The sequence below is a fragment of the Notamacropus eugenii genome, chromosome X (assembly GCF_028372415.1).
Source record: "Notamacropus eugenii isolate mMacEug1 chromosome X, mMacEug1.pri_v2, whole genome shotgun sequence".
Taxonomy (NCBI): domain Eukaryota; kingdom Metazoa; phylum Chordata; class Mammalia; order Diprotodontia; family Macropodidae; genus Notamacropus; species Notamacropus eugenii.
The window spans coordinates 92,472,117-92,542,228 of record NC_092879.1 but is presented as its reverse complement, the minus strand read 5'-3'; the positions used below and the strand labels follow the sequence as shown (position 1 = coordinate 92,542,228).

General features: G+C 45.8%; 3 protein-coding genes across 4 annotated transcripts; 2 read left to right on the top strand and 1 right to left on the bottom strand.

The window, feature by feature from the left end:
* Positions 1–2,547: 2,547 nt before the first annotated feature.
* NOX1 (NADPH oxidase 1) lies at positions 2,548–24,298 on the top strand. Its single transcript, XM_072626641.1, has 13 exons — positions 2,548–2,711; positions 9,142–9,237; positions 15,942–16,052; positions 16,222–16,306; positions 17,092–17,240; positions 17,324–17,505; positions 17,595–17,724; positions 20,931–21,023; positions 21,245–21,480; positions 21,694–21,856; positions 22,439–22,585; positions 23,180–23,304; positions 24,095–24,298. Exons 1-13 carry the CDS (start codon positions 2,667–2,669, stop codon positions 24,219–24,221), a joined length of 1,689 nt encoding a protein of 562 aa, XP_072482742.1. The 5' UTR covers positions 2,548–2,666; the 3' UTR covers positions 24,222–24,298.
* Positions 24,299–30,844: 6,546 nt separating this feature from the next.
* Positions 30,845–56,920, bottom strand: CSTF2 (cleavage stimulation factor subunit 2). 2 transcript variants are annotated; one of them, XM_072626638.1, is made up of 15 exons: positions 56,524–56,920; positions 55,072–55,150; positions 51,608–51,777; positions 47,262–47,398; positions 46,762–46,881; positions 46,520–46,639; positions 45,383–45,500; positions 44,512–44,574; positions 42,656–42,724; positions 41,953–42,094; positions 41,193–41,365; positions 40,458–40,714; positions 35,804–35,899; positions 34,313–34,438; positions 30,845–31,754 (listed from the first exon to the last, which is right to left on the bottom strand). In XM_072626638.1, the coding sequence occupies exons 1-14, from the start codon at positions 56,579–56,581 to the stop codon at positions 34,316–34,318; spliced, it is 1,725 nt and encodes a 574-aa protein (XP_072482739.1). In that variant the 5' UTR covers positions 56,582–56,920; the 3' UTR covers positions 30,845–31,754; positions 34,313–34,315. The 2 variants fall into 2 exon arrangements, with proteins under 2 accessions (XP_072482739.1, XP_072482741.1); XM_072626640.1 differs by having other exon boundaries at positions 42,665–42,724.
* Positions 56,921–57,322: 402 nt separating this feature from the next.
* On the top strand, positions 57,323–66,667 carry TRMT12 (tRNA methyltransferase 12 homolog). The gene is made up of 8 exons (XM_072625908.1): positions 57,323–57,420; positions 60,465–60,549; positions 60,897–61,065; positions 61,336–61,534; positions 61,626–61,776; positions 62,054–62,163; positions 63,587–63,744; positions 64,467–66,667. The coding sequence occupies exons 1-8, from the start codon at positions 57,342–57,344 to the stop codon at positions 64,932–64,934; spliced, it is 1,419 nt and encodes a 472-aa protein (XP_072482009.1). The 5' UTR covers positions 57,323–57,341; the 3' UTR covers positions 64,935–66,667.
* Positions 66,668–70,112: the final 3,445 nt, after the last annotated feature.

Sequence of the window (70,112 nt, the reverse complement as noted above, 5' to 3'; positions counted from 1 at the left end):
TCTGAGATCTGGATGGCTTAATAAGGTCTTTTTCAGAGTTGTGGGCTTTGAATACTTCCTGACTGTGTTCCCCTTAATTATTTTGGCAGCATTAGAGCAAATGTCCAAAGACCACTGTCATGGGATGTTGTGAAGAAAAGGACTGTTGTTCATGCATGGATTGACCTGGATGGCCCCTGAAGTGTCTGACCCCCCAGATTTGAGTATTTGTCTGACAAGGACCATGTGGCTCAACTAGGCCAGTGGTGTCAAACTCAAACACAAACAGGGCCAATAATCCATACAGAAGGATCCTTGCGGGTCATGTTGACTGAGCTTTAAAATGGAATATTATTCAAGTTTGATTTTTCTATGGGGTTTTTTTGTATTTTTGTTTTGTTTTTTTACTTATTGTTGATTTTCTATTTTTATTTATTGCCTAATCATCTGGCTTGGGCCCACTCAGGAATGTTTGGGGGCTACATGGGGTCTGCCCAGTGTTTGACATCTCTGATCCAAGCCAACCCCTTCAACTCACGGAAGACAAATTTAGCATCAGGAGAGAGGAAGTGATTTTCCCAGGGTCATATAGGACATCAAGGACAAAGACGAATCTTAAAACTAACTTCTCTGACTTGCAAGGCCATACTACTTTTAGTTTGGGGCCTTTATTTTATTTTATTTTATTTTTTTGAGGTAATGAGGTTTAGTGATTTAGTTGCTCAGTTAGTCAGTCAAGTATCTGAGGTCACATTTGAACTCAGGTCCTCCTGACTCCAGGACCACTGTTCCATTGTGCTACCTAGCTGCCCCAAGTCCACAATGTTTTACTCCACTGTCTCCTGAGAGTAGATGAGAAAACAAAATCTAACCTTTTGCTACATGTGAGAAATAGAGCTAATACATAAAGACTGATAATATTGAATATAAAATCTTGGAATAATCTCTTTGTTCTCTCTGAAGCAAACTCAGAGAGTGCCTCTTCCTATGTCAACAAAAGCCAGATAGGGCTGACTTGGCATTCCTTAAGAGACCTTTAACCTAAGATACTTCTTCTCAATAATGGGATGTTTTCCATATCTTAATATTTTGTGGACATATACCACGTTATGGCATGTTAATGGTAAAGAAAACACAGACATCTTGGGTCGTAATTTCTATGTGAAACTTTGTCAGACTCTGTTATCTTATTGTATTACAAGCTATGCAATTAAGAAATTCCTTTCTAATGGTCTACTTAATCACTTATGGAGACCATAAATCTAAAGGACACAGAACACCTTCTTTGTCCTAAAACAGATTTAAGGCTGGCTGTTTTTGGTATCTAGTAGCTAGATCTAATATCTAGCCCCGTGGACTCCATGTACTGTTACTTTAAAGAGAATGAATTAATCTATAATAAGTAATGAAAATGTATGCATTTAAGCCTGTTGCCTCTACTTTAACCAAACTCAAAGATTAACAAGACCCACACAAAGTGAAAATGGGGAAGACAGAGGTGGCAGAAGAAAATGTACTGTGCCTTCAGCAATTCCAGAAAAGCAGGAGTTGCAAGCATGATTTCAGATAAGACAAGAGGCAAAGTCAATAACCCAGACAAATGCCACTGAGCTGCAAAGTCCTAGAGATCCTGGTTACATACACACAGCCAGTGGCTTGGAGCCTGGTTTCTTAAGGGGCAAACCAACCAAATTGCAGAAAAGTTCAAATTGCACAGTTGGGAGTGAAAAGATGGGTTTTGGGGCTCAGGTCTCAAGCCTCAAGAATCCAGTACATGCTGCTCTTAAAACTAGCCAGATCTTCACTCATTGATTTGGCTTTCTAGGGGGCTCGACAGGTATATCTCTTCTTAGCAAAATCAAACTGTCAACCTCTGAGGCAGGCCCTTGTGAATGGGACCCTGGGCAGGGCAAGGCAGTAGGGATCCTCATGTTTACTACCTTCGGTTACTCAAGCAATTCACTTCTAGAAGTGACCTCTGAACTCCCTTTCACCTCTACGATGTTAAAATGGTCCCACCCAGCCACATCACCCCAAAAGAAACTAATAAAAACCATTGTTTTTAATCTCCTGACCCAAGGTAGTAGTACAACCGTGATGGGGAAAGCCCAGAGCCCAAATTGAAGCAAACTCCTTGAGCTGCATACTCATAGATCTCTTTGGGAAGAGGAGATGTTGTCTTCCCCTGAAGTTGTCATAGCAGACCTGGCCCTTTAAAAAAAATTTTTTTAAAGTAATTTTCTGCAAGTATTTATTTTTCTTGAAAGGAACCCTAGGAAATCTCCTATTGATAAAAGAAATAGAAATATACCCTAGATACCTCATACTTCACCAATCTGACCAGACAGTGAAAATTTATTTCCTCCAGGGTGAAAAAAAAAACCAACCCAACTCCATCAGGGAAAATCCCTGTTGTTCTTGTAAAGACAGGCTATTCCACCTTAGCTGATTAAAGTGTTGTTCCAAGAAGGAACTTTGATTCACTCATTCACGTGATTCATATATGATTCACTCCTTTATTCCTAGAAGACTATTGGAAAGACTGGCATTTTTAAACCCAGTTCCCCAAGCCAGAAGCAGCCAGTCAATATTCTGGCCAGGCTCTAAGTCCTGAAGACCCTTCTCAGAAACCAAGTGGCCTCCCTTGTCCCTCTGCCCAGAGAGAAACTGCAAATCATCCATATCCAATGGGGAACTGGGTGGTTAACCATTGGTTCTCAGCTGTGGTTCTGGTAAGTGGCACTGCTGTCATTTTCATTGTGAAGGTTAATGGGGTGGAAGGACCAACACAATTGAAAGTGCTTGATATGCTTTTGGTGGAGAAAAGACTTGTGACCCATCCCTGGACTTTCCTGGTGTTCTTTGCGAATAGAAAGATATGTGTTAGTGTGGGGGTGGCCAGAGAGGCAGAGGCAAGTGCTACCTAAACATCCATGTAGCCAAATCCTGAATCTTTGGGTTTCAGATTTTTCTCTTCCTGCTATCATTCCCTTCTCTTCTCCCTTCCTTCTTAACCATCTCCCCAATCACTCACACTTCTCTCACCAAGGTCTCATAAGAAAAATAATCTTAGCCATTTTCTTTTTCTTCTTTTGATTTTTTTCCCTCAATTTCATGTGAGCAAAAATTTTTAGCATTCATTTTTTAAAAACTTGAATTCCAACTTCTCCTCCACCCTCCCTTTCCCCACCTTGAGAAGGCAAGCAGTTTAATATAAACATGTACAATGATATAAAACATTGTTATAGTAGCCATGTTGCAAAAGAAAACACAGACCAAAAAAACCAACCCCAAGAATCATAAAAAAGCGAGAAAATAGTCTGCTCCAGTTTGCACTCAGACTCTATCAGTTCTTTCTCTGTGGGTGATAGCATTTTTCATCATAAGTCCTTTTAATTTGATCTCTCTGGGGTATAGACCTAGTAGTGGTATTTCAAAGGCTATACGCACAGTCTTACAGCCCTTTGGGCATAATTCCAAACTGCTTTTGAGAATGGGTGAATCAGTTGACAATTCTACCAACAGTGCATTAGTGTCCCAATTTTTCCACATCTCCCCCAACATTTGTCGCTTTCTCTTTCTGTCCTATTAGCCAGTCTGCTAGGTGTGAGGTGTTACCTCAGAGTTGTTTTAATTTGCATCTCTCTAATCAATAGTGATTTAGAGCATTTTCTTGTGACTATAAATGGCTTTGATTTCTTCTAAAAACTGCCCGCTCATATCCTTTGACCCTCTGTCTATTGGAGAATGACTTATATGCTTATAAATTTGGCTCAGTTCCCTAAAGAGCTGAGAAATGAGACCTTTATCAGAGAAACTTGCTATAAATTTTTCCCCTAGTTTGCTGCTTTCCTTCTAATCTTGGCTACATTTTGTTTGTGCAAAACCTTTTTAATTTAATGTAATCAAAATTATCCATTTTACCTCCTCCAGTGTTCTCTATCTCTTGTTTGGTCATAAATTCTCTCCTTTTCCAGAAATGGGACAGGTGAACTCTTTCATGCTCCCCTAATTTGCTTACGCTATCACCCTTTATGTCTAAATCATGGACCTGTCTTAGACATTTCCAATCCCCTCCGTGGATGGGGAACGTGAACCAGAGTCCCATAGTCACAGTCAAGGGCAAGAACTAGAACTTGCAGCTCCACCGCTCTTTCCTTCTCCTTTTCATCTGCGTTTCTCAGCCACCAAGACTTGCTGTCTCCTTTCTCAGGCTTCTAAGGGCTTTCCCTCCAATTTCACCACTGCTTATGGGGCCTCTCTTGCTTCTGGCTTCTGAGACCCTGAGGGAAAGTGAGAAGTAAGGCAGGTTTGCAAGGAGCAGACTCTGTTGGAAAGCTGATGATTTGGGAAACAGAAGGCCCAACGTGATATCCTTGCCTGAATGAACACCGTGCTTCTGTTTCTGCTGGAGTCCCCTGAATCTAAACTTAGGGCCCTCTGTGTGCTAGTGTGGAAAGTGCTTGGAGCAGATCTGGATGAACTGCTACAGAGGAAATAAGCAGAACCAAAGGCAGCCCATCACAACTTCAGGGAAGGACCTCACTGTGAACAAGCCAGACTCTAAGCAATTGAAAAGCCGGTAATGGTGTGGGAGACTGGACGATGAAATACGCCTTCTTCCTGCCGGCCTTAGCCAAGGGCGCTGGTAGAGCACAGTTTGGCACGCACATGGTCAGATGAGCTCTCTGTGTTCTCACTTCACCAGGTTTTTTTGTTTGTTAAAAAAGAGAGGGTTTGATTCTCAAGGTGGGAGATGAGGAAGGGGAGAGATTTCCCGAAATGCCGATCATGTGAAAACAAAAGGCAGCAATAAAAACGTATTTCATTTTTAAAGCTAAAGAAACATCCGGGAGACCTGTCCCAGTTCCCACACTGGCTGACTCTGTGACCTTGGACAATCACTTCCCCTTTCTGTTACCCCTGTTTATCCCCACACTGTTGCCATCTGTAAAATGAGGTGGGTAGACTGAGAGCCAGTCCAGCTCTGCCATCCTCTCACCCTCCTGCTCTTCAGCTGGGTCCTTTTTACTCACATCAATCCAATACCTCTGGCAATGTGGAGTCGCACTACTCTTTAGGCAAAAATTGAACTCCCTTGGCAGTCTCATCCCTTCTACCTCTGTAAAGGTCAAAGGTGACTCTTTAGTCTCCCTCCCTCCCTTTCTTCCTTCTTGACTAGAGACAGAGTCCTGGAGCACATGGGTGTTTTACTCAGGGACCTCTACAAAGTCTACCTTTCTTTGGTGGTTGGCATACATTGTTGGTGTGTGGCAAGTTCCTAGTAATAAAAAAGATGGGGAGAGAAATTGAACACCTATGATTTTATTGGCAAGGGACCTCCCAGATGAGGAAACTCTCTCTCCCAAAACAGGTCTATGCCTTCTCTGTACAACTTAAAGTCTTGGGAGAATTGCTTGGAACGCCAAGAGGCTAAGAGGTTTCTTTGTCCACAGACATGCAGCCAAGATATTACCATCAAGCCTCAAACCCAGGGCTTCTTGGATCCTTCTCAGGCTAGCTCTCCATCCAGTATCCAGCTACTAACCCAGCTGTCATAATAAAAGTAAAAATGAAAAAAATGACCAAGCAGAAGGTAGGGCTGGGATTGGATCACCCTCATGTAGTTTCCATTGCTGTCCGTGACCCTTGTCTCCTAGTCCCGGGTGAGAATCTGGGGTAGGGCTGGAAAACTGGGCCATACCCAGCCAGCCTTGAAAGATCAAACATTAGATCCTGGCCCATCATCTTATGGCTGAGGCTGGGGGAGCGCTGCCTTCCCTTTGGGTAATAATAATAATGTATTGTTCATTTCAGTCATGTCTGACTCTCCCATTGGGGGTTTTCTGGGCAAAGATACTAGAGTGGTTTACCACTTCCTTCTCCAGCTCATTTTACAGGGGAGGAATCTGAGGCAGACAGGATGAAGTGATTTGCCCAGGGTCACACAGCTAGCAAGGGTCTGAGGCCAGATTTAGACTCAGCTCTTCCTGACTGCAGGCCTGGAACTCTATCCACTGAGCCACCCAGATGCCCCATAATAATACTGATAATAATAAAGCAATCTTTTTTATTGTCAGGACATTGACAAACATCCCCAAACACAAACATTCTCGTATGCAAAGAAAGACAGAAAAAAAACAGTGTCTGTGAAAACAGGAATCTCTAGTACATCCAGCTTGGTGTTTTATTTAAGTAGATGGGGAATTTAAGACAATACTTTCAAAGTTGTCCTGTTTGTGTCTTTCTGAACTCCCTTCTGCTCTCTTTTGTGTATATTTTTAAGGTGGAGTTTTTATTTTTTCGATTCATAAAAATTTATTGTCTCTCCCTCCAGTGTCCTCACTGAAAGAAAAGAGAAAGAAAAACTTCAATTGTGTAACAAATCTGCAGTTGGGTAAAACAAGTCCCTCCAAATGTGTCGCTCATTCTGTAGCCTCAGTCCTTCACCTCTCTGTCAGGAGGTGGGCAGCAGGGAGAGCAATATACATAATTACATCATTGTAAAGACAAATAACCTGGAAAAACTAAAACCATTTATCATTGCGATGACTAACTATGATTTATCTATGTGTTTTTAAAGGTCTCCCTGATGCTCTTTTGGTGGGGGGGAGGGGAGTGCCCACTATTAGTAGCCCTCCATCTCCGCTCCCTGTTTGGTTGTTAGCCCTTGGGGGACTGAGGAGGAATTAGAGCCCTGGGAGGCCAGTGAGGATGGCCCTCAACTCTTGGCATAGGAGAGGTTGACTGGGGTGGTTTTTGTTCGTACTTCTAGAGGTCAGTACATATTTGACTTGGCCCTGGGGAATGCGGTGTGAATCTTTTGGACGGTAATGGTTAGGTCTGGAAAGAGGAAGGAAACAGGTACTTTAAAATGTGCCCGGTACTGTGCTCAGCCCTTTCCAAATATTAGCAAATTTGATCCTCATAACCACCCTGCAAGGTAAACAGTGTTATCACTCCCATTTTACAGATGAGGAAACTGAGACAGACAGAGATGAAATGACTTGCTAAAGGTTACAAGGCTGTTAGTAAGTGCCTGATTCCTCATTTGAACTCAGGTCTTCATGAGTGTTCTGCCTGCCAGCTGCCTGGGTGTTCTGGACAAACTCTTAGATATTGCTAGGTTTAGCTCCTCTGGGTTATTCTCATGATGCCCAGAGATCTGAGTTAGTAGTCTTGGAATTGCCCCAGACCCAGGGAAGAGCTGGAGGACAAGGCAAGGCCTAGTGCATTGCAGACCCACAACTACACAGGCAAGCTGGAGGCTGGTGGTTCCTAGGGGTGCCGGTAGGGGCAGCTAGGTGGTGCAGTGGATAGAGCACCAGTTCAGGAGTCAGGAGGACCTGAGTTCAAATCTCATCTCAGACGCTTGACACTCACTAGCTGCGTGACCTTGGGCAAGTCACTTAACCCCAATGGCCTCATCCTGGGTCATCTCCAGTCATCCTGGAGATGAATATCTGGTCACTGGATTCATATGGCTCTGGAGAAGTGAGGCGGGTGACCTGTACAGCCCTCTCTCACTCAAAAACAAAGTCAAGTGCAAGTCATGTCATCATTTCTCTGATGTCACGGTCTTCTTTGGACAACGAAGGAAGAACACACCCTGTACGGGTGCCGGTAACGCATAACTCCCTTTGCCAATGCTCAGTGCAGGCAGGAGTGCATCAGGAAGTCCCAGGAGTTAATGATAGCTGAAGAAAATAAATCCCACAGTACGAAGTCCAGGGCAATAACAGGCTTGTTTTAAAAAAAAAGGTACACACTTGGACGCGAGTGCGCACATGTGCACGTACACACACAACCAAGCAGAATGTGCATCACAACGTGGAGGGCAGATCTATCAGCAATCCTTTAGTGTTCTGGTGGTGAATGAATTCTTTGTTTCTGTAGAAATCCAATTCTTTATCACAGATATCAGAAAGAGTTAATGTGTTATCCTAAGCTGCTCATTTTTTTTAATTTAAATTTTTCATTTTTAGCACAGTTTATAACAGATAAAACAATTCCAACTTTTGGTCAGGTGATACATCTTTTTAAAGCATTTACAACATGGACTACACAAGAATTTTTTTTTAAACATTAACCAACTGAGACACAGATAATATTTATGTTGCTGACTTCACAAGCTCTTGGCCTAATTGTCTCCACAGTGTTACTAAGAATTAAAGGACCCTGACTTATTGTTGTTGGTCTAGAGTCCTGTACCTAATAGCTTAATTTTAGACAACTATGGATGTTCCCCTTCCAACAATCTATAATTTAATAGATCTAGTATTAAGTTTACAAACCTTTTGACTATAGGAAATTGCCACCAAGAGTAGGGACATTGCAGGGAAACAATATCTCCCCAACTTCGTTTCAATTCCAGGCAGGATTAGATTGTCCACTTGCATTCAGTCAGGCTTAAAGTCTGCCAGGTGTCAGTGGGGAAATTGAGTCAGGAGCATCTTACCTCAGCCCAGGCTAAACAGCCACTCTCCCACCCTTCCCTTGAGATCACCTTTTGTAGTTCATACCAGCATCTCATCAGCTTACTGGCATCCTGATTGGAGGCTCAGACTGCCTTTCTTGCTTCCCATACCTGGAGTTAGACTCAGAAGAACAGTCACTTAATAGTCCCATAGCATCTAAAAATGGCAAGTTCCAATAACCAGGTTTCAAAAATGATTAGAGTTTCACTTTGGCTAAGGAACATCTTTAGAGGCAAGTCTTAAGTGGCTTACATGCCTTTCTATACATGTTCTAGGTCCTGATTCCATTAAGCTGCTCATTTTTTAAAGATTACTTAAAGCCCCTTTTTAAAAATTGTGACTTTTTTATTTTTAAATTCCTCATTTTGCTTTCTGAGTCTCACACGTTCCAAGCATTATTATCCGCATTTTGTAGATGAGGAAACTAAAACTGGGATGTTAGGAGACTTGTCCAAGGTTGTGTAGATAGAAAGGGTGTCCGAGGCAGGATTCAAACCCAAGTCTGCCTGACTCTAAGCCTCCTCCTGATGACCTGAGAAAATGAGATGCTTGTCCACTTTCACGCTTTGGAAATGAAGGCAGGCACATGTAAAGCGCCTGGAATGCACAGGGTGTTTCTTCTTGTTAGATTCCCATTTCAGCCTCTGCATGCCTTGTTACTTTGATTTTTTTCTCCCTTCTCCAGGTTGTTTGGCTGGGTCTAAATGTTTTCCTGTTTGTGTACGCTTTCCTGACATTTGAGAAGTCGGACAAATACTACTACACCAGAGAAATCCTTGGGGTAAATGACAAGATCCTGGGGGAGGGTCCAAGAGCTGTAGCTGCCAAGGCCTCACTGCTCTCAGGCAGACACCTCACCAAAAGGCCAGGTGACCCTGAAAAAGTCTTCCAGCCACAGATGAACTTCTCTGTACTTAGCTAATCTGATCTTCAGATGACAGCCACCGCTGGGCCTCTACTGTCACTCATTCAGCATTTATTTATTTCTTTTTATTTTTTTATTTTTTTTATTTTTTCTTTTTTAATGTTTAACAATCACTGCCATACAATTGCGATTTTATCCCCCCCACCTACCCCCCACTCCCCCCCTCCCTCCCCACGACTGCATACAATTCTGTATAGATTCTACATATACTTTCCTATTGAGTGTATTTTCACTATAGTCATGCTATGTAGTCAGACTAAGATAAATGAAAGAAGTCGTATAACAAATCAGAACATGATACACAAACAGGTACACATACACAAACATGATCTGCTACATTTTGTGAGTGACTTCCATATTTCTTTCTCTGAGTGTGGAAGGCATTTTGCCTTGAGAACCACCATTGGGATTTTTTTTTTTAAGAAATTCTTGCGCTATTACGAAGTTCCAAGTCTACCAGAAAAAACTCTCGCACACTGTGGTCGTTGCTGTGCACAAAGTTCTCCTGGTTCTGCTCCTTTCACTCAGCATCAGGTCATATAAGTCCTTCCAGGCCTCTCTGAAGTCTTCTTGTTCATCATTTCTTATGGCACAATAGTACTCCATTACATTCATATACCATAATTTATTCAGCCATTCCCCAATTGATGGACATCCCCTTGACTTCCAGTTTTTGGCAACTACATAGAGTGCTGCTATAAATATTTTTGTGCGTGTGGGACCCTTTCCCATTTTTATGATCTCTTGGGGATACAGTCCTAGTAGCGATATTGCTGGGTCAAAGGGTATGCACATTTTTGTAGCCCTTTGGGCATAGTTCCAAATTGCTCTCCAGAATGGTTGGATGCGCTCGCAGCTCCACCAACAATGAATTAGTGTTCCAACTCTCCCACATCCTCTCCAGCATTTATCATTTTCTTGTTCTGTCATGTTTGCCAATCTTATAGGTGTGATGTGGTACCTCAGAGTTGTTTTGATTTGCATCTCTCTAATCAATAGTGATTTAGAGCATTTTTTCATATGATTATAGATATCTTTAATTTCTTCTTCCAAAAATTGCCTGTTCATATCCTTTGACCATTTATCAATTGGGGAATGACTTGTATGATTATACATTTGAGTCAGTTCTCTATATATTCTAGAAATGAGGCCTTTATCCCCGAGCTTAGCTGTAAAAATTCTTTCCCAATTTACTACATCCCTCCGGATTTTGGTTGCATTGGGTTTGGTTGTGCAAAAACTTCTCAGTTTAATGTAATCAAAGTTATCCATTTTGCATTTCATAATGCTTTCTATCTCTCCTTTAGTAAAAAATTCTTCCCTTCTCCGTAGATCTGATAAATACACTATTCCTTGCTTCTCCAGTTTATTCATGGTATCAATCTTTATACCTAAATCATGTACCCATTTGGACTTTATTCTTGTGTACAGTGTCAGGTATGGGTCTATGCCTAATTCATTCAGTATTTATTAAGCGCTTACTGTGTGCTAGAGGGGGCAGCTAGGTGGTGCAGTGAATAGAGCACCAGTGCAGGAGTCAGGAGGACCTGAGTTCAAATCTCACCTCAGATGCTTGACACTCACTAGCTGTGTGACCTTGGGCAAGTCACTTATCCCCAACTGCCTCATCCTGGGTCATCTCCAGTCATCCTGATGAATATCTGGTCACTGGATTCAGATGGCTCTGGAGGAAAAGTGAGGCTGGTGACCTGCACAGCCCTCCCTCACTCAAAACAAAGTCAAGTGCAAGTCATGTCATCATTTCTCTGATGGCATGGTCTTCTTCGGCAACGAAGGACGAATACACTACGTGCTAGGCACTGTGCTAAGTGCAAGGGATATAGAAAAAGATAAAAAACAATGTCCTACCCTCCAGGAGCTAATATTCTGATGGAGAGACAACAAGCAAGTAACCAGCTGCATATGATATATATAAAATAGAGCAGATGTAATCTCAGAGGGCAAGGTTCTAGCAGCAGGCGGGAGCAGAGGGGAGGGGGCAGGATGTCCTAGGCCTTGGGAATATTGTACACAAAGATACCATGGTATTAAGAGATGGAGTGTCTCCTTTGAGGAAATTTGCCAAGTCATCCCATGGCACTAGCTCTTATGGTATGTGATGAGAAGTAAGGGGTTGGAGGACTGGAAAAGTAGGAGGGAGGTGGTAAAATAAGACATTTTATTCTGGAAGAGTTTTGAAATTTTCAGTTCCAAATTTTCTCTTCCTCCCAACCCATTGAGATGTCATGTGTTTATGATACCAGTTATACATGGCAAACATTTCTACATCAGCTGTGTTGTGAAAAAAGGCAAGAGAAAGGAAGGAAGGAAGGAAAGAGAAAGAAAGAAGGAAGGAAGGAAGGAAGGAAGGAAGGAAGGAAGGAAGGAAGGAAGGAAGGAAGGAAGGAAGGAAAGAAGGAAGGAAGGAAGGAAGAAAGAAAGAAAGAAAGAAAGAAAGAAAAAGAAAGAAAGAAAGAAAGAAAGAAAGAAAGAAAGAAAAAGAAAGAAAGAAAGAAAGAAAGAAAGAAAAAGAAAGAAAGAAAGAAAAAGAAAGAAAGAAAGAAAGAAAGAAAGAAAGAAAGAAAGAAAGAAAGAAAGAAAGAAAGAAAGAAAGAAAGAAAGAAAAAGAACAAATCCCCTGCAGTCTGCATTCATAGTCTATCAGTTCCCTCTCTGGAGGTGGCTGTCATTTTTCATCATGAGTACTTTGGATTTTTTTTGGATCACTGTAGGGTCCAGAGTAGCTAAGTTTTTATGAAGACTTTTCAATTCCAAACCAAGGACAGGGGATAATAGGAAGCCACTGCAACTCGTTGAACAGGGTGGGGTCAGATCTACACTTCTGAAAAAAATGTCTCCGTAGCTGGGTGGAGAATGGAGTGAAGTGGGGAGAGAGCTGAGACAGAGACCACTTTGAAGGCTATTGATAGCCGGGAAGAGGGTGATGAGGACTCAAGGTAGGCTTGGGGTTGTGGCAGATGAAAACAGAACTTGGCCATCGATCAGATAGAGGGGGTGAGAGAGAGTGAGGAGCCTGTGTAACTGGAAGGATGGGAGTATCCTCAGGGTTTCAGAGCAGAGATAATGAGACCTGTTTTGGTTATGTTGAGTTTGAGAAGTCTACAGGAGATCCAGCTCAAGATGTCCAAGAGGCACTTGGCAATGTGGGAGTGGAGTAACTAGGAGATTGCTGTTCAATCGTTTTTTCAGTCATGTCTCTTCATGGCCCTGTTTGGGGTTTTCTTGGTAAAGATACTAGAGTGATTTGCTATTTCCTTCTCCAACTCATTTTACAGATGAGGAAACTGAGGCAAACAAGGTGAAGTGATTTGTCCAGGGTCACATACCTAAGAAGTGTTTGAGGACTGATTTGAACTCAGGTCATCTAGACTCCAGGCCCAGAGCTCTATCTACTGCAGTTTCCCCAGGAGAGAGGATTTATAGATCTAGGAGTCACCTGCATAGACGTGATAATTGAACCCTTAGGAGCTGATTAGATCACCAAGTGAGATAGTGTAGACCAGGGATAAGGAACCTGAAACTTCAGTCTTTTGATTAAGTTCAAGTTTTACAGAGCAAATCATTTTTTTCAGGGAATTTGTTCTGCGAAGTTTAGATTCAGTCAAAAGGCCATACTTGAGGACCTAGACAGCCACATGTGATCTGGAGGCTGCAGGTTCCCCACCCTTGCACTAGTCTTTTATTTCATAGTAAATAAAATTCAAGAGTTGTTGGGACGGGGAAAAATTCATTCCTGCGGTCATCTAGACCAGAAGTGTCAAACACACAGTTCACAATGCTGGGTAGGTGAAACCAGATTAAAATGTTAATTGGGAAATATTTAGCAAGACAAATAAATATACAACAGAACATAGATAATGTTAATATATGGTTTTCTAAGTCAATTTAGGTATCCTTACCTGAGGCCCCTTTTCTATTTGAGTTTGACACCAGTGGCTAAAGAAGAGAGTGGTACAGTGGGTAAGATCTGGATAAAGAGTCAGCAAAGGAAACTGAGGCATGGTCAGACAGGAAAGATTGGCATCATGAAAACCTAAAAAGAAGGTGAACCACAGTGTCAGAAGTTGCAGTCCTGAAGGCTGAGGACTGAGAGAAGGCCATTGGAACTGGCCTTTAAGGGATCGTTGGGATCTACAACAATTCCAAAGAATTCATGATGAAAAAAGCTGTCCACCTCCAGAGAGAGAACTGATGAACCCTGAATGCAGACTGGAGCAGGTTGTTTTTTCACTTGATTTTTCTTGCATTTTTTTCACAACATGGCTAATGTGGAAATATGTTTTGCGTGGTTTCCTACGTATAATGGGTATCATATTTCTTGCCTTCTCAGTTGGATGTGGAGGGGCCAGAGGGAGGGAGAGAAGTGGGGAATGAAAATAAAAATAAAAAAAGATCATAACTTTGAAAAAAGCAGTTTCAGTTGAATGAGGGGGTCAGAAACCAGACTGTAAAGAGTTTTAAAGAAAGTGGAAGGGAAAGAAGTGGAGGCCTTTGGTGTGGATGGCTTTTTGAAATTCTGTTGAGAAGGGAAGGAGAGATATAGGATAAGAGCCAGCGGGAAAGGGGAGACATAGGCATATTTGTGTTGAGGTTTAGGGGTGCTGGGACCCCGAAGCATCCATGTGCTGGGTCCTGCCCGAATGAACTCAACCCAAGTCTTCTTTCAGCCAAAGAAAAACAAGGTTTATTAAAACACCATCCAAGGTGGGCATGATTCTAAAAATCGGCCATATTGGCCAGACTCTTAAGGAATTTGAGCATTTGTATTGCTAATGTAAGCAGGCTAGATAGAGTCTGAGCATTTGGACCAGAATGATTCTGAGACCTTTCATGGAAACAAGATGGATCTTATATACAGAAAGACTGAGGGAGGAATTGAGGGAGGAATTCAGGGGTGGCTGCATAGTCTGGGGTGTATGGGGGGGATCTAGGGAGGGTCTTGATGGGAGTGGGGTGAGAAACTAAGTGAATGGGATTTTGATAGGCTCAAGAGTGGGAAGTATCCGAAGAAAATTCGGAGGTAACAGGGATTTGGGCCTAGTGATAACGAAAAGCTTATGGCCTCAAGCCAACACCAGATCAAGTGGGGAAATCCAAGGAGATTTCCAGGAGGCTCCCAGAGCCTATACCCCATCAACTTGATTAATGTGACATGAGGTGATGGGAAAAAGATCCCTCTTCTCAGTGAAGTGTGCGGCAGGTCCTCAGCTTGGAGGAGGGGGAGTGCCTTGGGAGGCTTGAGGATGGCATATGTACATTTGCATTGCATGCCCTGTGAAAGACAAGACAATCCCCTCGAGTCCAATTCTTTGGTACTGACATCAATAAATGAAATAGCTCTATTGAATTCCAAAGCAAGGAATTTGAGCACCTGTGGCGAATGAGAGTCCATTCATTAGGGAGGTGGCAAAACATGGTCTTGTTCGCAGTCAGGGCCCAGCTGAAAGTAGGGAACATGAATTTCTAGTGGAACCAATTAGCAGAATTTTGTGATTTTCTACAGCGCCTTTGGGTGGCACACAAATAGGAATGAAGATAGTGGGCGGTGGGAGTCACCCAAGGAATAACAGGCAGTAAGAAAAGGGACTAGGGATTTAAGTATAGGGTTGAACTGACTCACCAGGGGGTCAAGGTAGAGAATGGAGGAGAGTGAAGTCCACACAGAGTTGATGGTCCAGGAAAGAACTGAGGGGTGGAGCAACTACATGGGGACCAAGCACAGGGTTCAGGGTTGTTAAGTCAGAGAGAAAGTTGGAAAGAGAAAAGATTATGATCAAATAAAGAAATTTCAAAATTCGTGAACGGGGAAGTAGACTTGGGGGTAATGGCAAGGCCAAGGGTACGACCAGCTCTGTGTGTATCCGAGGTGGAGTGGAGGACGAGGTAGTAGACGATGAGTAGGTTGAGCTGCAGATGACAAGATGTCTGTGCAAGGTAGAAGCCTTGGCTCCCTAGGGTTGGGGGCGGGGCTAGCTCCAGGGCAGTGAAATCTTTGATTATAGCCAGTATCTGATAGACGAGATTCATTGAAATACAGGCACCTCCAGGTGGAAACTGCTTGGAGAAGGGGCCCCAGCCAGATCTCATTGCTTTTGAATTCAATAGCACCGTCTGATTCATTGATACCAATAGCAAAGAATTTGGAGTAAAGCAGATTGTAGCTCAAGTAGGTACCACCTGAGTGCTGGGCCCACGCCCAGGTTCCTGCAGAATATATTTTCGTTTTCCTGCAGGCTTTTAAGGATTCCTCCTACAGGCTATAGCCTGGAGCTTGCCCCTGACTATTGGATGGAGGGCCTTCAGGGATTGCACAGATTTCTCCCACCCCCACTGATACACAGAAAATCCCTTGTGTTGACTGGGCTTGGCACAAAGTCCTTAATAGTGACTGTGGTGATTTTTCCTTTCGTTCATTCATTTGAACATGTTGTCTCTCCATCATGTGAAGTTCTGCTTCTTGTTAGTGTCTACCCGGGCCAGGGCCTGAAAGAAAGTAATTTTTCTTCTTTCTTTCTCCTCCTTTTCCCCTTTTTCCCCAGTCTTCACTAGCATGGGCCCGGGCCTCTGCTCGCTGCCTGAACTTTAACAGTTTATTGATCCTGCTTCCTGTGTGCAGAAATCTGCTCTCCTTCCTAAGGGGCAGCTGCTCGGTGAGCCATGCGCCTTCTGGGGCCCAAACCTCAGCTTAGAGCTGGATCATCGCCTGTGTTGGGGGTGGGCTCATGATCCTGGTGGGGAGCTCAGGGAGCCTTGGGGTGTGGGGGTGTCCCACAGAGCCGCAGGAAGCTGACATGATGCTCCCTCCGCCCCTCTCCCCAGTGTTGTAGGCGCACATTAAGGAAGCAATTGGATCACAACCTCACCTTCCATAAGCTGGTGGCCTACATGATCTGCCTGCATACAGGTAACTCAAGCAGACAGAAACGAAGCACAATGCTTCTGTGTAGCAGTGAGTAAACTGAGGCCCAGTAGGATGGAGTGACTTGGCCAGGCCACGGGCCTGTAGCACATAGCAAGTACAAATTGACAATCCATGTTTTCTGTGGCCAAGACAGTCCCAAGTCATGTTATATGGAAATAGATTTCAGAGCCACTGAATCCTCCTCTTGATATCAGAAAATTCAGCAGTGGGAAAGGATGCTAGAATTCCTCTGTGGTAGCATCTGGTTTCATAATATGCACTCATCAGCCTGGGCTATTGGCTAGGACCCTGGACTTGTGCTTGGAGCCTGAGTTCCAAGGCCAAGATCTTTAACCTAGATCTTCTGATTGCCCTGCTCTAACCTGGAGACTCTGATTCCTCAGAGCTTCAGGGTTGGCCAAGAAGAGACTGCCTTTCTTTAGGATGCTATCCCTGTTAGAACGCAGCTGCAGACACTCTTGGGCAAGGGGGACCCTGGGCAGATCCTTTAACCACTCTGGACCTCACTGTCTTCATTTGATAAATGGGATGACCAGAATTGATGGTCTCGAAGGCTCATTCTAGCTCCAAGTCTATGATGCTATGACCTCAGTCAACAATTACTTCCTTAGCACTTACTGAGTGCCTCCTATGTGCCCAGCACTGTGCTGGTACTGGACCTTTCCAGGGATGTTTCCTTTTCCCAGTGCCTACAACAAGAGTAACTTTGGCCCTGATGGCTTCCCAGAGCCTTCCCTGCCCCATCTCTCTCTGTTTTTTCTATTCAGTCATCCACGTTGTTGCTCACCTGTTCAATTTTGAACGGTACAAGAGGAGCTACACGGCTGATGACAAGTCTCTGGCCTTCACCCTCTCTAGCCAGTACCCCCATAATGAGGAAAGCCCCTGGCTAAATCCCTTCCCCTCCGCAAGCATGGTAAGTAGCTCTAGTGGCCAAGCATTGAGGCTCCTGGGCTGGGTGGTGAGGGGTGCAACATTTCTTCTTCCTTCTGTCTGTAGACATCAGAGCGCATGGCCTTCACCACCATCGCTGGCCTCACTGGAGTGATCATCACCTTAGCCCTGATCCTTATGGTGACCTCAGCCACAGAGTTTATCCGCAGGTGCTACTTTGAGGTCTTTTGGTACATACACCACCTCTTTGTCATCTATTTCATTGGCCTTGTAATCCATGGAGTTGGGTAAGTCCCTGGGTGCCTGTCCTCCTTACCTCCCACTCCCTGCCTTGTCTCATCGTCTGGCTCAGACCACTCCTCTTTTGGTGTCTCAGGGGGATTGTCCGAGGTCAAACGGAAGACAGCATGCAAAAAGACCCGCCCAGAAAGTGTGCACAGCAGCACAAGCACTGGGACACGGCCTCACACTGTACACGTCCTCGGTTTGAAGGGCTACCTGCTGAGGTAAGCAGCAGATGGCATCAGGGAGTTGGAAGGGGTGGCATAGTGAAATAGAGCCCTGGGCTGGGAGCCAGGAAGACCTGGGTTCACATCCCACTTCCGTCCCTTACTACTTGCTTGAACACAGGCAAGTCACTTAACTACTCTGGGTCTTGGTTTCCCTTTAAAAAAAAAAGAGGAGGTTGACCTTGGTGAGTCTAAGGTCCCTTTTTAAATCTCTGACTCAATGGACGTGGGCTTAAGTGGCCTTCTGAGCCTTGGTTTCCTCGTTTATGAAACAGGAATAAGAATGCCCATGTTGCCTCCCTGGGTAGGATTGGGTTGTGGGGGTCAAATAATATGATGTACTTTGTGAAATTTAAAATGCTCTACAAATGTCATCTCCTATGTAGTCTAACTCCCCTCATCTTACAGAGGAAGAAACTGAGGCCCAAAGAGGTTAGTGTGGTCCTTTGACTGAATCCAAACTTCCCAAAACAAATCTGCTTCATAAAAGAATTTACTCTGTAAAACTTGGGACTCAGTCAAAAGGCTGCACCCAAGGACCTAGAAGGCCACAGGTGACCTTGAGGCTGCAGGTTCCTCACCCTGGGTTAAACAATTTGACCCAGATCACAAAGGTGGGCTGGAGCAGAGCCTCCATACTAGTTGTTGTGAATTTCTACAACATACTGCTGAACAGCCTGACTGCTGGAGAAATGAAAATGCTTCAGAACTGAACAGGACACAGAAGCTCCATGTGGTGAGCCCAGCCAGGTGGCAGTCTCCAAAGCTCTGATCAGGGGAAGCTGCTGACTTAAGAGTGTTGCATTCTGGGAGAAGGGAGGCTGCAGCCCTGGGTTCCAGCCCCTGCCGGGTCACTTCCTAGCTGGCCAGGGCACTGCCTCATTTAGGTCTCATTTGCCTCACCTTTAAAACAAAGGAATTGGGCCTTCAGATCCTCTGGTTCCCTGAATCAATGACACAGTCACAGTCTGGGCAGATGGGTACTGGGCACTTTGAGCATATATACTACTGCTAGGTCTTGGCTGGGGAGGGGGAACACCCAAGAAGTATAGTACATGATCCCTGCTCTCAAAGGGGAGACTATTTTGGTCCTAGATTCTAGGAGATTCTCACAAGAAAGGATCCTAAAGAGGCAGAAAATTGGAATCTTCAACTCATGGGAGCAGCAGCTTCTGAGACTGCTTTCTGAAAGTCGGGAAGGTGACCTCTCTTCCGTAGCAGAATCCCACTCAGATTTCTCAGAAGCATCAGCAGCTGGAAGTGGAATTTTCTTTAAGCATCATGTACAAGAACATTCTTTGAGCACTCTGTGCCAGTTGCAACTGTTCATACGCTAGTATGGTCTAATTGCAGTGGGGGTAGTAATAACTAAGGCTGCCAGGAAGCTGCTGGCCCCCAGAACCCTTTGAAATGTGCTCTGTTCTCAAGGGCAGGAGTTCAGTGGTGGCATGGGGAGTGAGCTTCCAAATTCCATCCTGCTGACTCCAAGATGACAACAGCTACAGTATAGCAATCTAGGAGATCAGATAGACTACAAAGCTAATGGTATCCCAGGTGCTAGGCCTTATTTTCATTTGCTCATAAAGATTGAAGGATGAAAGGCAGGGGATGGCCCCACAAAGTGGCCTGAGAAAGAATGACTGCCTCGAATGAAAAACACAAAAAATAAAAGATCGAAAGAAAGATCTCTGGAGAGCGATATCTCGGCCCTCACCTACGAAAGTGAAAGAAGAATCGGAATTAAAGGACGACCTCTGGCATGAGTTACTGAGAAACCAAAGGCAAATGCACCTACTTCGCTGTTGATCTTAATTTCCTCACTCTGAGGACACACCAGTTTATCCCTTCTAAAGCTCATTTGAATCTAATTGCTTGCATGTTGTGTCCACCATTAGAAAATGAGCTCTTTGAAAGCAAGGACTGTCTTTAGCCTTTCTTTGTAGCCCTAGCACTTGGCACAGTGCCTGGCACATAGTAGGTACGACTGACTTATCTGTTTCTCCATTGTGTTTTCCAGCATTTACCTCACTGAGTTGGGGGACATATTCTATTTGAGTAGCAGAGCTCAGTCGCTCTGAAGTGTGAAAACAAACTTCATCTAACACCATCCTCAAGAGTCAATCTCTGATCATAACTGGAATGCCCAGTTTTGGTCCCAGAGAAGAGATGAGAAAAGGGGTTTCCCTCCTTTCGTTGGAGAAGGGAGGAAGCAGGGCATCATGGATGCAGAATGTGACTTACCTCATCAGTCACTGCATATGTCTTGCATAACTGTTTTTGTTTGTTATGAGGGTCCTTAACTTTTCTGGGCCTCAGTTTCCTCCTCTGTACTGGGTAACTCAAATCCCTTTCAGCTGTAGATCTCTGATCCTACGACTCACTGGGGTAGGGATGAGAATAAAGGGTATGATATCTGGAAGTGATCAGTGTCAAAAGGCATCCACAAAACTGTGCCATTGTTGTTGAAAAAGCCAGTGCCTGGGGTCTTATAGGTCAACTAGTGGCCAGAGAAGCTGGGTTCAAATGTCTGCTCTGCCACTGACCATGATCTTACATAAAATGCTATCAGAGAAATGTATTCAGAGAAAAGCTTCCAGAGACTGGAAAAAGAGAGGGTCCATCACATAGCATAGTCCATCACACAGGGCCTGCCTGCGTGTTCCACTGGGATCTTTGAAATGTCAAGAGAACCAGTGCAAGGTGCCCACTTCTTGTCCGCTCTGCCCCCCACCTTGCAGGAGACTTCTGGAAGGGCAACCACAAGAAGTACACAGGAGACACAGGCATGAATGGCTTTGAGATAACATCTAGGTCAACGAGATCCCAACTCTACTGGAGGAGATGTCATTGTGATTATACACAAGGTCATCTTGTCCTGCTTCCCATGTCATACCTGTTGGGTTTTTGCATTAGGTTAACTGTACTGACTACTAGTCTGAAATATAAAATTCAATATGCAATGTGCAGTTGGGACATGCTAGGTCTATAGTTCTCTTTGGCTACTTAGCCAGACTGTTAAACCTGCAGGAGATTATCTGCTTTATGAATGCCAGATGAATGAGGAAAATGGCATTTCTTTCCTTCAATGGAGGGACTAGGGCTCTACTCAGATATTGGGGTTCATAGGGGAAGCTGCTGGGGAATTAGTGTCAAGTTGCCAGTCGGTGTGTAACGGTCTGTCTTCTGCCCTTGTTTCCATGTAGTCCTGGAAGTGGGTTCTGGCCCCAGTCATCCTATACATCTTTGAACGGCTTGTCCGGTTTTACCGCTCACAGCAGAAGGTGGTGATTACCAAGGTAAGGGATGGGGGCTTGGCTCCCCCTCTGACATTGAATGTGCTGGTTGGCCTCTCTGTCTACCTAAAGAAAGCACTTTGTGTTTTGTCCCTGCGAGATGGCAATCTTGAAGGGAGCTAGAATGAGATCCTGGGCACTAGGCATGCCTCAGTGCTTCTAGTCCTAGGGAGAGAGGAGTGGGCTGAATCCACTCACTGTGTGTCCATGTACTTCTCTCCCAGGCCATCCTGCACCCTTCCAAAGTACTCGAGCTTCAGATGAACAAGTGTGGTTTCCGCATGGAAGTGGGCCAGTATATCTTTGTCAATTGCCCCTCAGTGTCTCCCTTGGAGTGGCACCCTTTCACCTTGACCTCAGCACCCGAGGAACCTTTTTTCTCTATCCATATTCGGGCAGCAGGGGACTGGACAGAGAGTCTTATAAGGGCATGTGAACAACAGAATTCCCCAATGCCCAGGTATGGTCTAGAAAGCAGCCGAGATCCAAGAAATGGGCAAAGATAATGGTAGCTTGGCAAACAAGTCCAGTAAACTCCTCAGGGGTCTCTCAAATTCAAGGCCATCTGCTCTAATACAAAAAAACACACAGAAAGCAACCAAGGGAGCCCTCAGACCTTGGGGAGAACATGAATAGAATGTCTTCTGACTCATTTTCTTTTTACTCTTGCCAGGTTGGAAGTAGATGGTCCCTTTGGCACAGCCAGTGAGGATGTTTTCCAGTATGAAGTGGCTATGTTGGTCGGAGCAGGAATTGGGGTCACCCCCTTTGCCTCCATCCTGAAATCCATTTGGTACAAGTTTCGACATGCAGACCATACCCTCAAAACCAAAACGGTAATCATACTTTTTGATCTAACCCCTCAAGGTTCTGAGCTATGCCCCTCCTGGACCCTCTGTGGGCATCAATCCCCAAGCCTGGCCTGTGGACAAACAGTTAATTCCATGGCATCATCGACAAATGTTATTAAGCGCTATGTGCAAGGCATTGTGCCAAAGGCTGGGAGAGTGACGGCTTCCTTGGAGGTAATTGGAAACAAGGATGTCAGGGGACCAGACAGACTCTTATAAGGGCATTTGAACAACAGAAATCCCCCAGTGCCTAGGTATGGTCTGGAAAGCACCTGAGACCCAAGAAATGGGCAAATACCCAGCAGCCTGGCAGGTGGGCTTCTAGCCACCACAGAACCATCATCAACTGCTTCGTTGCCATGATGGTCTTCGTCTTCAGACCAGACATCATGAAAGGCTTCTCTGGACACCAGGGGAAGCTGTTTCAGGACTCCTTAGGGAGCCATGCAGTCAGAAGTGAAGGCTGGGTTTTGCCCAGTTGACCCTTAGAAACCCTCTTGATGATATATCTAACGTGTTCACTGAGGTAACCTAGGGTAAGGCTGTGCTCTCTCTTGTGTGTTCCAGATTTATTTCTACTGGATCTGCAGGGAAACGGGTGCCTTTGCCTGGTTCAATGACCTTCTGGCTTCTCTGGAACAGGAGATGGAAGAGTGTGGAAAAGTGGGCTTCTTAAACTATAGGCTCTTCCTCACTGGGTGGGACAGCAACATCGTGAGTTCCCAACATTCTTTTAATTGAACTTTCATTGACTCCTTTTGTTTTTACATCAGGTATCTCCTCCCCCCCCACCCCGCCCCTAGCCCTGTGAGCCTTCCCTTGTGACAAACAAAAATCAACCAATTATTGCAGGTGACATCAACATTCCACCCCTGTAGTCCCCCACCTCTCTAACAAAAGGAGCTAGATGCATATCCTCATCTTTGCTCTGGACCCAGGCTGGTCATGACAATTACCCAGGATTCAGTTGTATTCAGTACTAATTTTTATTTGCACTGTGGTAGTAATGAGTATATTGGCAACATGTTTTTCTTATTGTAAATGTATTCACTCTCATCTTAGAGAGAGGCATACTGATTGGAAATAGAGTTCATCCACAGAGCATGCAGGCAAGGGGTTGAATTCGTTGAGAGAACATGTGTTCAATGCCTACCATTTGTGATGCCCTGGGCTGAGGACTGAGCCACAGCCCCTCGATCCAGTCAAGTTAGGTGGGGGTGAGGAGCAGGGCATTCCTCAGCTTTAGTGACCCAGCCTCCAGGAGCAAATGCGTCTCTGCAGTCTAACACCCTCCCTCTCTGGTCCCAGGCTGGTCATGCAGCATTGCACTTCGACAAATCCACTGATGTTGTGACTGGTTTGAAGCAGAAAACTTCCTTCGGGAGACCTAAATGGGACAATGAATTTTCTGCCATCGCTGCTGTCCATCCCAGGTAAGTGCTGGAAGGCCTGTGGTATTACAGGATCAGAGAGTTGGAGTAGAAAGGGATCTCAGAGGTTACCAAATCTGACCCCTTCATTTTGAAGATGAGGAAAGTGAGAGCCAGAGAAGGGAAGGGAAGTGAATGGTCCCACTGGGAGTATGGGGCAGAGCAGGATTTAAACCTGGGCCCTTTGACTCCAAATTGTAGCATTGGAATGAAAGGAGATGAGCTAGTCTGCTTGAGCTCTGCTGTGGAAATCTCTTTGAGACAATCTGAAACTCCTGACCGCTAAGACTGAGAAAATGTTGCCTGGAATGCCATAAAGGAAGAGTTAATGCTTTGGAAGCAGTGAGAACTTGCCACCCTCTGTGGCAAGAAAGTACAGTCAGGCACTAGACCTAAGCTGGTAAATGAAATGGACAACAGAGACGCTTTGATCTTAATTACTTCTGTTTTTAACATAAAAATGCTGGGGATAGAATTATTTGGATAGCTGCCTCAATTGTCCCTTCCCAGTGCTTGGGTAGGTCTACCATTTCTTCTAGAGGAATGGGGGAAGGAGGCAGGATATTGGGTTGGGGAGCTGTAAGGTCTCTAAGTCACTAGTGATCTGTAAGTCAGTGGACCAGGAGGCAGCCTATACCTTGGGAGCTGGGTTCACCAGCCCTGGTAGAGGGGAGACCTGCTTGATTCTGTATTAGGAAGGTATCAAGAAATGGAGGTAGGTGAAGGCTGATGAAACAGTGCCTCATCTACAGTACCCGCTGCATCTCAGCCCTTTCTCTCTTTGTTTCTGTAGGTCAGTGGTGGGAGTTTTCCTGTGTGGCCCCCAGACCCTGGCAAAGAGCTTACGCAAGTGTTGTAACCACTACTCCAGCTTGGATCCCAGGAAGGTCCAGTTCTATTTCAATAAGGAAAACTTCTAAGTGGTCATGAGCTCCTGACTTCTTCCAGCTCTCCTTCTGTGCCCCTAGATGGGCAAATGACAGTGCTCTTCAGCTGAGTTCTAATAGTCTAGTAGTCTTTATATTCTACCCACACCTCCTCACCATGGGGACAGCGGGCTGGCCTCCAGAACATGCTCTGGGTGGGCCTTCCTTCATACCTGTCACTATACCAGGGATGCCCCCCTTTAAAGGCTGGGTGGCCTTTCTACTCACTCTTTAAAGCCTGGCTCACATGGAACTTCCCATAATGCTGGCCCAGGTCCATGACAACTGTCTCTCTGTTGGACCTCACCTGGAATTTGGTTTTATACTTCTCCTATGCGCTTGTCCAACACTTCTTCATATTTTAACACACTGTGTGGCACAGCAGTCTGCTGGTCCGGAACTCCAGATGACATCTCAAATTGGATTGTCCATAGGCATCTTAAGCTCAACATGTCCAAAATGGAGCTCCTGCTCTTCTCCCCTAAACCCACTTCTCTTTCTAACTTCTCTATTACAGTTGAGGGCCCCACCATCCTCCCAGTCATCCATGCTTCCAACCAAAGTGTCCTCAATTGCTTACTCTTACCCCCCACATATCCAATCTCGTTATTTCTGCCTTCACATTCTCTCACACGTTCTCTTCTCTGCACATAGCTACCAATCATGATCAGGCCCTCAAAAACTCTCACTTTGGCTCTAACAAAAGCTTTCCAACTGTTCTCCTTGCTTCAATCTTATGCCCACTCCAACCTGCCTTCCATTCAGTGAACCAAAGGGATTTTCCCAAAGCACAGGTCTGGCCATGGCATTCTCCATCCCCCACCTCAGTAAACTCCAGTGGCTCCTCTATTTGGCAAACTTGACCCCTTCCTACCTGTCTATTTTTCTTACACTTGGATTCCTCTCGAAAGAATCTACCATTCAGCAATCCTGGCCTTGTGGCTGTTGCTCACAGAAAACCTCTTTCCCACTGAGTGTTCCACACCTGGAGTACTCTCTCCTTCCTTAGCGCCACCTCCTAGTTTCCCAACTTCCTCCAAGGCTTAACTCAAATCCCACTTTCTACAGAAGTCCTTTTCCCTTTCCCTTTCTCTCCCCCAAAATAGTCTTCCCTCAGAGATTCCCTCCAGTATACTCTGCATACAACTTGTATTTCCATAATGGTCTGCATATTGTATCTCTCATTAGAATGTGAGTTTCCTGAGGGCAGGGACCATGTTTTATTTGGTTCATTGGTTGTTTTTTCAGAGGGGGTTGCATTCATGTCCCTATCACGTTGCCCAGTGCCTGGCACAGAGAAAGCATTTAATAAATGTTTGTTGACTGAGTCCATGAGAGCAGCAATGGTGTAACCTCAAGTTGTATGTGTCCTTTGGCCCTTGGAGGCCAAGGAAGAGAAAGGCCTAAGTGTTGTATGTGCTGGCCTTTACTTGAATGTGATTTCACCAGAAATTGTGCATTTCAGAGCTGTGAATCTTCTTCCTTGTGTTTGTCCCCCTCCCCTCCCCATCCTAAAGCTGTTCTTGGGAAGGCCACCTTGTGGACAGGGTTTCAGTCTTGGTCTGTCGCCGGCTGCTTCTGGGGATCCTTTGGAGTCTCTAGGTGGCCCGTTTTCTTTGTCATTTCCAATTTTGGGATAATTCTCCTGTGATTTGGTTTGCTTGCTTGAGATGTTATTTCTTTCAGCAAATACCGATTCTTGCTGAAGTTACTGGAATGTACCATCCCCTATTTGAGGATGTCATGTAGTAGTTTCAGTCCTGTCTGACTCCTCAGGACCCCATTTGGGGTTTTCTTGGCAAAGATCCTGCAGTGATTTGCCATTTCCTTCTCCAGCTCATTTTACAGATGAAGAAATGGAGGCAAACGGGGGAAGTGACTTGTCCAGGGTCACACAGCTAGGAAGCATCTGAGGCCGATTTGAATTCAGGTCCTCCTGACTCCAGGCCCGGTGCTCTATGCACTCTAGCACCCTCTAGCTGCCTCCATTTGAAGATATCTCTCAGAATATCTCACCTATTCCCCTCCCCACCCCCATCTCTATCGTTTCCAGTGTTTTAGTTGATTTAGTTACTCTCTCAGTTTTGGGGTTGGTTTTTTTTTTTTAAATTTGAGCCACAATTTCCTTGAGTGTTTCTTCCCACTTGTTTTGCATTTTTGCTTGTTGGGGGTTTAGGGGGTAAGACGTGAGGAGTCTCACTGGTGCAACATTTTGTCCAGATGTCTCTTCTAGTTTCATCACTGACTCCTCTTCCTACCCCTGCCTTTGAAATGGAGATATCCCATAGTGCTCTGGCCTTAGCCTTCTGCTCTCCCTTGGTTGCTTCCATCACTCCCAGGGCTTCTTCCTTCCAAATCTAGCTCTAGCCTTGATTTCTCACCCATGGCCCGGACCAGCATTTCCAGCAGCCTAAATGGACATCTTCACCATCCAACCTAACCCAATATGCCCTTACCAAGGTTTAGAGTTGGGAGAGGTTGGTTCAGGTGTGAAAGAATTCACTTAGACTATTTTCTCCTGACTAAGGGGAGCTTTATTGACACAAAAGCAGCGGACTAACCCTGGAAAGACTAGCAATTTATAGAGGGATAGGGGCTTGTTTTTCTAAGGACAGGATAAAGGAGACAGGGGACATTCTATGACCCAGGATAAGGGAGACAAGGAATTTTATGGTTCAGGATAAGGGGGAAGTTTTATGGTATTCCAAGCTAAGGGGAAGAGACCTTAGGATGCCCTCAGGCTCAGGAGGGGGCTCATAAGGTATTGAAAAAGCAACCCTTAATATTAACCCTTAAGACACCATTTGTATCCACATCGCTACTATGTGCCAAGCATTCTGTCAGGCAAAACACAGTCTTTGCTTTGCCCATGAGGTCACATTATTTTGTCCTGCCAGAATCTTAAACTATACATGGCCAAGGCCTAACCCATTATTTCCTTTCCAATCAATGAAAAAGCATTTACTAAATGCCTACTGTGTGTCTGGCACTGTACTAGGCGCAGAGGATACAGGAACAATAAAAAGTAAAGTCCCTGACTCCAAGGAGCTTAAATTGTTGCTTTTTTCTGTCAATGGCACTCCTATTCTTTCTGATATTGACTAGAAACCATGGTTATTTCCTCTGACCCCTTCCTTCCTCTTGTTCCTCCTTACCTTATACATCCAACTAGCTGACAAGTCCTACTGATGGTACAGTCAGTTTCTCTCATCTATTCCATTCTTCCCATTCCCATAGCTGCTGCCAATAGACTCCAATCTTGTCCCCCTCCCAATCCCCTCACCCCTCGCCTTCTAACTAGCCTCTCCTTAGCTTGGTACCTTGGACCTCCATGTTCTGGCTCCCAAGTACTTTGGCAGCAGTCTCTCCCAATATCTCCCTCTTCCATAGACTATTCTTTAGATTAGTGGTGTCAAATTCAAAGAGAAAAGGGAGGCCACTTATATAAGAATCCCTGCAGGTAGTATATTGGCTGGGAAAACCACATATTAACATTATCTGTGTTCTACTGTATTTTTACATTTTGACAAGTTTGACACCTCTGCTCCAGACAACCAGACTCTCCCAATTCCCTCCACACATATCCTGTCTTTCTCCCAACCAGGTTCTATCTCTGCTTCTGAAATCCTACTAGTCCTTCAAGTCCCTGCTTGGATGTCCTTTTCTCCTGGTTACCAGATCATAGGCTCATAGATTTAGAGCTAGAGGAGATCTTAGAGGTCACTGAGGCCAGCTCCCATGTCATGTTATGGAAAACTGAAGCATAGAGATGTGAAGTGATTTTCCCCAGGGTCCCAAGGCAATAAGTATCTGAAGCAGGATTGGAACTCAGGTCCTCCAGTGCCCTCTCCACTATACTATGCTGCCTCTCAGAATGCTCATAACAGTTAGCTTCTACCTCTCTTGTATACTTAAAATCTACTTTATTTTATTGCTGTTCATATATGTCACCTACATATGAGCCTATGGCTTATAGATGGAGAACCGGAAGGGACACCTTAGAGGTCATCAAAGTCAACTCCTTCATTTTACAGAGGGAGAAACTGAGGCTGAGTGAAATGAACTGTCCAAAGTCACAAGGCAATAAATGGCAGATGAATCTATGTCCTCTGACTCTACCTCTCATACCCTTTCCACTGGACTACATTGCATCTCCCTAATTACACTAGAAACTCTTTAAAGGAAGGGAACTTGCCTTAATTTACCTTTGTCTCCCTTAGTTCTTAGTTTTGTACACAATGAGTACTCAACAAGCCTTAGTTCAAAGACACAGAATAAGTAGTTGCTCCATTTTTAGCAATGACCAGCCCGTGAGGCACAGGATTTAATTTTTGCTCTTATGTTCTTATATAGGGAGTTTTCCGGACCTTAGTCTCCTGCACTAAAACAAAGCCAGCTAGCCAGACCTAACCAGTCAGTCAACACACATTCATTAAACACTTGTGAAGTGGCAGACGCTCAGTACACTGGGGTACACAGAAAGACGAAAGCAAGGTCTCTGCCCTTCAGGAAGGGCTTTGGTTAGAGTGTAATTGTAATGGTTTCAGGCTATATTAGGCTAGTTGTAAACAGTTGCACCAGCCCTCTCAGCAGAGAGGTGGTAGGCTACAGGCACAGAGTGTTGCATACACACAGCATGAGTTGGCTTTGGTTAGCTGGTTTACTCATCCAACATGGACCTTCAATAGAACAGATTTCTTTTCCCTTCTCTACAACTTCAATCAGGTAGAAAGGGTGAATAATCAGTTGATTGTTGAGACTTTTCCCTAGGCCTGTATGATTGGGGATCAGGAAGATTGTTCTCAGTCTGGTACCACTACTCGTGATAGGAAAGGTTGGGACTCACAGTAGCTCCTTGTAATCTTAAGTATCAATTACAGTTGGACAGCAGGTCTTAAAAAAAATGTGCATTAAAAATAAGACTAAAAACAATTGTACATAATGATGAGAAAGAAGAAAATGAAAATGCTAGTAGATTTTCTGGAAGGGTAGCTGGAGCTGACTGCTACTATGTTCAGTACTAGGCTCAGTTCCCTAGTCTATAAAATGAACTGGAGAAGGAAAGGGCAAACCACTCCCATATCTTTGCTAAGAAAACCCCAAATGAGGTTCTGAAGTTGGACATGACTGAAACAGCTGAATAACCACAAAATCTGTTGGCTCGCTCTGATTTGTCACCATGGCTATGAGCACAACTCAACTGAAAAGTGAAAAGTGGAGGGTTTCACTTGAGACAACTCTGGGTCAAATGTCATCATGCAAGCCTACTGGATGGTCTAGGCAATTCTGGGGCCCTTGGGAACCAGGGCTTCTCAGTCTTGATACATGATTTTGGCATGATGAGGTTAGACAAACATGTTCCAAGTTATGATATCTCATCTGGGCTGTGAGAAGACACTTACATAATTTATTCTTCAGAATTTTGTTCAGTCCTGATTTTTTAGCAGACGCTGGACCAGAGATAAGGGAAAAATAGGAAATAATGGTTCCATTGCATTTCCCCTCTCCCAGAATGATAACGTACCAGAAGGGAAGCAGGCCATATTAGGAGAATTTTTCAAGTTCTTTGAACATCACAGTCAAAAATCCCTCCTTCAATTTCTTATCATCCAATTTATCTTCACTTCTCTTTGGCTCCTAAATCTCAGGCTTGGTATATGCTCATCGCATTCTGTGAGCCTCTTAATACAGCTGATTGCAAGTAATCTCTAGAGGCTGCACAGGCTGAAAATAGAAATAGGTTTGAGAACGATTTATATCAATTCCTAAACAACAGTTCTGGAGCTCATTATCATTAAGCACATTTTCGCATCTAAAATCACCTTTGTGGAATAGATGCCATGGTTTTTCACCCCACACCTCTGGATGCCACTGGGCTAAGGCAAAATTCGAGGCTAACCTCCTAAGCACCTAAGTGGGTCAGAGAGCTGAGCACGGAAAACCTTTCTTACATAATCCATAAAGAAAAAGCAGTGGCAGTCAGCTCCCAGCATTCGAATTGGGCTCTTCAGCGGGCAATATACTCATTTTAGAATTCTCTAGTACAGCATCTACATTTATTCCCAACTATTTAGAACCAGAGTAATGCAATTGGAAGCCATTGGTCACATGGCCAAAGCCTTTTCCCGATGGCAGGAGAGGCCTGGATTTGGGTCTTTCTGTTCTCACTTGACTTGAGCTGGGGTTGGTTTCCTTTTAAATTAATTTTATATACTATGTGCCTATTAGTGGGAGAATGGCTGAACAAACCACGGTATATAGATTCAATGGAACACTGCTTTGCAACAAGCAATGGCAAATCTAAGGAATTCAGGGAAATCCAGGAAGAATGATCAGGACTGAAGCAGGGTGAAGTGAGCACGTAGAGGGGGACAAAGACCAGGACCACAGTAATGTAAACAAAGGAAGGGAACTTCTTTTTACGTTAAATGTGATTTCAGACTGATCTTAGTGTCAGAGAACAGAAAATGAAAGCTGCCTCTTTCCTGTCAGAGGAAAGGCCCACCATGGGAGCCAAGAGTTGCAGACCCTCACTGATTGGCTATCTTTGCTGACCAGGTTGAGGGGTTGAGAAGAAGGATCCTATCTGCAAATGACTGATGTACAAACAAAAGGCATCACAAACACCTCCAAAAGTTTTTAATTGACTTTCCAAAGACCTGACAGCTTTATGACAGAACAGGCAAGTGCCATCTGTTTCTATGATGCTGACACATACTGTAATCACCACCAAACATAGCATCGTTGCTTTAGCTCAGAACGACGTACAAGAACCCACCTGCTATTGACATAAAAATGCATCATGTTATTTGGATTCTTCTAGAAGCAACAGACTGTCATGCCAATGTCATGGCTCTGTTGCCTTTCTGGACATTTTTTTGCTCCAACCAAGCATGCACCTGCAGCTCAAGTCATTTATGATTTTCTCCTGTTACAGTGGTACATGCTACCTAGTTTCCAAAAAGATACATCTGTGTTATCTTGGCTAGGGACAGAGTGAACACAAAAAGCTGGTGCTGGAAAACCATACAGCTTAGAACTGTACATCAAGAAGAGTAAAAAGACTGATGATTAGCACAATGCCTTGCACACGGTAACACTTAATACAGGTTCAATCAATTCTTGACACACAAAAGAAGCCGGAGCTGGGGAAAGTAGCTCAGGGGCAATAACTGGGGTCTAACAAGTTGGCCCACAGCTTTCAACTGAAAAAAGCAACAACTTCCCCAGCTCCCACCTCAAAGCAAAAAGGATTGTTTTTTTTTAACACATTTTGATTCAGGGTATATGCAAATCCCGGGGAAAATTTGTTTTTAATTCACATACAATACACAAACTAAGCACACCTACCCATCCCATCCCCCCACCCCCCCCAAGAAACCCAAACCGATGACAACTTCAGGTGGAGGTGCCAGATAAGCTCTGCTCATGACCACTTAAGGGTGGGACACAGAAATTTCTGATCCTGGATCCTTCTCGATATTATGAAATTGGACATGCGGAACTTCTGGCAAATATTCTGTAAACCTGCAATGACAAGTTGGAGAGAATCCATTACTGAAGAGACAGCCCTAAAACCACACCAGATCACAAGGTGGGCAGGGGGAAATTCAGCAATTTCCAACGGGGGCATACTTTCACACCTAAGCAGAACAACAGAGGAAACTCCTACAGAAGCTTCCGGGAGCTAGCTCCAGGCCAATTCATCAGGAGCACTGAATATAGGACCCACATACCTTGGTTTCCCACCCACTGGCTTTTTTGGGTGATTTTTCAATTACAAAGAGAGTTGTTAATTCCTCCCCCCAGTAAGTACCTAATCTAACCACAGTAGAAGCTTCGGAAGAAAGATCTGCCTGTGTCAGAAAATGCAGACCTGGCAATCCTGAGCTAGGCAGAGCTACACACATCAACCAGGTCCATTCCATTCCTCAGAGCAAACATTCATGGAAGGCCAGTTTGGGAGGCTCTTCTCCTACTCCTGGGCCCAAACCACACAGTATTATCCATTTCCTGGGGCAGGAAAAGTGAGGAAACACACTTGTGGCCAATGATGAACTAAGATTTCTATCAAATCTGGACTGCAGTGCTTCAAAGGGTGGCCAGAGGCCTGAAAACTTTTGGTACTTGCAGAGGTGGCCAAACCCAGTCTCCAAAGATTGCTGTATGTGTCAACTCTGAAAGGAATTATATCTAAAAAAACCAGGAGGTGCTGAGAGAATCCTCCTCCCCAAACCTCCATCCACCATTTTTTCACACTGCAGACATGCTGTCGCTAGCAAAAGGAAATGCAAGTCATAGGGAACAGCGATTCCAAGCCCCTAAAAGTTTGTAGTCTGTGCCTTTACTGAGGGAGCAAAAAAGCCAGGTTTTGATTGCTTTTAATACTGAGGTGTTACTGGAATGGCCACAGCAAAAGAAAACGGGAGATCACCTAGCAAGAGTAGCTGCAAGGAGGAAGCAGATTGCTTGGAATTCACATTTTAGTGAAAAGCAGAAATTTGAAATTTAAGGCATTTTGCTAAGATGCTTGCATGTTAATAAAATGATAGCTGATGTTCAGAGGCAGAGTGGTATGGCAGGAATCTAGAAGCAGCAGGTCCAACTGCCTAGCACATGACATCCAGAAGTTCTATCTTCATTTTGGACACACTTCCTTATCTATAAAACCAGAACTAGACTGACATGTCTCGACTCTGATATTCTGTAATTCTAGATACGATTTTCCTAAAGTGCAGGGCCAACCACGTTGCCAACTCAATAAACACCAATGGCTCTCTGTTATCCCTAGGATCAAATACAAAAAGCCTTCCATAACCTGTTCCTGCCCCTCCTCCCAATATCCTCTTCTATCCAGCAACACTGACCTCCTGGTTGTTCCACAAACAAGACACACCATGTCTTGGCTCTGGGCATTCTTTTGGCCATGCCCCAAGCCTGGAATGCTCCAGGACAGCTCTGCCTGTTGCCCTCCATGATATCCCGTCCCTTAAGTCTCAAATAAAATCCCACCTTCTCTAGGAAACCTTCCTCAACACCTTTCCATTATATTTCCTTCTCTCTCTCAATTATTTCCCATTTATCCTGTATACAACTTGTTTGTACATAGCTGTTTGCTTCTTGCCTCCTCCACTGTAGCTTCTGGGGCACTCGATGGGTAGGGACTGTCTCTTTGCCTTTCTCTGTATTCCCAGTACATTTAGCACAGGGCCTGGCACATGGCAGATGCTTAATGAAATGCTTATAGAATGACAGATGTGGGGATCTAGTCCATCGTGCAATAAGATCACTGGCTGGTAGCAAGGATTTTATCACCAGACTGTACCAACTGGGAGATGAGACCCAAAGAAGTTCTAAATGGCAGCAAAACTCTGTGGATGCAACTGGGCCCACACTTGTGACCTAGGCTGTTATGGCTCGGGCAGGACCTGTCACAATTTGCGTTTGGCTGACAAACCTTTGAGAGCCTGTGGTCAACTTCACAGTGAAAGAAAGAGGCAAGAATAGCGAAACTTGGCAGGGCAGAGCCAACCCTTCCCTGGAACAAAAAAGATGGCTTACTCTTCACCAACATGTTGAAGAGATCAGAATTTAAAACTGAACCAACACACAGAACACTTTGAAGGTGTGTCATGATGAGTTTATTTGGAAGATGAGTATGGCAAGGAGGAAGGATGACAATATGTGATGAGCTATGTGCCAGCCTATAAGAACTCACTCTAAAACCGGTCGCAGTTTATGGTGGAGTTTTTTGACCATTTGCTTCCTTGGCTACATGTTCTTCTCACATCAGAATTTGTTTCAGAAGTAAATAGACCGGTTACTAAGAGACATAGTCTACTGAAATGCTCCATATATTAGCACATCCAAGATGATTACATGGAATGGAGAATTCTCAACAATGGGCCAATGCCCTACCCTATCACCCCACCTCACAGGGGTTGGATTGGCCCTGTAGAAGCAGAGTCGAGATCTGGAGGAACAAGCAAAAGTCCTCATGCTGAGCATTCTGGGTAAGGATGGAAGCAACCCAAGCAGAATCCTCCAGCCCTCTGCCCTCCCCAGCAGGGCATCTGTTTGCTCACCATTCAAGGGGCACCAGTAGATTTTTGTATCTGTTCCTTTAAAATCAGGATACTCTGCCGTTGCTCAGGAGGCAGCATAGCAATTTGGTCTGCAGTCAGTTGGAGCACTTGCATAATCAAAGCAGCCTGTGGACAGAAAGGAAGACAATTATGGAACTGTCATAACAGCAGCTACACAAATCCCCATGCTGGCATTGGCCTACGAAGTCTCCCCACTGCCGGCATGTGCCTACAAAGTCTCCCTATGCTGGCATTGGCCTACAAAGTCTCCCCACTGCCGGCATGTGCCTACGAAGTCTCCCCACTGCCGGCATGTGCCTACGAAGTCTCCCCACTGCCGGCATGTGCCTACGAAGTCTCCCCACTGCCGGCATTGGCCTACGAAGTCTCCCCATGCTGGCATTGGCCTACGAAGTCTCCCCACTGCCGGCATGTGCCTATGAAGACTCCCCATGCCAGCATGTGCCTACGAAGTCTCCCCATGCCAGCATTGGCCTACGAAGTCTCCCCATGCTGGCATGTGCCTATGAAGTCTCCCCACTGCCGGCATTGGCCTACAAAGCCCACCGAACTGGGTGTGGAGGAAAGAGGATGTCAAATGGGAAAAGAAAGTTCATTTTATACAGAGGAAACAGGCAACAAGAAGGTGGTGGGGAAAAAGGCAAATGGAGAAGCCTGCATGTAAATAAAACCACATCCAGGCCAAGGCCCCTCATGGGAATGAGCCTAGAGGCAGGGGGATTTCCTTTATTTACAAGATCCAGTATTCCTTTCTCCAAATCCCTTTCCACAAGGCAGCCAAGTGTGGTGGATAGCAAACTGGACTCCGTCAGGAAGACTCAGATCCCTCCCTCAGTCACTTCCCCTCCCTGAATATACGTAAAAGGAGAAAGACTATATGTAAACCCCTGTGCTATAGAAACATTTACTATTATTCTTGTCATGCCTGAGTTTCCCACAAAGATCCAATCCAAGAAAGCAAAGAGCTAATAGGGTTTGTAAATGACTTTATCAGTGATACCTTATGTGGTGCTCAAAACAATACTGGGAGAGAGGTGCTCTTAAGATCCCCATTTCATAGTAGAGAAAACTGAGTCAATTAAGTAACTTGCCCAGAGAGGTCTGAGAAAAGAATTGAACTTCCCCAATCCAAGACCAATACTTTATCCATAGTACCATCTAACTGCCTCAACAGCAGGAACTCAGCTACTATTTTTATGGGGTAAAGGATGGAACAGAAGGTAGGCTGAAGCTCTTTTAAGTTGTTTCCACCTTACACAAAAGAGCTGTTATGGGTGGATCAGCCTAAGTGCCTACTACATAAACCTTATTCAGTTTCCAGGGCCAGGCCCATGGGCACCTGAGTTAAAACACCACTACTGAACAGACATGGAAAATCCCTCCTGCAAAGGTAGTTACCCAGTAATCTCATTCTGCAGATGTGCAGGTGGAGAGGAGGCATCTGGATCAATGGACAGAATTAAGACTTACCTTTTCATGATCCTGCGGAGTAACCTGATTCTGTCCTGGACTAAATCCCCCAGGCTGACCTCCACCTTGCAGACCAGATCCCTGCATGCCTGGGACCTGTGTGTCCAAAGAGAGGAGAGGAGGACGCAATGAGTTTCTGAGACACAGATAACAGGCAATCAAAGTTAGCAGTATCAAGAAGAAGAAAGAAGTGTGGGACCCATTAATATAGTGTTGGTGGAACCACTCAGGAGAACAACATGGAATTATGAACCTCCAAATAACTAAATGTCCAATCCCCTTGACTCTGAGATTTACTCCACTGCTAGTCATATATCCCAAAAAAGATGTGCTCTAATCCCAAGGTCAAAGGAAGAAAAAAGTTCATATATATATGTGTATATATACACACACACACACACACACACACACACACACACACACACACACACACACACACATATATATAATGCAACACCTTCTGGAGTAATCAAAAATTGTAAACCAAGTCAGTATACAGCAAAATGTGGTGTATGAAGAGAATAGCTTTGAAAGAAATGATAAGTGAGGAAATGAGAGAAACTGCTACATAACCAGGAAAGGAGCAAATAAAATGACTGTAACAACCTAAGAAGAAAGAACCAAAGTCCAAAAGGAAAGTTGCCTAATTATAATGACTACAATTGGCCCTAGAGAAGAGATGAGAAGATATACCTCCCTGATCATGGGAGTGGGTGTATTCTGTAGGAAAATTAACTAACATCTGTCATGGAAGCTAGGAGTGAGGAGTAAGTGAGAGAAAGAGAGAGAGAGACAGAGACAGACAGGGTGTGATTTGTAGTAAAAGTAGTGTGTATTCATCCTTCATTGCCAAAGAAGACCATGCCATCAGAGAAATGATGACATGATTTGCACTTGACTTTGTTTTGAGTGAGGGAGGGCTGTGTAGGTCACCAGCCTCACTTCTCCAGAGCCATCTGAATCCAGTGACCAGATATTCCTCAGGATGACTGGAGATGACCCAGGATGAGGCAATTGGGGTGAAGTGACTTGCCCAAGGTCACACAGCTAGTGAGTGTCAAGTGTCTGAGGTGAGATTTGAACTCAGGTCCTCCTGACTCCTGCACTGGTACTCTATCCACTGTACCACTTAGCTAAAAGTAGTAACACCTGCAATGAAAGCTAGATCTCATGAATGACAGGCAATGTTTTGTAGAAAACGAGAAGCTAGAACACTGCTCAGATTAACAGAAGAAGAAATAGAATACTGAAGCCCATTTCAAAAAAGAAATTGTGAACAAGCATTAATGATCTCCTTAAGAAAAAGAACCCCAGAACCAGATGAATGTACAAGAGAATCCTATCAAAACATTCAAAAAACAATTAATTCCAACATCATAGAAACTGAAAAAAAAAAATAGATAAAGGAGTCCTACCAAATCCCTTCTGTGACACAAACACGGTTTTGATAACTAAACCAGAGAAAGAAGAGACCAATTTCCCTAATGAATGTTGAGGCAAAACTTTTAAATAAAATATTAGCAAGGAGATGACAACAATTTAGCACAAAGATCAGGTTCAATTTATACCAGAAATATGGGGCTGGTTCAATGTCAGGAAAACTTTCAGCATAATTGACCATATCATTAAGAGAGACAACGAAAAGCATGATTATCTCAACAGATTCAGGAAAAGGTTTTGACAAAGTCCTATACCCATTCCTACTAAAAGTACCAGAAAGCAGAAGAATAAATGGAGATTTCTTAAAATAGAAATTAGTATGTATCTGAAACCAAGAAGCAACACTCTCAGTAATGGGGAGGAAGTATAACACTTCTGAATTAGATGGGGAGAATGGGGGAAGCAAGGCTGTCCATGATCACCATTACTATTCAATATTGTACTAGAGCTGTGAGTTATAGCAAGAAGACCAGAAAAAAGAACTGAAGGAGTAAGTATGGGCAAGGAAGAAAGAAAACTGGCTTTCTGTAGGTGATCTGATGGCATACTCAGGGTGTGTTCTAGAGATTAGTAGTAACACCTACCACAGAAGCTAGAACTCATGACTGACATATAGGCACACAGACAGGGTGGGCTCCAAAGGAAAAATAACATCTGTCATGGAAACGAGAGAGATTGGGTGTGTTCCCCTCTAGGGAAGCTACAAAATTCCCCAGATTAACAGAAGAGGAGATAGAATCCTTAAATAACCTTATTTTGGAAAAAGAAATTGAACGATCCCTAAATGAGCTTTGGAAACTTAGGAGCAGATGAATTTACAAGTGAATCCTCCTAAACATTTAAAGAACAATTAATTTCAGTATTTTAGAAACTGCTTGGAAAAACAGATAAAAGAGTCCCACCAAATTCTGTCTATGACACAAATATGGTTTTGATACCTAAACCAGGGAGAAAACAAGAGAAAGATAACTCTAGCCCAATTTCCGCAATGAATGTTGAAGTAAAAAAACGAAATAAACTATGAGCAAAAGTATTACAGCAATGGATCAAAGATCACGTGCTATGACCAGGTTTCATTTATACCAGGAATGTAGGGCAGGGCTCAACATTAGGAAGACGATAAACATAGCTGGCCATGTCAAGAACAGAAACAACCCAAATTACACGAATATCTCAAGAGATGCAGAAAAGGCTTTCAACAAAACCCGCCATTCCGACTGGAACAACTAGAAAACACAGGAATCAATGGCGGCCAAGAGCAAGCATTCTCTGTAATGGGGATAAACATGATCTAGGGGTGAAGCAAGGATGCCTGTGATGCCCATCACTATTCAATACTGTACCAGAAATGCTAGCTATAGTAACAAAACCAGAAAAAGGATAAGCACAGGAGATGAGGAAATAAGTCTCCCCTTCTGCAGTTGATGGTGTATTTACTCGGAGTGTTCTGCAGGAAAAGTAGTCACACATGCCACAGAAGGTAATCACAGATGCCAGACAGAAAGACAGACAGCACCTATTCTATGGGAAACATAGCGATACCTGTGATGGAAGCCAGAACTGATGCCAGCCAGTCAGATGCCTTGCTGGGGTCTCCTGGATGAGCACAAAGAGCTCACGTTTGGAGCTGATGCAACACTGGCACTTTAGGGAGGCCTGGGAGCTTCACTTGGTCTTGCTGAGTTAGACTCAGGCTCTCTAGTCAAAGTGGATTTCACTTGGCCCCCAAAATGGAAATTTTGATCTACTAAGCTTTTGTTAATTTCATGATTTAAACTTCTGCTAAGTTTGAATTTTATTTTCATCTTCGATGATTATTAACTTCAGAGCATTCACTGGTGAAGAAACCACTTTTAATTATCCATAGTATAAAAGCAAAAGAAGGGCATAAATCGATTTCTGAATACTGCGCCACTTTTGCAGCTAGTTTAAACTTCGTTCCTCAGGAAACCCATTAACAGAGCAGCTAAAAAGTTCATAGAGCCTGGATGGGGAATTTTTTTTTCTACTGAGGGTTACTTATCCATAGTTGAGGGAAAAAAAACCAAGGGCAGAGGGCTACAGAAGTTGAAGGCAAACTCTAATTTACGGGAAAAGAAATGTTCAATTTACCTCATTATCCCACTAAATAATAGGGACTCTCTCAAACTGTGTACAAAATATCATATAAGTGTTAATTCTGCTGTAGGTTCTGGCCTGTGAAGACAGGGGAAAGGAAAGGGCAGAAGCAGACAATGAGGAGGAGAGGGGATGGAGCTGGGAGGGAGGGAACAGGACAGCTCCCCCCACCCCCAAGAGGGAGAAAGGCAGACAGACATCTTCCCCAGAAAAGAAGAAAGAAATGTGAAGGGGGAAAAGAAGAGGGGAGAGGCAGAATAAACAAAAATGAGAAGACAGGAAAGTGGGGCAGGTGATCATCTTCCCTGTAACACTTTCAGAAGAACTGCCTAGAGCCCAGAGAGGTCAACTGCCTTGCCTAGGGTGACAGAACCTAGAACCCAGGTTGCCTCCTCTGTACATGAGGACAGAAACAAACTAGATGATTCCTGAGAAATGGGGAATGGCTAAATACCCTTTGGGAGATGTGTAATGGAACACTATAAAGTGATTAAGATGGACCAAAAACACCTTTCTGAAATAATGCAAAGTGAAAAAAGAACCAGAAAAATGGGGTACATACTACTGATGATCAAAGGAGGCAAAGTAGAGGAGAATCAATGGCCAAAAACTCTGACTGGGGATTTGGATGGAAGAGATGACTGAGCAGAAAGATAAAACCAAGCAAGCAAAAATGTCTGTATTGCTGTTTATTTTCTAAAAGCATAGTTCAGGAAGAAAAGAGAGGAGAGGAGGGAGCCGAGATCAGGAGGTTTCCATACAGGCACACCCTGCTTGTTTACCCAGTCTATGGCTCCCTATCAGCTGCTTGTTCACTGGTTGCACTTCTCCTACTTCCCTCCTTCTCCTCTAATTCAAAAATCCCAGTCTTGTCTCTGAACGCAACAGCCATAGTGGCCTAGCAGAAAAACCTTAGTCTCTAGGATACAGCTGCAAGTGCTGAAAAAGGACCAGCATAAAACACACCTGAACTAGAATCTCCCACGCCGTGTCTTCCATTCCTAAGAACTTCAGATATATAGCAAGGAAGAAGTGGTCAACTAGCCTGACTAGAACAATCAAGAATTATCAGATGAGGAAGAGGAGGTACACGTACCTGCCTGGGACCCTGTGGGCCACCTGCTCCCATGTTGATTGGCCCAGGTCCCTGGAGGCCCCCAGGCATTGGGCCTCTGGGGCCAGGGCCTCTTGTTTCCATGGCTCTTGCATCCATAGCCCTAGCCTCCATGGCCCTTGATTCCAAACTTCGGGCCTCCATGCCCCTGGCTTCCATGGCTCTGGCATCCATGCCTCGGGCCTCCATGGCTCTGGCCTCCATAGCTCGGGCCTCTATCCCTCTTGGATCTCTTCCACCTGTTGGGACAGTTAAGCAGAGCCATAACCAGCAGGTAGAAGACAGACAGTTGCTTGTGACTTACTGCTTGGCCAAGGCGAACATCCAGAGAATGAAGGAAATTCAAAAATAACTCAGCATAACGTGGCATAGGTCACACACTGCTAGCCAATTACTCTCTATTGTTTCATCTTCCTTTCTTCTGAATAACTGTCTGATTGTTGCCTCAAACATCACTGTCACTTACCAACACCCCATTCCCCAACAAAACAACCCAACACACTGGCCGGGTGTGACAACAATGCCTGCCTTGCTACATTCTACACTAAGCATCTATCTCTCTTTTGAGAGGAGGAAGGTGTGTTTTAGAGAGTCCAGATTGCTGCATACTTGTTTCTTTCCCACCACGTGAGGCTTCCTGTATTTTCTTAAAACAAAACAAAAACCCTGACCCCTGGCACACAAGTGACCAACTCCATGTAATGGGTCTCCTTTTACCTCTGCCATCCATAGGTGGACCCCTCTGATCCAGCATAGGTCCTCTGGGTTCTCCCATTAGAGGCCGAGGCTCTCCCAGTGGCCCTCCCCTCATCTCGTGGGGAGGGCCACGACTGTCATGGCCAGGGACGTGGTGCATAGGAGGACCCTGATGGGGTGGCCCCAGGTAACCTCTGCAGATGGAGAGGGAAAGGCAAAAGAAAGGAATCAACTAGAAAAGGGTCAAGAAGCAGAGATTAAACACGAACCTGGCACCAAAGCTTAACTCTACATACTGGAAGGAGGAAGATGATTGTTGCTGGACAACTAAATTACCCCTCAGCAGCACTACACAGCCAACCTGTTCGCTGCCAGACTTACAGCAGGAAAGCAGTCACACACAGCCATTCAGTAAAATGGCAGCACACTTCTCTGATAGGGAGCCACGTCAGACCATATCGAACTGTGACTTCATGTTATACATATACAAACATAGATCCATTGTACAGACCACCTAATACTGTCTATCTCCCTGTCCAGATGCTTAACCTTCCAATGCTGGGCCCCTGGGGAAGACTACCAAGGAAACAATAGCCACAGTCAGCCTAGGCTGACGTACCATCTGCACTTCTGTTCCATGGTGCACTCAGTCCTGCAGAGCATCCAAGAATAGTTCACTTTATTTTGGGGGGGAGGAACGACTTATATGGAAAGTCTTTGGCCCCAAGTGAGGGGGCTCGAGTTAGTTAAAGCTCGTCCTTCTTGGTTTGTGCTTGCTTACCTGGGTTCTACTTCTCCAGTGACTGAGAGCAAAGTCCCTCCACGTGGGTCATTTGGAGCATCTCCTAAAAGACCTCGGGGAGGTGGGCCACCAGCAGGCATAGGTCCACGTTGCATAGGGGCTCTGGGGTCTGGCATTGGCACTGCCAGGAAAACAAATGGGGAATTACCAAAGGGAAAAACCAAGTAAGGACACACTCAGAGTAATGACTCTATGCACCACAGTCAACACAACTCAGACATCCTAGAGTCCAGGAAAACTCTTCATCTCAAAAGAATACTCCTGAAATTCCAGAACGGAGAGCAGGGAGCGAGCAGAGTCTGTGCTGCCACCGCCACTGCTGCTGCAGTGTACAGAGAATTGCCAACTAGGTCCTCTACCCTTGTTTATGGAAAGGGATCCTCCTGGGTTTTAATCACAAAAGGCAGCTCCTACCTTGGCACACATGAACAGTGCTGTGCCTACAAGGACTTCTTAGCCAGGGAAAGACTGCTCATCATCCTACAGACTGCTGTTATTCCATCCAAGCCTCCTGACATCAAACCTCAAACAAAGGTCAATCTCAGGCTCGTGGCTCCCCCCAAGGAAAAGCAAAGTCAAAATATCACCCTTTGGGGCTCTCAACACGAAGCTCATGGCCAGACAGCTCTCCTCCTCTCATGCCCCACTCTGAACACCACAAGCACAAGAAACCTGCAGTTACCGTGGGTACCTTGAACTCGCTCAATTGGTGCAGGCCCGGCAGGTCCCACGGGCGAGTGCTGTAGGGTCCCTGGGTGAATGGCAGGTTAAAGAGAAGGAAAAAGAGCAGACATGAATGGCTTGCAAACTGCCTCTCCTCCACATACATACCCATGTCTGAAGCTTTGTACACATGCTCACCAAAGCTCAAAACCATTCCTAGGTCAGTAGTTTGCGCTGGGCTGCCAAATCTCCTTGGCCTATCTTAGTTTCTTTGTGCGGCCTGAACTATAGTTTGACTTTGGGAAGGTGGAGTACTAGAAGTTCTATGTGACCAGGGTCTCAAAAGGAAATGAATCAAGCCTGCTGCCCAAATTTGACTAAGGAAGCAATTCTAGTCTCCTTCAATCATTACTTCTACTACAATCTATTTTCTTCCTAAAAACTCCTGTGTTGTTTGAGCTAGGAAATGGATAGATAGCTGTTATCCAGTAATACGGCTGCACGTTCACAAGCAAAACATGGCAGGCAAAGACCAAGTTTGGAAGGCAGGATCGATTGAGGAAAGGCCCCAAAGTACATGGGGTAGGGCAAGCAAAGCCACATCTAAAACACAAAAACAGCCAACACCAAAGTAAGTAGCAGATGGAGTGACATGTTGTGACTGAGCCTTAGAAGAAGAAAAATACCATTTGGAGATGATGATAAGCAAAGCCCAAGGAGGAGGGGCTTCTGTGCACATGCACACAAAGACCAAAAGCACTAAAAACCCAGGTAGTAAAAGGTCAGGAGATGCCAAGCTCTCAGGATATCTGTCTCCTATCACCATGGCATACATGCGTGCATGCACAGGAAGCAAGAATCCTAGGACAGACAAGACTTGGCAAGGTGTACGCACAGGAAGCAAGAATCCTAGGACAGACAAGATTTGGCAAGGCAAGGAGCCTGGCTCCTGGGCCCTCTGCAGGCATGCAAGAACTGCTACCAAGGGGCCCCAAGAGTATCGGGTTCAGAACCCCATTTCTCCACTCTCCCTGTACAGCAATTTTTGGACACAAAGGTGGCGTTCTGTATTGAGTGAAAGGAGGGAAAGGCCCACACCTATCTCTGGTGGGGCACACCGCATCCCTATCTACCCACACTCAAAGCACACAGACCCTGAGGGAAAGGGCGAGCGCTGGTCTGGTACCTTGTTTGATTGTTGTCAGTCATCTGTGGAGTGGATCACTGGTTCTGTCACTTCAGAAACCTTCCCCAGTGCATCAGCTCAAAATGAGGAGGGGAGAAGAGTCTTGTCTTAAGGCCGTGCTCTGCCTAAAGGTCTTCCTTTCTGGCCATTTTCACTCTGCACCCCTTGAGGGGAGGTTTCATTGCTCAGAAAATGCTATTTGGGGAAAACAGCCCTCGAAGCTACTCTTATCGCTGGACTCCCTGACTCTCATGGCAAACGAATCCACATTTTCTTTGCTTTAGGATCTGGCCACATGGAGACAGAAGGCAGAAAGTCTGGGGCGGCGGCTGCCATTGTGACCAAGAGTCTGTACACAATGACAGTGACAATGCTGCTGCCACTGCCCCCACCACGGCCAATAGCTCTGACCAGGCTTTTAAGCCACCGTCATTCTATGCATCCTGGCTCCATGTTGTGTGCTCATTTCTCTCTTTGCCCACTCAATAGCACTAGAAATACAGGGAGAGAGAGAGAAAGAGTATACACTCTAGAATGAGTACAAACCCATGAGAAAAAAGTGCAATACAATGTCGCCTGGCTTCCTCACTGATGCTGGTGAAACTGGGCTTTACCTTACTAGATGAAGACTCTGGAGGATTCAAGAACTGCAAGGAATCCGTGTTAGTCAGACAATACAATCTATTTACCTTGAGCCCGGTCTAAGGATACAGGTCCACCGCCTGGCATTCCAACCTTAGACTGCATTCCACCTGGAAGACAAAAGCCAAGGGAATCATAACTCAGGACAACAAAGAAGGCCATGAATCATAATCCCACAAAAGGAAGTTCACAATCGCCATTCCTGCCCCTCTTACCCTCAAAAAAGCAACCGCCCCTGTGGATTGGACAGCTATTTAGCAGATGATCATCTAATCCCTGCACAAAGAATGAGCGCCTTCTGAGACTCAGCAAACTCAACTGAGAACTGCCACCACTTCACAAGAGTTCTGCCTAGTGCCTGTGCCTGATGCTACATGGCTAGACAAATGGAAGATTGGGCCTCAGGCTTTACGCACTGTGGCTGGGAAGGTGAACTGTGGCCGAGGTCTTCTCAGATCTTGGCTGGGTTATGAAAGGCAAATTACAGGGCCGTGGCCTTCTCTCCACCTTTAATATCTCAAGGCCCCAAAGCACTCCATTAAATCAGAGGCAAAAGAGATCAGAGACCAGGACTAAGTCTGTGCTCAAGACCTTCTTGCTTTCCCTACTATGTTCAAAGGATTCACTTGGACTATTTCATCCCATCTTTTTCCAAAAAAGAATCAAGCAATGTGTCTATTTATCTAATTACCCCAAATGGGGCCATGAAGAGTTGGACATGACTAAAAGCAACCAAACAACAACATTCACAATGGGTCACATCTCCATAGCACCCTAAGCCTCACCAAGTACTTTTTAGGGATTATCTCACAGTACCACAGAAATGCAAAGAGCCTTAGCTCTCCTTTGGAATGAATAAAATGCCATGCACCTGTGTTCAAACATCTTGAAAGCGTGAGAATGTAAAGCACAACTCACCTCCAGGAGCCAAGGGGCCAGGGCCAGGTCCTGCAGTGGGCATTGCTCCTGGTGTGGGAACACCACCTGGCATAGGTGGTTGCATCAGAGGAGGAGCTCCATTCACATGCATCCCACCCTGAACAAGAGAAGAAATCAGAGCCCGCCCCTGTCCCTGGGGGGATTTAATGAATGTGCTAGTTGATGATGACCACCCTAAATTTCTTTCAAACTGCTCACTCTAACCATCCTGTCCCCATCCCTGTCCAGATGGTATGCCCTCCCACAGGGCACAGAAACAGAAAAGCCATAGATATAGCCCTCTGGGCTCCTCAGAAGGGGGTGAGTGTGTGTGTGTGTGTGTGTGTGTGTGTGTGTGCGTGCGTGTGTGTGTCTGTGTGTGTCTGTGTGTGTGTGTGTGTGTGTGTGTCTGTGTGTGTGTGTGTGTGTGTGTGTGTGGTTTGTACAATAGAATGGGATGTCCCAAACTCAGTACAGCTGAGAATAGGCACCCCCTACATGTTGGCATACATTTGTTCTTTTGATCAATCACATGGTGCTGTGGTGTCCTCAAATTGTTCTACTCAATGCCCAGCAGGGGAAATAAAGGCAGGCTTCTAGGGCTCTCTTTAGAGAAGCCCCAAAGCGGTGACGAAAGCTTAAGAAAGCTTCTCAGTCCTATCTACTGAGAGAATAAGGGGTGGATTTGGTGGAGTTCAGGTTTTAAAGGCCACTTCTCACAATGTGAGTTGCATATCCAAGTTCTTCATATAGAGGGGAAGGAAATGAGCATTTCTGAAATACCTACTATGTGCCAAGTGCTTTGAAAATATGAAGGCCCTCATTTGAAGGCCCTCACTATTGCTGTACACAAGGCCAGAGAAGAAAGGTTAAGAGCGGCAAGTGATGAGGAGAGAGGGCCTACCCTTTTCCAAGGCCTCCAATCTCATTTCCACTACTCAATCATCCTAAACTTGAAGAGTTCTACGTGAGTTCTGTGGGTTCTGTGAGGCCATCACAGAAGATGTACATGCCACAACCTGAAAAGTTTTCATTTGGGCAGCACTTTTATTTGACTTCCTTCTCTCTCACTGCACCCTCAAGGAGAGGCCAATACCAATCTAAGACAGACAGGAGTGCTCCTATGTGAACCCCTACCAAGGGCTGTGGTTGAGAGGCTGAAGCATTCGGCTGGTTCATTGGCGCACTAGGTCCTTGGCCAGGCTGCGGGTTACCTTGGATCAAAGATGGGATATTTGCTTGACGATGCAAAATTTTCTACAGGAAAGAGACAAACACATGCTCTGGAACTGGCCCTGCATGTAATGGGATAATCCACCAAGTTCTACCTCCCACCACAAAGGAGAAGAACACTTCCATAGGTGGCCAGAAGAACTTACCAGTGCAATCTCAGGATCTACAATGCGCATTACTACTTGGGCCTGGAGCAAAGCATAGGCTAGCTGGGGGTTCTGGAGCAGCATGTTCCGTGCTTCTTGGGGACTATTCTGGACACAAAGCTGGGCAAAGAGACACAGCTGATTAGGTCCCATGATTCCTCTGAGTGAAATAATGCACTAAGAGCCTGAGGGGCCCATGAAATCCTGGGGAGCCTTCCATACTGCCATCAGCAAGCACCCCACTCAACTTGGGGTCTTCCCCCTTCTAACAACTGGATTAGATTTTCTATGGGCTCCTACAGATCAAGTACTAGTTCCTTTTGGTCTCTGGTGCAAGAGAATGCCAACAATGAACACCAATGATACTAAACTCTGAAGGAACCAAGCAGACAGCAACACTCTTGTTTGTGGCCACGCTGCCCACCAGGGGAAGCAGCTTCTAGTAACATTTGGGTTTGCCCTTTCCATGTGACAGTTTCCACCTGTTTTCCATTTCCTACCTTCATTTGTTTCATCAGCTCAAACATCTGTTCTGGTGGCAGACTGGCAACTGCTCTGCTAATGGATTCTGGAGCATCTTCAGGGCTGATGGGGTCTCCATAGGGAGATTCAATGATGGGGGCACCAGTGCCAAGGCCTAATCAGGACAAGTACAACAAAATTCAAAACAAAACCCCAAATCAAATGATTTCAAAATGCAGAGCTGCTTGTTAACACCAGCATCTTTAAATTGTTTCAGACTTAGAAGTTTTATAAATCCTGTGTAAGTCACATCCGGACACCACATCCAGATGCCATGAGAAGGCCATAGCTTTCCTGGCCTGGAGCATTTAGGACATGGGCACTCCCTCCCCTTTATCTAATATAGTGGAGACCATGGGAAGCAAATATTTATCATCAAAGCTTCTGAATTCTTATGACAAGAGATTTTTAAAGCTGTTGAAATTCTCTATTATGTTGATAGGATTTCAGTAGCAACTGACATGGTATAACATCAGTGAACACATCCAATAGTGAAGCGAAATCAGCAGCAATTCCAGAAACATTGGCAATAGTACTTCAAGTGCCCTGTTTATTACCAGGTGGATCCCCCATCAGCTGTACAACGACCCTCCTGGAAAGACTTACAAAAGAAAAATGATATACCTTCAAGTGGAAGCCAAAAAGGCTGATCTGAGGCCAAAGCTCCAGGAAACAGAAAGACTTAATGGAAATCACAGGGGATGGATTCTAAACATGACCAAGAAGCCATTCAATCTACTCAGTTGAAAATGTAGTCCCTTTGGTGGGGGGTTAAATGAAGACATGCATTATGTATTAAACAAAAATCCACTTCCATTCCAGGTTTGTAGTTCTCTACGTAGGCCGAGAGAAAAGGTTTTGCTGTTAAGAAATGGTTTTCCTTCCCAAAGAGATCATAAAAATGGGAAAGGGTCCCACATGTGCAAAAATATTTAGAGCAGCTCTTTTTCTGGTGGCCAAAAACTGGAAATCAAGGGGATGCCCAACAATTGGGGAATGGCTGAACAAGTTGTACCATATAAATGTAATAGAATACTATTGTGCTATAAAGAAATATTGAAACAGGAAGACTTCAGAGAGGCCTGGAAAGACTTATATGAACTGATGCTGAATGAAAGGAGCAGAACCAGGAGAACTTTGTACAAAGCAACAACCATAGCGTGAGAGGAATTTTTCTGGTAGACTTAGTACTTCACTGCAATGCAAGGACTTAAAAAATTCCCAACAGACTCTTGAGGCAAAATGCCTTCCACATCCAGAGAAAGAGCTATGGAATTCAATAGCAGAATGAGCAGATCTTCTGTATTATGTTTTGTTTTGTTTTATGATTTCTCCCATTCATTTTAATTCTTCTATGCCACATGACTAAGGTGAAAATGTATTTAATAGGAATGTATGTGTAGAACCTATATAAAATTGTATGCCATCTCAGGGAGGGAGTGGAGAGGGAGGGGGAAAGGAGGGGAAAAAAATCTAAGATATACGGAAAGATTGTAGAACACTAAAAACAAATAAAATAATTTAATAAAAAAAATGGTCTTCTTTTTTTAATTACATTTTCCCCCAGTTGTCAAGTATTTTTCTTCCCTCTCCCTCCCTCCCTTGGAAAAAGAAAAAAAGCGCAAAACCTCTGTAAAAAATAAGCACAGCCAAGCAAATTCCCACATTGGCCATGTCCCAGAACGTGTGCTGCAAGTGAGGAGGTGGGTGGCATTCTGGAACTGTGCTGTCAAAGTCAAGTAGCAAGGTCACATTAAGGGCTCAGAAAATCACAAATTAACATTATCTACCTTGTACTGTACTTTTGTTAAATGTCTGCAAATTTGAAGAAGTCTGACATTTGAATTTTGTTTCCCCCGTGTCTGCCATCTCTGCTCTAGCAGATTCATTGGTTAGTGCATTGACCAGAGCTCTCGAGTCTTAAAAATTATTCACTTTGACAATGTATAAATTGTTCTCCTGGATCAGTTCACTTTTAGTTCACGGAGGTCTTCCGAAGTTGCTCTGAAACTTTATTCAGAGACAACAGCATTCAAATACGTTTCTACCTAATTTGCTTAGCTATTCCCAATTGATGAGTGTTCCCTGCCAGGCCTCCACCACTCATTTCTAGTTCTTTGGCACCGCAAAAAGAACTGCTATAAATATTTGTGTGCACATGGGCTCTTTTCCTTGTTCTCTGATCTCTTTGGGGTGTACGCCTAATAGTGGCATCACTGGATCAAACAAATGCAGTTTGTAACTTTGGGGCCATACTTCCAAACTGCCTTCCAGAATGGTTGGACTAGTTCACAACTCCAAACGAGTGTGTTGATGGGCCTGTTTTGCTGTAGCCCCTTCAATGTTTGTCATTGTCCCTTTCTGTCAATTTTGCCAACCTGATGGATGTGAAATGGAATTTCAAAGTTCTCAAATTTGCTCTAAATTGTTAGTTATTCGGAGCATTTTTTTTCATATAGCTACAGATAACATGGATTTCTTCCCTGGAAAATTGCCTGTTCACATCTTTTGACCATCTGTCAACTGGAGAATAGTAGTAGATCCTTATAAATCTAAGTTCCTCACATATATTGGAAGTGAAACCTTTATCAGAGAAACTTGTTGCAAAGATTTTATTTATTGTTTCTCTTTTAATCTTAGCTATACTGGATTTGTTTTGACAAACCCTTTTTAATTTTGCGTAATTGAAACTGTCTACTTTGTCCTTCGTGATACTTTCTATCCCTTGTTTGGTCACAAAGTTTTCCCCTATTCACAGATTTGAAAAGTAATTTCTCCCTTGTTCTACAGCTAATGTATATGACATGAACTTTGATATGGAGGTTCATGTATGCATTTGGAGTTTATCTTGGCATGTGGTGTGAGGTTTAGTCTACTTCTAATTTCTGCCAGACAGTAGTCCAGTTTTCACAGCAATATTTGTCAAGTAGTGAGTCATTACCCCAGCGGCTGGGAGCTTTGTGTTTATGGAACGCTAGGCTACCGTTTTCATTTGCCATGTTGTATGCCTATTCTATTCCACCAATCTTTCATTATTTAATCAGTACTAATTCATTTTTATGATTACTTCTTTGAGGTATAGTTTGAGATCTGGTACTGGTAGGCCCCCTTCCTTCCTCCTTTTATTCATTACTTTCATTGAGACTCTTGAACTTCTAGATGAATTTTTTTTTAGCTTTTTTGTAGCTCTATAAAGTAAATTGATTGAGTGGTACAGCACTGAGTGACATAAGTGTTATTGTCATTTTTATCTGATTGGCTTGGCCTGCCCATGAAAAATTAGTATTTCTTCAATGATTTAGATATTTTTCTGATCAAGTGCTTTACAGCTGGATTTATATAGTTGTGTGTGTTTTGATAGGGAGACTGCCAAGTATTATTATATGTTCTGTAGTTATTTTAAGTAGACTTTATCTCTTCTTGCTGGGCCTTATTGGTAATATACAGGAATGTTAATGACTTCGGTAGATTTATTTGATATCCTGCAATTTTGCTTAATTCATCATTTCAATGAATTTTCAGTTGACTTGCTAGAATCAAATATGCCCTAAAACTGCAAAAAAGTCATAATTGTTTTCTTTTTGCCTATGCTTACTCCCTCAATTTATTTTTCTCATCTCATTGCCATGGTTGGTGTTTCTAGCACTTTAATTTCTTTTCTCTCTCAGATTATGTATGTAGTGATTAAAAATTGGGTGAGATTGAAGTTTGTGAACTCCTAAGTGACAGTAACTTTTGCTGGTGGATTTTGTAAAGTAATAAATGTGAGTTTCTGATGGGCAGTATAAAACCAAACAAATACCTTTGCATTTTTCTCCCTCCCATCTGTTGATCTTGGTAAGGTTACCTGGCCAACTTTACAAATCAGTAAAGAGCTAGAACCTCACATTAGAAGGCAGGCCTTCCCAGCTCTTTTTAACAGGACTGAGATCACAGAGTTCTAGATGCTGGCCATTCCTGAGTGGATGTCATGGAAATACCACAGCATTCTAAATGTCCAATAATCTCCAAAGTGGGTGCAAAGCATGAATGACACATCAGCATCATGAGCTTTTGTAATGGATCCCCCCTCCCCTTACTTCAAGAACAACTCTTGCCTCTTAGTAACTGAGGAAATCAAGGTAAACTAATCTTTAGGTTGTCCTTTATTGAAATGTCCTTAATGTATAATATTTTAATCATCTCTGTTGGCAAAGCCAGTGCTTTATCTTGGTAAATAATGTGGGACTGAATATTTCACCATATTCCAGAAATGGGAATCATTTGTACCCCCAAGCCCACTGCCCCATGATGCCCACCACATGGCTTCTGTGACTGGACTCACTCTTTAGTTCCTCTTTGTTCTTCTCACTAGCAGCGTTGTCTACTCGCAGTGCTCTCCCACTGAATTCCCGGCCATTCAGGTTCCTCATGGCACTGAGGGCTGTTTCTTGGTCCTGGTATTCACAGAAGCCATAACCCTTTGGCTTTCCTGTCTCACGATCATATACCAACCTTGAATAGAGCACAGTTGTTACACATGGAACACAGGTCTCTTGTCCCCCACCTCTCCATTAGGATGAAACTTTCTGATCGTAGGCCCTGAAGTCTTCTCCACTGCAATCTTATCAAGGGATCAGGAAGGATTAACTTTTTGTTTAGAATTCTGTTAAAGAATTACTAGTAAAAATCTATTCCTAAGAGGTTCCTAAGAAGAAACTTAGGGGGTGGAGCCAAGACAGCAGAGAAGGACAAACCTGTACAAGTTCTCCCCTCAATAGCCCATAAAATACCTGTAAAAAATGACTCTAAACAAATTCTAGAGCACCAAAAGCCACAAAATGACAGAGTGAAAGAGATTTCCAGCCCAAGACAGCCTGGAAGGCCAACAGGAAAGGTCTATCACACTGGGCTCAGAGTGGAATGCAGCCCAGCCTGAGCTACGCAGCATGGACAGGACTGGAGCAGGCTTCAAGGTGCAGAATCATGGGCAGCAGCTGTGGTTTCCAGATTACTCAACCCACAATGCCAAAAACAGTTTCAAAGGTCAGTAAGAAAGCTCTTTCACCTGGGTGAGAGAGGAGTGTGGTCTGGCCTCAGCCCCAACCCCAGGGCTGTGGCAGCCACTATGGCAGCAGTGTCCACCTTTGGAGCCCTCAGTCTAAAGACCCTGGGGGAATTGAGCAGCTGATCTGAGTCTCAATCCTGAGTGGTGGTCCTGGGGTGAGGAAGAGCGCTGGTGTGGTGAAGCTGGTGGTGACTGGAGAAGGAACCCTACTCATAGATCCTGGGCAGATAAGCATGCTTGTGGTTGCTCACAGAACAGAGCGCAGGCCAGGAGAGAAGTAAACTCCTCTCCCTTGATCATGCCAACTTAGAGGAACTGAGAACTTATAAGTCCCTAGAGTATACCCTCCACTTGACAAAGGACTCAAAAGCCAAGGAACTGGATGGGTGAATGCCCCAAAATGGCAAAAAAATAAAACTGTAGAAGGTTACTTTCTTCGTGAATAGGTATTTTCTTCTGTTTTTTTAGATGAGGAAGAACATAGCATACCATCAGAGGAAGACATAAAAGTCAAGGCTTCTGCATCCAAAATCTCCAAAATAGATATGCAATGGTTTCAGGCCATGAAAGAGCTCTCAAAAAGGATTTTGAAAATCAAGTAAGAAAGGTGGAAGAAACATTGGGAAGAGAAATGAGAGCAATGCAAGAAAATCATGAAAAGCAAGTTAAAAGCTTGCTAAAGGAGACCCCAAAAAATGCTGAAGAAAATAACACCTTTAAAAATAGACTAACCCAAATGGCAAAAGAGGTCCAAAAAGTCAATAAGGAGAAGAATGCTTTAAAAAGCAGAATTTGTCAAATGTAAAAGGAGGTTCAAAAGCTCACTGAAGAAAACAGCTCTTAAAAAATTACAGTGGAGCAGATGGAAGCTAATGATTTTATGAGGAACCAAGAAATTACAAAACAAAACCAAAAGAATGAACAAAATGGAAGACAATGTGAAATATCTCACTGGAAAAACCACTGACCTGGAAGATAGATCCAGGAGAGATATTTTAAAAATTCTTGGTCTACCTGAAAACCATGATGAAAAAAAGAACCTAAACATCATCTTCTAAGAAATTATCAAGGAAAACTGCCCTGATGTTCTAGAACCAGAGGGTAAAACAGAAATGAAATGAATTCACCAATCACCTCCTGAAAGAGATCCCAAAAGGAAAACTCCTAGGAATATTGCAGCCAAATTCCAGAGTTCCCAGGTCAAGAAGAAAATATTACAAGCAGCCAGAAAGAAACAATTGAAGTATTGTGGAAATACAATCAGGATAACACAGGATTTAGCAGCTTCTACACTAAGGGATTGAAGGGCTTGGAATATGACATTTCAGAGGTCAAAGGAGCTAGGATTAAAACCAAGAATCACCTACCCAGAAAAACTGAGTATAATCCTTCAGGGGAAAAAAATGAAATTTCAATGAAATAGAGGACTTCCAAGCATTTTTGTTGAAAAGGCCACAGCTGAATAGAAAATTTGACTTTCAAAAACAAGAATCAAGAGAAACATGAAAAGGTAAACAGAAAAGAGGAGCCTTAAGGAACTCATTAAAGTTGAACTGTTTACATTCCTACATGGAAAGATGTTATTTGTTAAATCATGAGACCTTTTTCAGTATTAGGGTAGTTACAGGGAATGTGTGTGTATATATATATATATATATATATATATATATATATATATATATATATATATATATATGTATATATATACACATACATACATACACTCACACACATATATACATATACATGTAGGTGTGTATGGGTAGGTACGCATGTGTATATTACATATGTGTAGGTATGTATATGTACATGGGTTTATGTATATGTGTGTGTATATATATATGTATGTGTGTATATGTATATATACATAGAGGGCACAGGGTAAACTGAATATGAAGAGAAAATACCTAAAAAAAATAAAATATACTGCTGAATGGAATGTACTAGGAGTAAGAGAAAAGGAGAGGTAGAATGTAGCAAATCATCTCACATAAAAGAGGGAAGAAAGAGCTTTTACAATGGAGAGGAAGAGGGGGGAGATGAAAGGAAATAATTGAGCCTTACTCTCATGGGATTTGGCTTAAGGAGGGAATAACACCCATTGGATATGGAAATCTGTTTTATGCTACAGGAAGGCAAAGGGGAAGGGGATAGAAGAGGGAAGATAATAGAAGGGCCAGAAAATTGGGGAAAGGGATAATCAGAAGCAAATACTATTGTGGGAGGACAGGTCAAGGGAGAGAATGGAATAAATGAAGGACAGGATAGGACAGAGGACAGTGTGGTTAGTCTTTTACAACATAACTATTATGAAGTGCTTTCCATTGTTACACAAGTATGACCTATATTGAATTGCTTGTTTTCTCAATGAGGGTGGGTAGAGTGGGAGGGAGAGAATTTGGAACTCAAAGCTCTAAGAATGAGGATTAAAATTGTTTTAGCATGTAACTAGTAATTAAGCTATACAGGCAATGGAGTATAGAAATCTATTTGACCTACAGGAAAATACAGGCGAAGGGGGATAGAAGAAGGGTGGGTAACAGAAGGGAGGACAGACTGGAGGAAGGGGTGGATGGGGTACATGCTGTCTTGGAGTGGGGGTGGGGAGAGATGGGGAGAAAAGTTTGAATTCAAATTCTTGTGGAAGTGAATGTTAAGAACAGAAAAATAAATAAATTATATATTGAAAAAGGAAAAAAAGAAGAAACTTAGGAAAGCATCAGGAAAGAAGGGTCTCTTACCTGAAACTGACAACTGGTCCAACTTCAGAGAAGATATCCTTTAGCTGTTCTTCTGTGGCTTCATATGGAATGTTTCCCACTAAGGAAGAAAAGGTAGGAAATAAATATGAAATTCCAGCTTTGGAGTAGATAATTTCAGGGGAAAATTAACTGACTAGAATCTGGAGGTCTCCATATTCCATGGCATTTCTAGAAACCAGGGAGAAAACACCTGTTCCTAGGTCCACACTGTTGTCTGCCTTCCTACAAACTCAGAGGAAAAGATAAAATCAAGTTAGACAGTAGAGGGAGCAACGGTTTCTCGCTTTATACTACTTTTATGACAAGTAGACCTTGCTTTCAAATATCTGAGTCATTCAGCAGATGCCCCCCCCCATTTATTCCTCCTACCCCCCCAGAGCCTAACCTTCACCTGCGGCTCAAGAATGACTCCCCCCCTCCAGGGAATCGAGAGTGCCCATGACAATTCAGGAATCGGATTCTCAGGCGGTCTTAAAAAGGTGGAAGGGCTCTTTGAGGGGGTACCTATCTCATCTCAGTTCCCACCCAGCAGTAGCCCCGGCTACGAATTTCTCAAGGGGAGAGGGGCGATTTGAGGGGATGACAGTTCCCTTTCATACCCACCCCCACCTTGGTGGGGATGAGGCTGTAGGTTATATTGAAAGGCTGCCTGGGTACCACCATAAACGGGATAGCAAAACTGGCGGGCCTCAGCCTCGGCCCTCAGCTCCAAGTTGCTCCTCCAGGCTGGCCAGTCCCATTCAGGGTTGAGGGCTACAGAGGCCCTGGCCTTGGTCCTGGTTTTCTTGCGCGCCCGCCGGTGGCGGGATGGCCTTCTTCGGCGGCTCACGGTTGGGTAGGAGCTTGACAGGCCGGCCCGGCATTCTGCTGCCCTCAAGTCCTGCCACCGGCCTGAGGCGACATTCATTAGTCCAGCGACCGGGCTCCCACAGGAGCCTGCCCTTTTCCCTGATCCCAAGGGGAAGACCCCAGGATCTGAGCCCGAATGGCCGGGAACCGGGCCGAGTCAGGCGCCCCGAAAAGGGAGGGAAGCGCGAGGCAGGCCAAGAGGCGCGAGCCGTCGAGGCGCGAGCGGCTCAAGCGCGAGCCCGGGCGCGAGCCGCTCATGCGCGAGTTGACGGGTGCGAGCCGCCCATGCGCGAGCTCGAGCAGCCGCGCCGGGAGCCGGGAGCACGCGCACTGATTCAAAGGCACGCAGCACGCAGCAGTGCTGACCGAGTTCGAAGTGCCCGCAGCCCTCCCCCCTAGGCAGCACGCGCCCGATCCGCGGGTTCCCGGGGTCCAACGCGCTTGACACCCCCTGCCCTCCGCCCCCGATCTCCTACTGGCAGTCAGCCGTCATGCCCTTCCTTCCTTCCTGCCTCCCAGCCCGAAGTGGCTCTGTCTCCCACAACAGCCGTGCAGCCTGCAAGCATGGAGAGGGCGGCTCACCGAACACGGAGCGCAACGAGCGATCCACCGCAGGGTCCCGGACCGCCAGACCCGCCATCGTCCTCAGTGCCCGCTTCCGGTGCGAGCACAAGAGCTTTTTGCGCCTACCCACACTTCCGCTATACGCGAGGGGCGGCCCCCTCTACAGGGGCGGCCCCAGGCTTCCGTAAACAGCGGTGGCGGAGCTGGCAGCCCAGGCCGCCCGGGGCCAGCGCTCTCTCCTGACCGCTGCAGCCTGGAGGCCCGAGCGGACCCCCTGCTGCGCGTTCTGTCGGCCCCAGCGCCCGTAACAAAGACGCCGCTCGGTTTCCAGGAAACCCGCAGGCTGCTGTCCACTAACGCTCGGGGTTAGAACCCTCGAACGCCCCGCCTTCCTCCCGCCCTCCCTCCTTCCCGCGAGCATTTCTCATTCAGACCTCCTCCCTGTCCAGTCCGGCTGCCCCGCCTCCCTCGGCAGCCCCACTCCTTCCCCCCAGCTCCGCCCCAGACTCGGGCCGTCCCTCACTAAACATGGCTTCCTTGGCGTCTACAGCGCCACCCTGAAGCTTTCCGTCGGCCTCCGGGGCTGCTTTACTTGGGTTCCTCGCGGGAGTGGGAAAGGCGCGGCCCCGCTCCGCCCCCGTCTAGTCCTCCCAGCCCCGCCCCGTCCCCGCCCAGCCCAGGTCCCCCAGCCCCGGCCCGGCCCCGCCCAGTCCTCCCAATCCCCCCCAGCCCCGCCCCTGCCACGCCCAGTCCAGTTACTTCAACCCCGGCCCGGCCCCGCCCAGTCCCCCGCCCCGCCCAGTCCCCGGCCCCCGGCCCCGCCCGCCCTGGAGTGCATGGAGCAGTATGTGGCAGCTGGGACAGGCTCCGCCGAGGCCCTCGGCCCTAAGGGCCCTGGGGCCGCAGCACCAGAGGGTACGCTTAGGAGGGTGCACCTAGCCCTGGGGTGGGGGGCGCAGGGGAGGGGCCTGTGCAAGATCGAGGTTTGGGGGGGGGGCGCGAGCTCCATGTGCTTGGTTGCGCCGGCGCTGGGCGGGCCCCTCCGGGCAGCTGGCAGGCTCGCTCCTTCGCGCCCCCCGGACTGAGCCTCTCGGGGGTCACCCGGTTAGAAGGGGCACAGCTGGCGGCCCGGGCGGGAGGAGAGGCATCGGGCCTGGCCCAGCCCCGGCGCTCGCCCGGCCTCCCCCCCATCTCCAGGCCAGAGCCTTTGTCTCCATGCCAGCCGTGGCCAGGCAGACGGAGGGCTGTCAGGCAGGCGAACCAACAAACGGATGGATGGATGGATGGATGGATGGATGGATGGATGGATGGATGGATGGATGGATGATTGACTGCCCGGGGCAGCGGTTCCCAGCCGGGCGCTCCCCCTAGTTCTTGAGACTTCTCCCGGCCTGACAGCCTCTGGGACAAGCAGCGGCAGCAGCCCAGGAGCTGGGCCTCCGCGTAGCCAGGCAGACAATCAGGCGCGAATGCAGTCAACAAGCATTTATTAAGCGCTTCCTGTACACCTCCACTGTGCTAAACCCTGAGGATACAGAGAGAGGCAGAATCCCGCTTCCTGACCTCAGGGAGCCCCCAGTTGCAAACAACTGGGCACATGCCAGATGCATGCAAGGTAAATGGTAGGTAACTCCTGGGGGAGGAGGGGGCACTGTGAGATTTAAAGTAGTCCTTCCGGGACAGAGGTGAGGAGGGAGAGCTGCCCCACCCCCAAGGCACTGAAAAGGGTGTTGCCGAATCTCGAGTGACGAACCGCAGGGAAGGAGCCGAAATGGAGAGGGAAGTAAGATGTAAAAAAGCGCGAAAAGGCAGGAAGGGTCAGGTTATAAAAGGGCTTTAAAAGTTAAACAGGATTTTCTGTTTGATCCTGGAAATAATAGGGAGTCACTGCAACTTATGAGATGGAATAACATGATCAGATCAGTACTTTAGGCAGATCATTTTTGACAAGTAGAGGAAGCATTCAGGAGGGGAGAGATTTGAGTCAGGAAGACCAAATAGGCATTGCAGTAATCCAGGGGAGAGATGTGGCTGGATCTGGGGTGATGGCTGTGAGCAAGGGGGGACGGGTCACACACGAAGGAGTAAGGGGGCATAAGTGTCAGATTTGACAACAAACTGGGTGTACATGTAGCCTAGGACAATGAGGAGCTGAGGATGCCACCTGGGTCACCGGTGGTGCTTTCAGAGGAAAAGGGAACACTTTGGATGAAAGGTGGAAGTGCTGAATTTGAGATTGGCACAGGACATCCAAGTCAGGATGTCCAAAATACAGTCAGAGGTGCAGGAGCTGAGCATGGGAAAGTGAACATCTAGGCATAGGCATTGTCATAGTGAGAAGATCCCCAAGTGACTTCAGCTAACATTTACTCCACCTATTTCAGTAGGACTTCCCTGTCCCCTTAGCAGTCATTTCACTTCTTTGGCAGTTTGTACTCTCTGTCAGATTTTAAGTGGCTTCTCTGTATTTCTTTTAGAAGCTCTGGCCCCTTCAAGACCTTAGTTGGAGAAGACCAAGGTCCTCCACTACATTCTGAGCCATCCCCAGTTGTCCTCATCTATATTTGGCCATGGGACCCAGATGGCTCTAGAGGAAAGAGTGAGAGCCCTCCCCTGCTTAAGTCCAGCTCACTTCCATGTCACAACATCACCTCCTAGATGTCATAGTCCTCTTCAAAAACAAAGAGCAAGCAACTCTGACCCCTAGAGCCAGAGGGCAAGCAGATCTCACCCCTTTTCCAAGTGCTAACTATCTTGTCACTTAGAATCTTTTCTCTTCCAAGCTGAACTTTACCACTTTCTTCAGCTAACCTTTAGAGAGTACACTCTAGAAGCCCTTGTCATCCTCCTTATGTGACACTTGAGTCCCATTTACAGTCCCCATTGACCAAAAGCTGGGTGAATGCCATGTGCCCAGTAGGTCACAGAGGTACTCTTGAGCACTTAAATGCTTTGGGGTCTTTGGTGAGCCACAGGTTTCCAGCAAGAACAGTAGGCTCCATATCATATCACTGGTCTGAAAAGAAACTGTTAAGTCCTGGATATTTTTACAAAGGGTAATCAGGGGTGTTTGGGGTTTCGAACCCTAAGCTATGAGGGCTCACACTCTCCACACAGTCATTCAGTGTCTGTATCAGAGGTAGAAGGTTGTCCTTGATGGAACAAGAATCTGAAACCCAGTGAGGCATTTCTTTTCCTAAAACTTTTTTATTATTCTGAACTTAAAAAACACCAAATAAAATGAGTCCAGGTACAGAGCGGAAAAGAAAAGAAGACTGTACATGGAACTGTGAATCTCTGTTACACAGAGCTTGCTTTTCCTTTTAAAGAATATAATAAATTCAGCCTGTAGCTTTCAAAACTGTCCACTCATTTGTTTCTTCTGGCATTCCTTTTGTATATTTTTAAAAATGACTCAATGACATTTTCTTCCTTTTCCTTCTCTTCTTTTTTTTTTCCTTTGGACAACCCTTCTCGCTAGCCCCTCTGTCCTTCCAAATTGAAAAAAAAAAAAGGAAAATAGCACCCCTCAACAATTATACACAGTCAAGCCAAACAAATTCCCATATCCACTGTCTGTGAACTGTGTGTCTCTTGCCAATGTGTCATTTCATCTCATTTGAGGCTCTCCTCAAAGCCTGTCGTAGCCTCTGCACACCTTGTCACACAGGAATGCTGGTTTCTTGGTTCGGGGAGAACCAGGGCAGTCACTGGCATGGAAGCTTGGACCAGGAGCTTGTCTAGCTGCTTGCCATCTGCCCTGGCTTTGTTTCAGATCTTTCTTTGCAGTCCGTGTGCTGGGGGCCTTTTCCTCCCTGTCCTGGGCAGTCTCCTCCTTCTATGGGGCTCCAGGTGTGAATGCTGAATACAGATTTGGGACATGGGACAGAGCACATGTGTCTCTGGCTTGGGAAGGTGGGCTGCCCTCCCACTGAACCACTACATTTTCTTTCCTCCAGGCTCCAGCACAATGGAGGCTGAAGGTGGAAAGTCTGAGGTTATCATGGCTGTTGTGACAGATCCTCAGTTTACACAACGTTGCAGGTATGAGAAGGTTATGGGGACATCTCAGGGAGATAGTTGCCAGCAGAGATGGGATTAAATGCATTTGGGACTTGGAACAGAAGAGAGTCGGGACTTAGTGAAGGACTGTAGGGTGATAGATCCTGGATTAGGGGACACAGTGGTAGCACTGGTTTTGTGAAGTCCTCATGCCTTATGCCCACAACCTGGGAAGCTGAAGTGACAGGGTAGACCTGAGGCCAACTAAGGCATCTGGGATTGTGGAGACATTGTAGAGACCCAGAGAAGGTCAAACCTTCAAGGCCTGGCCTTAAAGTCCACCTTGAAGCTCCTTGGCCCTGGAGTCAAATCCCGTGTTGGTCCTGCAGAGAATATCTTGAGGAGCACCAACTCCTGGATAGGCGTCACCGTGTGAAGCAGCTGCCAGATGGCACCATGGCGCTACCTGTTCTGGGAGAGACTGTCAATGAGCAACATCTGGAAGCACTGAAGCAGCGAGGGGCCCCTGAGAGTCCCTGCAGGCTGGCACACATCCTGGTCAGTATCTGCGTGAAGGCAAGAACAGACTTTGGCACTGATGATTCCTGAGCATGAGACCCTGAGTTTGGCACTGCCACATACATTCACACTGGTTTTCTGGGTCCTAGGCAGCTTTTCATTGAGGGTGTGGTCGTAAGGCTGTCACTATGTGGGCCACTGTTGTCCAGTCTATCAGACCCAATCTTTCACTCTAGCAAGCAGGCTTTGGTGTTTGAATTTCCCATGTATATGTCCCCTATGGATGTCTCTTCTGTGTTCCTTTCCCAGAATCCTGTTCTCTCCAAGAAAGCTCAGAGATGTTCTCCTGCCCAGAAGCTACGTCAGGAGCTGCGGCATCTGATGGAAGGCCAGGGATATACATGGTCAGCTGACTTAGAGAAGGATCTTCCCCGCTCCTGGCAACGTCATGGTGACCTCCTCCTCCTCAATGAGGATAGCTTCAAAGCCGCCCATTGGAAAAAACTGGGTAAGTGAAAGAAGTATCCCAGGCTTCCTTGTGGGTCCCTCTGAGGCAGCCTCATCTCCACATCCCCTCTGGGGGCTGTGCTTTTTTCCAGAACCAGGACTCTGGAAGACTGTTGCCACTGCACTGGGAGGCCAGCGTTTGGCAAAGCGAGGGCGTGTGGCACCTGGTGGAACACGAGCTCCCAAAGTAATCCTGCTGCTGGGTGCCCATGGCTGGGTAGAACACGTGGATAATGGCATCCGGTAGGTACAGGAAAGGCTGGTGACCCAAGGGAAACTCGTTTGGGGCTATGGGCAGAAGGGAGCAGAAGGGCTGGTGAGGACATTGCCTCAAGGCTCTGGAGCACCAGGCGCTAGTTCTCATTAGTGGCACTTGGGCTGAGCCATAGAGCTTGGGGCTGAGAGAAGCCCTTGTTTCTTTGTGCACTCTTCCCTGAACTACCTTCTTGGGGGGCGCTCACAAGTTTGAGGATGCTGGCCGTGTTGTTCACTTGGCCCCTCGATATATTGATTTCCCTAGGTACACGTTTGATGTGACCCAAAGCATGTTCTCCTTTGGAAACATCACTGAGAAGCTGCGGGTAGCATCAATGACCTGTGCTGGAGAAGTGCTGGTGGATCTCTACGCAGGTGACGACATTTTGGGAGCAGCCTCTTGAGTTAGGGAGCATTGTCAGGGCTTTTTGGTAGGTGGGGCCTGCAGACAGGCCTACCTTCAGACAGAGCCGGAAGGGACCTTGACGTCATCTGTAGAGGAGGCCGCTCAGGCAGACCCAAGGAGCCTGTAGGAGGCATTAAGTGACATTCAAACCCGGGTCCTCTGTTAATTTAGTCTCCTGTTTGGAGTGGCCCCCCTCTTACTTTGACCATACCCCTTCACCACTTATATTCCTTCCCTCCCTTCCTCCCTCTTTTCCTTCCTTCTTCCCTCTTTCCCTTCCTTCCTCCTTTCCTTCCATCCTTCCTCCCTCCCCTCTTCCCTCCCTTCCTTCCTCCCTCCCTCCCTCTTTCCCTTCCTCTCTCCTTCCTTCCTTTTTCCCTCCCATCCTTCCTCCTTCCCTCCCTCCCTCCCTTCCTTCCTTCCATCCATCCTTCCATCCATCCATCCATCCATTCCTCTCTTCCATCAGCAGTTTTCACCAGAGTCCCTGCCTCACACTGTTTCACCATTTTTCCTCTCCTCTATCACAGTCTGCCTGTAAGCCTTCTCAAACTATACCTGACTCCGGAACCTTCTCTTCCCCTCCCTGGGATGTCTATCTGAATTACCAAGCTCTCTCCCTTTCATTTCCATGACTCTTGAGATCCTGCCTTCTCCACATGTCCTTCCAAGGGTGACTGGAGAACAGGGAATGCCTTTCTCCCCCTGCCTTCCCCCCACTCTCTGCTTGGCTGGGAAGTTCCCTTGGCATGGATATGACGTATATACTTGAATTCTGTCTTCTCTGTTTTTGTCTGCATCAGTGTTGTTTGTGTCAGATCCTAGGGCCTTAAAAGGCAGGGGATGCCTAGCCAGCATCATGGTCCAAGGGGTGCCAACTACATCCTTTTGGACGTATGCTTGTACGATTCTGGCTCCTCAAGGGACAGGAAGCTCTGAATGTGGTTCTGATAAGTAACTTGAGGAAGAATATTCAGTTGTCTTGTTCTGAAATAGTCTAAGGGACTTGGTTTTTTCTATCCTTCTAACCCTACCCTTTGGCTCACAATCACCCAGCAAGCATCAGGTGCCTACTGTGGGCCGGGCAATGGGCTATGATTGCCAGAAGTTGCTGTGTAGCTTTGGCAGACAGAGTGAGCTATATGCCGTGCTGTGAGCCAGGTGGTGCCTTTCTGCATGTCAGTCCTTGGGCTTTCACCTGCCTGCAGCGTCCATGTGGCTGAATCTCTTCCCTTTGTAATCTCGTCCCTTGTTCCTGATGGCCTAGACGGTTTCTCTTCCCATGGGAGACTACTGTTCATGGGTCACAACGCACATAAGAGCGTGGAGCCTGCATTGGTCTGAGAAAGCTTAGCCACTCCAGGCCTTCATCCTTGTTTCCTGTCTCTCCAGGGATTGGTTACTTCACTTTGCCATTCCTGATTCATGCAAATGCTGCTTTCGTCCATGCCTGTGAGTGGGATCCTCATGCTGCAGCAGCTTTGAGAAAAAACTTGGAGCTCAATGGTGTTGTGGATCGGTGCTGTATCCACCTTGGTGATAACAGGAAGGTGAGTGACCTTGGATCCAGCCTGTCACCTCCTCTACTGCCCCACCTTTCCTCAGGAGAACTCAGACAGCTTTGGAGCTGGGAGGTACCTTGGAGAGCAACCACTTCATTTTGTGGATGGAGAAAATGAGGCCCTGAGTTGTTTGCTATGATCATCTCACCCCGTGGAACTCATGTTCTTTTGATATGTAAGGTCATCCCGAGGAGAAAAGCAATGCATGCTGGTCCTTGCAAAGGGTTGGAACTAGGGCAGGAAGATAATGGAGTGGTTGCTGTAAAGCCTCAGGCCCTTACAGCTCAGGGCTTCAATATGAGGAACTAGTGGCCCTAAAACGAGCTGGGTACAAAGGGAGAGGGAATCTTTGTGTTGGGGAAAGACCCAAAGGAAAAAAGGTCGTGTCTACCCTGTGACCTTCTTGTCGGGATAATGTGTCTTAAGAACCAGCTGAGCAGCCATTAGGTGCTTAGTACAGCACTTGGTGAATAGTAGGTGCTGAATAGATCCTTCCTTCTTCCCTCCCATCCTCCTTCCTTCCCTTCCTCCCTCCTTCTTTTTTTCCCTCCCTCCTCCCCTCCCTCCCTCCTTTCTTTCCTTCCTACCTCCCTTTGGGCCTTTAATGTGGTGACCTACTTGGAGGTCCTGATGCCCCACTCACCACTCACTCTCTCTCTCTCTCTCTCTCTCTCTCTCTCTTTCTCTCTCTCTCTCTCCCTACCTCTTAGCTGAAGTTATGGAGCATTGCTGACAGGGTGAACTTGGGGCTCATTCCCAGCTCTGAGGAGGGCTGGCCCACAGCCTGCCAGGTCCTGCGCCAGGATACAGGGGGCATCCTGCATATCCACCACAATGTGGAGTCCTTCCCAGGGAAGGAACTTCAGCTCCCCAACAGCAGTGAGGCAGGGCAGAAGGAGCAGAGAGCTGCCAGGAATTTGGGAAGGCAGACACCGGGAAAGATCGCCAAGCTAGAATGGCGAAGGTGGGCTGAGGCTGCAGCTGCCCGCATTGAAGCCTTGCTTCTGCAGCTGCACGGGAAGCCGTGGGAGACCCGAATCCTGCATGTCCAGCCGGTGAAATCTTATGCTCCCCATGTGGATCACATAGTCTTGGATCTGGACTGTCGCCCCCTCTCCTGCCCTGGAGAGGGCATTGGTAAATCTGAGAGGAGCTGTGGCCAGGGGCCCAAGGCCTGAGGCCTGGGGTCTGGGTGCCTAGGGGTTCTGAAGTCAGCAACTTCCTTCCACATCTTGCCCCTTTAGCCCCTAGAAATGAATTTTTTACCTTTTTAGAAAGAATGTTTAGAGTAACTGGTTATCAGAATATCTCCTCCAAGGGCTTGGTGTAAATCTGAGACTGAGCGCGCTAGTCGCCAAAGTCTTGTCTTCCGCTCTTCTCTTCCACTAATTATGATGAATTGTGTTATTTATAAACCTAGCAGAGGCAGAAGAGCTTGTTGATCTGAGTGTGATCTGCAGAGGCCCAGGTTCTGTCATTTGGCCTCGGCTCTGTCTGCGTGGCCATAGACAAGCTGCTGCTGTATTGGACCGTTGGCTTTGCATCTCCTCATCTCAAGGATGGGGTTATCTCTGAACTACCTCATGTAACAGTTGTCTAAGGAGTGTGGGTTTTTAATGAGTTTCTCAGAAACATTCCAGTGGTTTTAGTATTGGAGATGCGCATTGTCAGCCTCTCAAAAAGCTTTGGGATGTCTTTTGGGGACAATGCCCTTGGCACTGCTTCTGGTTGCTGACATGTGGCGGGAGGTGGACTTGGTTTCATGAATGTGAGCCAGAGTGGACCAAAGTGATGCCAGGTCTGGAGCAGCCTTGTCAATGCTTCTTCTTGGCCTTCAGTTCTGATGTCTCTTAACTTTGACCTTTTGAATAGCTTCTTGTTTTGGCTGACTGGTATAAGAGTGCTGCTAGAAACTTGCTAATTGGGCTTGGTTTCTTGAGAGTGAATGTTGAATTTTCAGAACAGGTTTTTATTAGGACCCTTTGGCTGGACTCCCTGCTTTTAAGGGCCCAGGCTTACAGTGTTCTCCCCTTGTGATGCCCAAAGTGCTCTCCAGCCAGCCTGGGGCCAGCTGGATTTCAAAGCAATGCACTGTGATCTCCCTTCTTTGTCTCTCTTAAGTCTTGGTATCAGGACCTGCACCAAGAAAAGGGCTAGAAACAGACTCGAGGTGCAGGGATGTTGTACTTTCCCACTCATGGAGGCTCATGGAATTTCTAAGTCAGGGAATTGAAGCTCCATTTTATTTAAGGTTCCATTCCTACCCCTCCTAGTGACCTCTCACCCATCATTCCTGCAGTCCCTGCAAAGGGAGAAGAGGGGAGCAGCTTTGGAGCCTTGGGCAGCTAGTCCTCTCTCTCGTACCAATTGCTCCCTCTCTCTGAAGACCTTGTCCTCTCCCACTCCCTTAGGCTTCCACTGGCTCCAGGTAGAGACCCTCGTTTGTGAGATAGCACTCAGCTCAAGTGATTATAGCCAGCCATGGGCAAAAAAAGATTTTTTTCTTCCTGAAACATGTTATACAGCCTCCTTTTGAGGAGCATACTAAGGCCCTGGGCCACGAGGCCACCTGCTTATCACTTTTTTACAAATGTCCTGCCAGAGACTCCAAGTCTTTCACCTTTTCTCTTTATCCAGGCACTTCAAAGGCCTCTGCTAGATGGGTTTAAAGGGAACAAAACGTCAGTGGCAAGCCCAAAAGTAAGCCAGAAGGGATTGGTTTTGTCTTTGTGCACATAGTAGGTGCTTAGTAAATGCTTAATGGCTAGATGAATTGGATGCCCAGAGAGACTGGAATGCTCTGCCCACAGTAAGGGCTCAGGCCCAGGGCTGGGAGAACTGGGTGTGCTTATTCAACATCCTGGCTTACATTGGGGAAACAGTCTTCTTGATTAGGGCAATGTTTGAGGAAAAGTCACCTTGAACTTTTCTTCTGGGAATTTGGGACAGTCCTGTTGGCAGGGGCAGGCTTTCCTTCTGTCTTGATTGAAAAGTAAACATTTTCACGAGATCTGATGCATAGGAAGATAGGAAATAAAATTAAATCAGGTCTGAAATACGTTCAGCCTCTGTAACCACAAGTGCCTCATTTAATGTGTTGGTTTTAAAAAAAAGGAAAACAAAGAAAAAGTGGGATCAAGAGTCAGTCCATGAAATGTTTGTGGGGTTCTTGTGTTTATTAACACAAAAGCAGATATGGGGGATGTGAAGAAACTTGGTTTTTGTTGTAGAAAAAGGGTCGCTGTGAACCCTGGAGGCATGCAGGTTCCTGCATGGGAAGGCTCTGGCTCCAGCTCTGGACCATTCTCTCCCCCAAAAGATATATACCTCCGTCAACTGAAACTGGTATTGTAGGGAATGGGTTCAGGTGGCTGAATCAAAAGGAGGAGCAGGAAATTGGGGGCCACCTACCTAATGGAGCACAATAGAAAAACTTTTATTAGATACTTGCTGTGTGGTAGGCATTGTGCTGTAAGCTCAAGGGATGTGAATAACAAGCAAGTAAGATGGTGATGGAGATGCTGAGCTTGTAACATAGGAATCTAAGCATGTGTGATCCTGGAAGCCACCCAGGAACTTGCTTTTCAACATCTGTTAGTCCAGTAGCTCTGCCTCCTGCTCAGCCCCACTGAATCCAACCATAGGATGCTAGACTCAGAGTCACAAATCCTTCCTAGGTACTTCCTAGCTGTGTGACCCTGGGCAAGTTCCTGCATCTCTAAGCCTCCCTTTCCTCATCTGGAAAACAGGGCTAATGCCTGTAGTACTGGTCTGTAGTATGGATTGTCACAAGGCCCAAATAAGATAATGTCTGTAAAGTGCTTTGCAAACTTTAGAGCACTAGCCAACTGTCCGCCATCATTCTTTGATGTTGGTTCCAAGGAAGCAGTGTTCAAGACCTTCCTCAGAATTCTCATGAACCCAGCCGAGAGCAGTAGTTCTACAGAAACATAGTAGCTTTAAAGACAGAATTGCATCTTGACCCCAAACAAGCCTCTTTGGAGAAAAAAGATGCCAACCTTCCACACTCTTCATCCAAGTTAGACTATTTCTCAGAGACCTTTTCAAGCTTGACTGAAGCAGCAGTGCTGCTAGAGCTGACAGGTGGTGGCGACACCTAGCTGGGGCACCCCTAAAAAGGAGAAGGAATGAGGACAGAAACCTGGAAGATGAAAGCTGGGATGGGAGGACCAAGGCGGGGAGTCCAGGTCAGACTGCCCAGGCAGGGGTGTGGTGAGTAACAAATGGCCACAGTGAGAAACTCTAATCCCCCCAGTCGGGTCCCCAAGTCATTGAGTGTGGTTTGGTAACCAGGGGCTCACTGCAAGCATGGGCCGGGCTTACAGGGGTCACTTGCGGTTTGCTACTTAGCTTTGCTTTCCACACCATCAGCCCGTCCACTGGGCCTACCATTTTCTTGTGGCTAGAACAGTGATGCTGGGGAGTAAAGAGAGCTTGAGGTTTGGCCCACTGTCTGTTCAGCCCAGCTGCTTCTGGAGTCCAGCCGAATCTGCTTTTGGTCGTAGGCCTTGGATTCATTTTCCCACCTGCCCCATGATCTGCAGACAGTGTCTTGTCCCAGGACCATTTCTATTGGAACTCCATCCAAAATGAGAAAGATGAAGCAATAATGGCATTTCCTATTTCTATAGATTTTTTAGGTTTGTCATGTACTTTACAGACATCTCATTGAGCCTCATGACACCCTTAGGAGGAAGAGCCTCTTCTTAGCCTCATTTTACCAACTAGGAAATTCACATTCAGAGAAGTGGCTTGTCCTGGCTCCCACAGCTAGTAAGTGCCTGAGGCAACATTCGCATCCATGTCTTTCAGTGTTCTAGTTACTGTGGCATGCTGCCTTTCTGGGACGTAGGGACTCCCAATTTTTAGCTTCAGCTTGAGCCAAAGACTTGATTTCTAACAGTTTTTTATGATCCTTTTCCCTTTTTCTGACTGATATCACAGAGCTAGACAAAAGTCCTTTGGGAACATCATGGAGAGTCAGGAATGTGGGATTTACTGAAGAGAAAGTTTTCTCTGACTTGGCTTTTTATTTACCATCTTTGTTTCTACTCCACCTTGAGCTCATGGGGGTGCATCCCCAGCCTCTCTCCTTTGGTTTGTTACTATTTATAGCTGAATGGGCTCCTCCATTGAAGGAGGAAAGCAGGTAAGATATGCCTTCAGCAAGGGTGACCCACTGTATCTGTTGTGACTGGGAGGGCCATATGTGATGTGGGAGATAGAATGAAAATAACAAGGGCATCTCCGTTCTGTCCAGGAGCCCCAGATGTAGTAGGGGAGCTGGGACATCTCAAGTGCCTACCAATGTAGTTACTGCCCTCTAGCTTCTGCGTGAGTGGTGTGGGAGTCCCTCGGCACAGTGAACATCAGTGAAGGTTTTTGGGAAGAGGCAACATTTGAGGAGATAGAAGGACACTGGAGATGGGCTTCTGTAGAGGGCTGTGGGGTGTGGGGTGGGACTAGAGCTAGAGAGGCAGGAGGGGCTTGATTAGAGGAGGTCTCCAGTGCCAGGCTAGGTAATAGCTGGGGTTTTGGTCCCATAGTTGGTGGGAATTATGTAAGGGACCTGAGCAGCTCAGCATTTCCAGCTTTGTGTGTGCTGGGGCCACTCTGAGGCTGCTAGCTGGAATTCCACTGCCCAGAGAAAGGACCCCCTGATTACATTTCTAATAGTGCGTGCTCTCCCCCAGTGCTGATGGCTCAGGACACCCCACGTCATCCACTTCTGCTGCTTTTTGGCTAGAAACTGGACCAAGCAGAATCTTGGCCCCAGTGGGAGCTTCTTCCTAGTATGCTTTGCACATTCCCTTGCTCTCATAGATACCACTTTCCTACGCCAGCCATCACCTTGGCGCTAACTCCCCAAATAGCCAAGAAGGCAACGTCTTCGTGCGATTTACACATGGCCCCGATGTGGGATGCTGGTCAGCCCACCTGTGTGCTCCTTAAGAATGCTCCCAGAGTGCACCCCCTGTCCTGTTCCCTCTTAGACTGCCTTCAGACCTTTGGCCTTCTTCCTCCTCTGCCTCACTAGGATGCCCCTGATGTTTGGGTAGTTTATTCTTATAAGAAAAGCTTAACTAATAGGAAGTTAAGCCCATTGGCTCGTAATCACGATTGTCCTCACTTGCGGTAATTTTCCTCTCCTTCAGACAGTTTAAGAATCTCTCCCTTAATGTCCTCCCGGTTGGATTGCCTTCTCCGAGTTTACTCTTTTTTTGGTGTCATTTCTGTTCTCCCTCCCCACCCCACCCCCAGACTATGATGAATGAGATCTAGACATGGCTCCACTGTCCTTGATGGAGAAAAGAATTTATTGGAAAATATCTGGA

Excerpts from the sequence above, each read along its gene's own strand:
- NOX1 (XM_072626641.1), top strand. The coding sequence starts at position 2,667 with ATGGGGAACTGGGTGGTTAACCATTGGTTCTCAGCTGTGGTTCTG. Across the intron at positions 16,307-17,091 it reads CATGATCTGCCTGCATACAG|TCATCCACGTTGTTGCTCAC; the intron begins GTAACTCAAGCA and ends TTTTCTATTCAG. Across the intron at positions 21,857-22,438 it reads ATACCCTCAAAACCAAAACG|ATTTATTTCTACTGGATCTG; the intron begins GTAATCATACTT and ends TGTGTGTTCCAG.
- CSTF2 (XM_072626638.1), bottom strand. The coding sequence starts at position 56,581 with ATGGCGGGTCTGGCGGTCCGGGACCCTGCGGTGGATCGCTCGTTGCGC. Across the intron at positions 51,778-55,071 it reads GGACCAGTTGTCAGTTTCAG|GTTGGTATATGATCGTGAGA; the intron begins GTAAGAGACCCT and ends GCTCTATTCAAG. Across the intron at positions 44,575-45,382 it reads TGGCCCCTTGGCTCCTGGAG|GTGGAATGCAGTCTAAGGTT; the intron begins GTGAGTTGTGCT and ends TTTGTCTTCCAG.
- TRMT12 (XM_072625908.1), top strand. The coding sequence starts at position 57,342 with ATGGAGCAGTATGTGGCAGCTGGGACAGGCTCCGCCGAGGCCCTCGGC. Across the intron at positions 57,421-60,464 it reads TGGGGCCGCAGCACCAGAGG|GCTCCAGCACAATGGAGGCT; the intron begins GTACGCTTAGGA and ends TCTTTCCTCCAG. Across the intron at positions 61,535-61,625 it reads CGCCCATTGGAAAAAACTGG|AACCAGGACTCTGGAAGACT; the intron begins GTAAGTGAAAGA and ends GCTTTTTTCCAG.